Genomic DNA, 72,089 nt, shown 5'->3' on the forward strand with positions numbered 1-72,089 from the left:
CATAGAAGCATCAATCAAACTCATAAACACAGTATGTATCCCGGGGAAAGCATCTCGCTAAAAACCCCACACTATCTGTATATTATATTGATTGAATCATGTAACAATACAAAGCATAATACTTCTCACAAGTATCTCCACCTGTTACACACAATACAGCTCAGATTTGATCTCCAAATCTCCCCCGCTGCTTGCCTGCCTCCACTGCTCAAACCTGCTCGAGAACTGATGAGAATAGCTTCCCAATCTCGATTTTACACTGCAAAATAGTCACCCACACTATGTTGGACGTGAGCAACAGCTATAATATCATGAAGATACGTGAGCAAACTCATTGGCATACTCAATCCTTTGATTGTGCAAATCATCATGCACAACTATAGTCACAACTGATAGCAATCTGATCCTCTAACACCTGTCCCTGCTGAACTGAACATGCACTGACATGCAACTGAGTTAACTGATGTATTCTATAGTTGCATTATGAGTTAATAACTTGTGAATTAATTAATAACTAATTCACCCAACTCATCTTTAGTCTATTGATCAGTTAGACTAAATACAACCAGTTTAACAAAGCTAAACTGAACACAACTCCATCAACTGTACCTCCAGTCCACTAAACTCAACTCACTTGAGTTCTAACTGAAGTCATGCATGCAACAACTCAACTGACTCATAAGAAAAACGAATTTCCTTCTGACAGCTGCATGTGCCACTTTCGTAGCTCAAACTGAAGTGCTCCAAGAGAATAAGATTAAGTTTATAGTCCAAATATTATTGTGAGATAATAATATTTGACTTTTCTATTTTTGACTTTGATCACTCACACTGTGATCACTCACACTGTAATCACTCACACTGTGATCACTCACACTTTCATCAAAAATAGAAGTCCATCTATTTTTCCCAACTTGATCAATCATCCATAGACATGATCCATATGTCTAAAAATAGACATAGTCTAAAAATAGACTTGCGCCAAAAATAGCCTGCGGGCCCACTTAGTGAAGGCGACTCTTTTCACTAAGCTCCATCATCTTGTTGCACTCTCAACAAGCATTTCTTGTTGCACACTTTTCAACACTCCCTCTCAACAAGAAAGGCTTCCTCTCAAACCCGATTTTGTAACTCTGGAATGTTCTCCATGCAACACATTTGGCCGGTCCACTTGCTCTGTCATCAAAGTCTCTGACTGCTATTGCCTCTGTCAACTGAAACTCTGCATCTCTGTGCTCTTCAGTATCTGACTGCTCTAGCCTCTGTCACTTTGATCTCTGACTGCATCCGTGCTGCTGCTGGTTCTATCTCCCAGCATTGCTTTCGCACTGCACCTCCCAACTGACCTCCCTGTTGGGATAGAAACATCCTCTGATGCTGAAGCTCTACCTGCTGCTGACAAGTGCTCCCTCTCTGACATCTGCGCTACTGCAACATCTCCATGCATCTCGCACCATTGCACACCTCTCTGTGCCACCTAACACTGTGCAAAACACTTGTGCCTCTCGCATTGCTACAGCCTGCTAGCTATGCGCTGTCCTGGGATTCCTTGCACTGTCGCTCTCTCTGCCGCTCCATCCGCATCTGTCTCTACCCAATCAGTCAGTTCCTACTACTACACATCGGGGCTCCCGTAGCAAGGTCTCATCCAAGAGGTTGGGTACCTCAAGGATCTTGCCCCTCCTCCTTGGGACAATCAATCCACATCACCCCACCTCCTACCTGGAGGTATGGATGCATGCGATCCCTCAGCCCACCTGGCTTGAAGTTTCCCCCTACTGGAGGTCTCTGGATGAGTAGATGTCTCTACTCGATCTCCTCTCAGCTTCCCTTGTTGTGGCTGCTCCACAACCTCCTGAAGCTGCTGCACCAATCGTGGCTCCTCCACAATCGTCTGACACTTCTTCTGGCTCTGCATGTTGAGAGGTAATATACGCTCCCTCTCAACCACCAAGTCTCCATCAGTTGCCTTGCTGCTCAAGGCTTTGCATGCATCTTGAACCTCAAGAGCATACAGGTTCTTGACCCGTGAACCAATCTGCTTCACCTGTCTAGTGATGATGTGTCTAAGGAAAACCTTTCCCTTAGTAAAGACCACATCATATCCTCTGTCTTCCAACATCGCGATCGACACCAAGTTTCTCTTCAGTCCTGGTACATACTTGACATCGGTCAAGGTAAGGCGAGCTCCATGCTCCCTCTGAAAAATAACCGTGCCTACACCTGAGACACTATACTTCTCATCATTACCCATCCCTATGAGTATCTGGAGATCTTTCTCCTCCAAAGTACTGAACAAACTTTTGTCACCGGTCATGTGGAAAGAAGCTCCACTGTCAAGAAACCAACCACTTCCCATCATGGATGAAACCATGCATGCGAAGAGTGTGAAGTCCAACTCAAACTGTGAAGCAAGTGAGGCTGCCTCACCTTCAGATCCTTCCCCGGATCCCTTCTTGGACTTCTTCTTTGGGCAATTAGTAGCATAATGACCCAACTCATGACAACGAAAGCATCTCACCTTCGCCTTGTCAACCTTCTTCCCATCATTGGAAGAACTGGATTCAGAAAGAGAAACCTTCCCCTTCCCCTTCCTCGCCTTACTCGCTAAGGCACAGTTCTCCTCATCCTGCATGGATGAAGAACCGTCTCTGGTGCTCCGCCTGATCTCCTCCTGCACAAGATCCGACCAAAGTCTCTCCCATCCTGGCAATTTCTCCCGACCATTGGTCAAAGTCCTGATAGGAATGCCAACTCTTCGGAAGACCAAGGAGAGCCAAGCTCACCAAGTCCTCATCATCGACAGTAACCCCCACACTTCCCAGCTCATCTCGACACTGAGTGAACTTCGTGAGATACTTGGGAATACTGTCTCCCTTCTCGCATTTGATGTTTCTGAGTTTATCTTTGAGCGCCAGCTTCCTCTGATCGCTCTTGCTTTGGAATAATTTTGTTAGTGATTTCCACATCAAATATGGAGTAGCCTTTCCATGGAGGCTGGACACAATGTGATTCTTCACGCCCTCCAACAGAATTCTTTGACATTTTGCGATCTTCTTTTGCCAAGCATCAGCTTGAGTAGCATCAGTAGGCTTTGGGATATCCGTATCTATGAACTCCTTCAGCCCGTTATCATCCAATACTGCCTCCATCCTGTCCTTCCATGCAATATAGTTTGAGCTGCCCTCAAGAGCATACTCCAATCGCAATCCGTTGAAAGACATTGCTGCGTTGTCACCAAGAAAACACTGCTGCAAATTCGAATTCCACCAGCAACCAACTCAACTGCTTCCGATCTAGAATTCGTGACTGAATAGTAGATATGATGATCAATCCTCGCTTGATATCCTATAAAAATCTCTTCTACAAATCAAGCTGCTCTGATACCATGTAGAAATTTTGAATAATATGACACATATTCAACAGAGATTATCCTGATCATACAATTTAAGCGGAACATGTATAATACATAATCTCCTCTACGTTGATCATCAAATTACAGAAGCAGAAACATCCACAGGCACACATAGAAGCATCAATCAAACTCATAAACACAGTATGTATCCCGGGGAAAGCATCTCGCTAAAAACCCCACACTATCTGTATATTATATTGATTGAATCATGTAACAATACAAAGCATAATACTTCTCACAAGTATCTCCACCTGTTACACACAATAAAGCTCAGATTTGATCTCCAAATCTCCCCCGCTGCTTGCCTGCCTCCACTGCTCAAACCTGCTCGAGAACTGATGAGAATAGCTTCCCAATCTCGATTTTACACTGCAAAATAGTCACCCACACTATGTTGGACGTGAGCAACAGCTATAATATCATGAAGATACGTGAGCAAACTCATTGGCATACTCAATCCTTTGATTGTGCAAATCATCATGCACAGCTATAGTCACAACTGATAGCAATCTGATCCTCTAACACCTGTCCCTGCTGAACTGAACATGCACTGACATGCAACTGAGTTAATTGATGTATTCTATAGTTGCATTATGAGTTAATAACTTGTGAATTAATTAATAACTAATTCACCCAACTCATCTTTAGTCTATTGATCAGTTAGACTAAATACAACCAGTTTAACAAAGCTAAACTGAACACAACTCCATCAACTGTACCTCCAGTCCACTAAACTCAACTCACTTGAGTTCTAACTGAAGTCATGCATGCAACAACTCAACTGACTCATAAGAAAAACGAATTTCCTTCTGACAGCTGCATGTGCCACTTCCGTAGCTCAAACTGAAGTGCTCCAAGAGAATAAGATTAAGTTTATAGTCCAAATATTATTGTGAGATAATAATATTTGACTTTTCTATTTTTGACTTTGATCACTCACACTGTGATCACTCACACTGTAATCACTCACACTGTGATCACTCACACTTTCATCAAAAATAGAAGTCCATCTATTTTTCCCAACTTGATCAATCATCCATAGACATGATCCATATGTCTAAAAATAGACATAGTCTAAAAATAGACTTGCGCCAAAAATAGCCTGCGGGCCCACTTAGTGAAGGTGACTCTTTTCACTAAGCTCCATCATCTTGTTGCACTCTCAACAAGCATTTCTTGTTGCACACTTTTCAACATCTTCCTACAACTTTTGAATGAGTTCCAACACTTCTTCGTCATTCTTCCATTCATCCCTTGCTTCGTTTATCCAATCTGGTTGGATAATAGAAATGGCACAAAACAATGCTTCCACATCCTCATCCTTTCTTGAGGGTGCATCTGCAACAATGTTTTTCCTCCCTTTTTGTAGATGATTTCAAAGTCATAACCCAACATATTTGTGACCCATTTTTGTTTCTCTTCTAAAGATAATCTTTGTTCTAAAAAGTATTTAAGGCTACCGTGATCTGTTTTTACCTTGAAGTGTCTTCCCATTAGGTAAGGTCACCCTTTCTTAAGTGCATTTAGTATTTCCAACGTTTCCTTCTCATAAATAGCTTTGTGTAAATACTTTCCTTTGATTGGACGATTTTCAAAAGGAATGGGTCTTCCTTCTTGCATTATAACAACACCAATTCCATTTCCTGAGGCATTACATTCCACAATAAAAGTTTTTGTGAAGTCTGGCATAGCTAATACCGGTGCTTGGCACATTGTGTCTTTAAGATGTTCAAAGGCCCTCGTTTCTTCTAGAGTCCAAGAAAATGCATCTTTCTTCAGTAATATTGTTAGAGGTACTGATATTCTCCCATAATTCTTAACAAACTTTTGATAATACCCTGTCAGCCCAAGAAATCCTCGCAGATGCTTTATGGATGTGGGAATTTTCCATTCCTTAGTGGCTTTAATTTTGCTAGGGTCTACCTTAACACCTTAACCATGGTGATGGATGGACATGTATGTTGATCTTGCTATTCACTAAGCCAATCATTGGCTTAGTGACTTGTTTTTAAGAGTTACCTATTTACACTACTATAGAATATTTAATATATCAATAACAGTTTCTGGCATTTGACATTTCCGTGGTGAGTGCACCATCTCGACGTCTTCGCCTGTATCCCGCAAAGTATATATCTTTCGGTCCGTCCAAAACAAATCCATCATGTCGCCATCTTCCCGATGACTATTACATTACATAACCATTCATGGAACGCATTCCCGCAAATTTGACATTTAAAATTTGAATTTTATTTGGCCGAGGAGGAAATGCATGTTACATCGATTCCGGAACGTATCACACCATGCATATGACTGAAGAACGAGAAGGAGGAGGGTAGGCCAAGACAAACTGCCAATTTTTCACGCCTCCATTAGTCGCCAGCACCCAAAAGACAAACAGGGGTTAATAAAATGACCAGCCGCTGCATTGCATGTATTGGTGTTGATTTGGATGATGACGTCCTTTGAATGTATGTGTAGCAAACACACTTGGTGTCTCCATCACACGGGGATTTTCATTTTTAATTTGATTTGAAGAACAATATCATGAGCTTTGTCAAAACCAACTATACAAGGTTACATTGAAAACTATCATCATTACAATGGCGTTGAAGCCAGCACAAATAAAAACCAGAGAACCATTTCTCCACCTCCATAAGTAAGCGAGACAGTAGCTTTCTTTAAACATAATTAATACGAGAATTACTAGAACCATCCATTCATTGGCTTTCCCTTTTTGTGAGAGAGCCATCTTCCTTCTTCCCTGCGCAAAGAAGATACATAAAATCTTAGAGGTAGTTGAGGCTTGCATTAAATCCGCAAACATGTTTGTTGAATACAAAAGCTTACGAAAATTTACCCTTTCTAAATTTGGCATTAAAAGGGAAGAAGATCCATTGATTCTCATATTAAATATCTCGATTAATTGCTAATAAAATATATAAGTTTTTGTTAAGTATTTTAACAATATTCTTATCTATAAGTTTTTAGTAAATATTTTAACAATGTTAAAGTCGAATATATTGATCGGATATATATATATATATGATCAGATTTTTTCATATTATTATGAAGTATTATAAAAAAATTATATTTATTAAAATAAATTAGTGTTAATTATACTTTATATTTTTTTAAATAATTATAATCATTTAATTTTAAGATTATAATTAACTGAAATATTGAATTATTAGGCCGATAGGCCTTCCTTTGAATGAGTTTAGTCGTCTACCTTTTGATTCTCTGATTGACATCTGGCGTCCAACTGGCATCTAGTTTAATTGACATCTGGCATATGTTCTCGGACTATTCCTCCCTCACCAAAACTGCTTTCCAATTTCTGCTCCTCCTGCTTTTCACTTTCTGCTCTTCCACTGCACTTCCACGACCTACTACAATAATGTTTTTGATTTCTGTTGTGCACTCTGCTGTGCACGACCTGCCTTGCTGCCTAACAATGAATTTAGCTCTCGGTTATTTAGTGGTGATTCACTATTCTGCTTTACAGCTCGATCCTGCTATACCCTGTTTACAGCTTGATTCTACTATACCCTGTTTACAGCCCACGCAGAGAGATCAATAGATAGTCATGGTACGTAGGATTGGCCCTGGGAACATCTAGGTTTTTCGAAATATGCTATTGGCCACTTGAGTTTTGGTATGGAGGGAAGCTTATTACTCACAGATATGTCAGTTTCCATGACTTTTTATTAAACCACTTTGTTTTCGCAAGAATGGGTCGAATGATCGCAGATGCAGGGAGTATGACTTCTGACCTGGCGAAGGGATCTGATGCCGTTACATCTGTCTTTGAAATTTTGGACAGAGATACACATATAAACCTAGATGACTCTGAAAAATCTAAGCCTAATAATATTGTTACACTAAAATTTGTCACCATGACTATTTGCAGTTAGTATGGCTCTATCAACAGTCATACTATCCTCCTTGGCAAGTCTCATACCTCTGCTCCTCATGTCAAACTCCAAGAAAGAGAGAAAGTCCTTTAAAAGTCAATTAACTCTGGTTACGCAGTTTCTCTTAGCCTTACCTGCATGTACGCAACCCAAGTTCACAATACCTGCGTACTTGTACGCTCTGTCTGTAAAGCAATGGGTGCGTACTCCTGTAAAGGTCAAAAGGCGCAAGTTTCACTCCAAAAAAGTTACTTTTGGTCATTTCTAGAGCATTCTAGAAGCTTGTTTGACGTGTATTGAGCGCCTCCAGATGGTTCATGTATCCCTATGAAAGAGGAACTTATCCCATCAAGAGGGGAGCTAACCCATCCAAAGAGGGGCTTATCCCATTGATGGTGGACCTGATTAACTTCCTCTAGAGCACTATAAATACAGGTATTGGGCCAGAGGGAGGGGAGGTTAAAAGCTGAACATTCCTAAGGGTAGATGCTGCTGATATTAGGACTTCCTTGTAGAAGCTTGTGAGGAGAGATTCTCATCCTTTCTTGTTTCATTTGGAAGTGGGTGAGTGTTGTTGGGAAAAGTATCCAATTCGGAATGCCCCTATCCCACTCTAAGAGGTGATAGTGCCTTAGCAACAAACAAGGAAAACTATCTCAGTATTCTTCTTTATGAGATGTAAATAGAGAAAGAAGGATGTAACTAACCGGTGTCTTCCGCTAGTTTGTCGATCCAATCACTCTCTCTTTTGTTCGCTTCCCGCTGCCTGCTCTTTCACTGGTCCAGCTTCACCCAGTTCCTGCAAGATCACAAGAGAGGAAAAATACACAAAAGACATAGATTCACATTCATAACTAGTTTAGGATCAGATATAAACTAAATATGCAAATATAACAAAACATCATTGAAATACAAGCATATAGGAGAGACTCAAATAGCTTTATTGATATGATAACAAGGTTCAAGAGGAGATACAACCAAGTGAGTCCCGATCCAGCATCTACCTCCCAGCAAAGGAATCCCTTCCTCTCCTCCAACAAAGCATAAATCACCCAATGTACTAATCTCAATCTCAAACCAAAAGCAATTCTCTGCAAAGTACAAAATTCCAGCCCCCTGAACCTCTGGGTGAGAGATCCATATATAGATGTAAGCAGAGAGGATGAGTCAGCTTATGTTTTGACTTGTGGCTTCCCTCTGTCAGTTCTTGCTTCCACTTGGAGGTTGAGAACCTCTTACTCATCACTAGTCGAATTCATTGAGGCAAGTGTCATTGAGGAAGATTCTGGAAGCTTCCAGGGTCTTTCCACCTCATTGAATGAACTTGCCATTTGTCATTTCCTGCTCAGCGCACCCTGGTAGTGCTTCTACCTGCGTTGCAGTGCACCTAGCCAGTGTAATCTCTGCATTTCAGCGCAGATAGCTAGTGGAGCCTCTGAATTGATCCTGAATTGACTGTTTCTGAGTTGTTTTTGGTGGAGAACTTCTGGGAGAAGCTGTCATTGGTTGACCTTGTTCCTTTAGGGGTAGGAACAACTCATTTAGGGACTTTGGATCCCTTGGATTATGGACATTTCATGCTCAATGCTGTAAGGCACAAAAATGTCTATAACAGTTGCCCCCTAAAGTATGAGGCCGTTTATCGGGTGAAATGCTTTATTAGGAGGATCCGAAGTTCTTCCAATGCTGGGAGGAGACCTGTAATAAGATACAATACAATACATTATTTTTCATACTGCTTCCATGATCTAGCTGAGGCGGGCATTCCCATGCTCAGCTTTATAAATTCATTTTTCTGTACATAGAACAGACAATCGTCTGATGGTAGACTGATGATTTTGATGAAATCATCATCCTTTTTGGTAGGATGATTATCTGCTGCAATGTTGTACATGTCAATGTCTTTATTTTTCCTGAATATATATCGCAGCCCGGATGGATGAAACTAGATCCGGGGTCTTCAATATCGTCCGATCTTCACTCTAAGTACAAGTCGATCCATGTGAGAAATGTTCTGAAGTCGAACATGGAAAGACATCGCTTGATTACCAGTCAATGATGTAAACTGTTAACAAGCGCGAGAGGAATCACCGATAATGATAATGACCCTCAAGGTACTGCAGTACAATTCACGTGGTGTGAATAAAGGACTTGGCGTCGAACACCACGCAAAATCTTTCGGTCGAAGGTCATTGATGTATACCTGTCGCCGGAAGTGAGAAACTTGCCATTGAGGCATGCAAGCTTCAAAGTACTGAAGGGTGTGTTCCTAGATCAACTTCTTAGATAATGAGCTGATGTCGACAAGAAGCGATCTGTCAAAGGAGGGCCTTAATGTATCCCACATCAGTGACACGGAACGGAGCAAATGATTTTGATGGAGGTGAAAACGATCTGATAATATATGGTTCAGGGTGGCGGTCATGAAAGGATGAAGGATAATGTATGGTAGTGGATGGGACACGGTTGACTTATCTGGATGACTTCTCTTGAACATATCGGCGACACTTGTGTGATGGATTGGTAGCATTTACCCCCAAAGATGGATGGTATTGGCGAGACCATGGTGATGTGACCGATGAATGAAACAACCCAACCCGACTCAGGCACGGAGTGGAAGTGTCATGCTCAAGAGCGACTTGCTACCAATAAAAGTTCTTTGAGTTTCTTCCCAATTTTTCCCCAGTCATTTCTGACCAGTACCTCTTTACTTTTGTCAAGCTTGAGGAGGATAACATATGCTTGTTCTATAATTTGTCCTTCGGGCAAACCCATCGCTATGTTTTAACGAGCCTAACGATAGTGAAACTCGTTCTCGTCTAAAGACAAGTTTGTCGCTATTAATGTTTTTTAACGAGTTTAACGACAAAGATAACTCGGTCCCTTTTCATTTTTAGAGAGTCTAAAAAGGTATGTAAAGATAACTCCAAAGTTCCTTTTTCGTCATCTAATCCCTTAAGTCCGAAAAAGTATAAAACAATACAGAAGGGATGAGTTTTCGATAGTTTTAACGAGCCGAACAAAACAAGTGCTCGATCTTTTTGTGCAATAATCCCTCAGGTCCAAAAAGATTAAAATCTAGAGGGATAGCACTTCCGGTCGCTTTAACGAGCTGGAAGGCCAAAACTCGGCAATCTTTTCATTTTTTACAAGTCAGATGATAAGAGCTTAAAGAAGACTCGTCTTTTGAGGAACGAGTGATAAAACAGGTAGCAGTTGATTCCAGGTAACGGTTGGAATTTTCCAATCATGGCAGTGTCACAAGGATGGCTAAGTGAGATCACTCTTCGCAACTGTTCCTCAAAATGGGTAAACAATCAAATGGAGCTGAATGATCGGCCAATGGAAAAGTGGAGGTGACCGTGCAAACACGACCAAGGCTTTAATGGCTGATAAATTTACATTCGCAGTGGTTATTTACCGGAGGATAGTTCATTTTTTAACGAGCTTAAACGCAAATTGAAACACTTGCTCGATCTTATGTTTATTTTTTAATGAGCATGAACTATGTGCTAAAACTGCTCGATTCCAGTCATAAGATAAGAATGTCTCATTTAAGATGCCATTTTTATGGGGCTTGCACCTTATAAAGCTTTTCCCCGGAATCCTTTCTTTATGCAAGTTCGGAAACGACTAATCCTACGAGTTTAAAGGGTTAGACCTACAGGTTTAAAGGGAGGACCTAAAAATTTTAAAAATAAATAGCCGCCCCTTGCTTGCACTCCAAAAGGTTTGCATGCCCCCAGGTATAAAACAGAGTTTCAAAGTTACCCCTACTTTAGTCCGATAAAACATTTGTTTTAGCGAGAGAGGCCTACCTCTTACAGGTCACCCAAAGATTGTTCTATTCACACAGCAAACAAAACACTTCTTTGGCGATGTCTACCGAGATAGACAAAGGTGATTGACTCAGTTATGTCAACTCACATAACTTTGACAAGAGAATCCTATTCTAGAACAACCCCTCTTCCAATCACGGACGGGGTATGGACTAGTCATACTCTCCCGCGGAAACCTACCTTATACTCGAAGTTTTCCTGCCGAAGCAGACCAGGACGCATGCCCCCTAGGTTTCAGTCATATCCTTCCAAATCAATCGCGCTCATCGGGAGGACGGACCGTGGGTTGAGACATTTCTTGCGCGAAGAGACCATTTAGGGATGGTATATGACTATTTGTGATGCGTGATCCAGGAAATGAAAGCTGGTCTACGAGCTTGACCACTCTTCCTTCGTGTGGAAAACACATTACTCTAAAGAGTGAGGAGACGATGGATCCCATGTAATATATATAGTCTCGTCCAAGGAGTAGGTTATAATCCAAGGGTCCTTGAACGACCATCACGTTCATTTGAACGGTCTTCCCTTTCAATGTGATAGGCACATTGGGGAGGATCCCTAAAGGTCGACTGGTTCCTTTATCGAAGTCTGATAGATTTCTCATTTCAGGCAAAAGCATTGGCGAACCAAGCACTTTCCAAGCAATAGAGGAAAGGATACTCACAAATGCCCCCTCATCAATGATGGTGCCAGCCATTACCATTCTGTATATTTGAACGATAATTTTGAATGGTATGCCGGCTGGCAAGCGGGGTCTGCCTAGTTGGTTCCAGTCGAAGGATACAACTAGGTTGCTTGGTGGTGGGACCGAATAGACGGCCGGATATCGCTCTGACGAACTTCCTTCCTGCGATAAAGGAATGGGTGCATTTCCCCCGTGTTCGTCGGAGTCTGTGTTGATGAAAAGAATCTGGATGGTGTCATCCTTATCCTCTTCAGTGACTGTATCATTCGAAGATAAATCCTCTGAAGGCAAGACCGGGTCAACTGCCGCCTCGACCTTTTGACTTTTGTCTGGTATGGATTCAGTCAGTTTATCCTCAATGATAGACGCTTCAGCTGACCACTTGAGCGGGCCAGCTGGATTTTCAACTAACGAAGGACTTGGCAAGAGTTTTTGATATCCAGGAGGAAGTCGTAACAGTGAAACCGGACGATCTTCCAAGACTCTTTTAGCCTCGTCTAAGAAGGGACAACGGTGGAGGGCATGGTTGCCTTCGCACAGTCTACAGGGAGGTCTAGCCCTCCCTTTTTGTCCAGGGACTTCACTTTCGCTAGTTGACGGTGTACTTTCAACATGGCTATCAGAGGTTGACGACACCAGATTGTGCAAACGGGGAGACCAGTCCCTTAGTATCCGAGGGATGCAGGGACAATCTCTATGAAAGTGGTCTCCCTTGCAGATGACACATGGCGATTTAGGCCTGGTCAGTGCTGTGTGTGGATTTTCATTAGACGACACTTGTTTTCCCTTATTTGCCTTTGGCTCCTTCTTCTTTTTCTCTTTCTTCTTCTTTTCCTTCTTCTCCTTAGGAACTTGGTTTTTAGTCTTACCAGTTCCGTCACGCGAAGAGGAAGGAAGAGAAGAAGAATTATAGGAAGTAGAAGGTTGGTGGGAAATTTTGGACTCCTCTAATTGTTGATTCGACTGTTCAGGAATAGTGGTGTTCTGAACGACATTGGTTGAGAAGAGCCAGACTGGCAGGCCAATTGTCAGTCCTGGAAGCGACAATGTGGCCATATGGGGCACACCAACATCTCCCCATGAGGAGAAGGGACTAGGATTTCCACCAAGGGGAATTCCTTGGTTGTTGGGCTCCATTTTCTCAACCTAAAGATCAACGCAGGAAAAAGGGGTGATTGTTCCATTTAAAATAAATTTTAACGACGCTTAGACACAACTTGCTTTTTCAATTTTAAAGAGTCGAGAAAAAGCTAAAGATGACTCTAGTCTCCTTTGATCTTTTAATGAGCCCGAAGTGACAAATGCTCGGATGGACTTTTTCTGTTATAGAGTCTGAAAAAGGCCAAAAGGAACTGCTCTGGAGTTCTAGGTAGAGGGTGTGCCAAACTTTTCACAAAACCGCAGAATACTTTTTAGGGTACGGGCGGTCAATCTTCCTGAATGTTGTGTTCAGTGCATTGCGATCAGTAGGGCGGCCGACACGGCTTCCTATGGATAAAGGTTATATTCCTATAGGGGTCTCCCAATATATACGCGACGGTACGTGGGAGCACAATCCGTACTGGCACTTATCGTCTCTCAGGAGGAATCACCCAACCATCAGTGAGGCGACCAGTGACCAGGTTTTACGACGCCGGAACACGTCTCTAGCCTAGACCTCTATGTTGTGCGTCATGTTACAAAGCGTTTTTAAGTTCATTCAATTTATTTTAGGTTGATCTTTCTTAGAAGTTTGCCTTTTTGGATCACCACGAGATGTATGATACAATTCCTAAATGCAATCTAAAGATGATAAGCAAGCTTTTATATCTTTTCAACAATGAAAATCCTAGCTACAAGGGGAAAAGAAAGACACCATCTTTTCTCAAAGAGCATAGAGCACACAATAATGCACTTTTCCCTAAATCAACATACAAACTGTCAAAATGAAAATGCACATATGCATGCATTTGTTTTCACTTTCTTAATATTGATGCCTAAAAAGAAAGCTGTTGTTCAAATTTGAATTCGATTTCAAGTGAAAACACAAACAAGTTCCTTTTTCGAAATCAAAAGACGATTATGACACTTTATGATTCACTTGTTTCGACACTTGAAATGCATAAATTCAAACCAAAAGACAAAAGTAAAAGCTAAATCAACTGTGAACAGCAAACAAACTCACTCCTAAGATCAAAACGACACTTACGACAGGTCTAGATCTAAGGGCAACAATATAACTAGTTTACTTTTGTAATGGGAAAATGGAAATGATGTAACAAATACACAAAGAACAAATACAGTTTATTTATACAACCGAGGCGGAATTGAGGAAAAGAAAAGGGGTTTCAGATAGGTACACTGACTGATAATAGGCTGCAAAAACAGAGATAAAAACTGAGCAAAAGGAAGCAGGGAACCACAGCTGCACAAGGCAAAGACTGATCAGCGCACCCTCAACACAGAGAATCTGAACTTCAGCGCAGGTAGCCTTCACGGGACCTGCGTTGAAATGAAGAACCTCTTCACAGAGTCTGCGCTGAAGCAAAAACGAGAGTTGTTTCTGGGTTCTGGGTTACGGTTTGCAGTTTAATCTACAGTTTTTGGCCGGATAAAAGCTATCAATTAGGTACAATTAGGAGGATGATTTATAGGAGGACTAAGATCTATCACAAAGGGCTGTTAGAGCACTTGTGGATCAGTTCTTCAGATCATAAACAGGCCCAGTGAGTGGACTAGAGTAGATGATCTCTACTTTTCATTTGTAAATGGAAAATGCAGTTCGATTCGGCACTCTTGAGTTTATGAAATGAATAGCAATAGAAACACAAATAAACTAACAAGATACTTTCCCCAGTGGAGTCGCCAATTTGTTGTTGGGAAAAGTATCCAATTCTGAATGCCCCTATCCCACTCTAAGAGGTGATAGTGCCTTAGCAACAAACAAGGAAAACTATCTCAGTATTCTTCTTTATGAGATGTAAATAGAGAAAGAAGGATGTAACTAACCGGTGTCTTCCGCTAGTTTGTCGATCCAATCACTCTCTCTTTTGTTCGCTTCCTGCTGTTACACTAAAAAATGTCACCTTGACTACTTACAGTTAGTATGGCTCAAATCAACAGTCATGCTACCCTCTTAGGCAAGTCTTATGCCTCTGTTATCCATCTCAAACTCAAAGAAGAGAGAAAGTCTTGTAAAAACTATGTTTATCTCTGGGGTCGCAGGTTCTCTCTAGCCTTACCTGCGGGGACGCAGGCCATGTTCACAAAAACTGCGTCCATGGACGCTCTGTATGTTAAAGGACAGGTGCGTCCTTCTGTAAAAGGCAAAATGCGCAAGTTTTATCTTGAAAAAGTTACTTGTGGTTACTTCTAGAACATTCTAGAGGTCGGTTTGATGAAATGGATGTGCCTCCAGTTGGCTCATGTATCTCTATTAAGAGGGGACTTATCCCATCAATAAGGGAGCTATCCCACCCATAGAGGGGGATGATCCCATTGATAGTGGACCTGAATAACCTCTTTACAGCACTATAAATAAAGGCATTGAGCCAGAAGGAGGAGAGGTTGGAGCTATACATTTTCTTTGGGTAAATGCTGCAGGATTTAGGTCTTCCATTAGAACCTTTGTGAGGAGAGATTGTCTTTACTTGATTCTACTTGGAAGTGGGTGAGCTTTGTCAAAGTAGAGGAAAACCCTTGATGGACCCTGGGAGGAACTTGCACAACACCAAGGCCAGGTTGTAAGAGTTTCTTTGTTTCGTTATTAATACAAACTGGTTTATTTTTCTCAATAGCTTGTGTTAATGAGTTATTTCATGTGTTCCTTGGTCTGCATGTTGAGTATATGTTTTATTATATGAAATACAAGTGCTTGGTAATTGTTTGATTGTTTGTGGTTGCAGGAATTGACATGAAGGAGGAGCTCATCCGGATTGGCAAGGACAAACTACAACAACAGCGTTTTGGAATAAGGTAAGCCTAAACACTTGTAGTCTTCATGTTGTAAAAGGTGTATTTAGAGAAAGATCACTCCATTTTGTCTTGTTTGTCATTAGAATGTCTTAGACTTCTAGGAAGGTCAGTCGTGTCCGCACCCTTGCCCCATTCCGTGTGACAAATTGGCGACTCCACTGGGGATAGATTCCATTGATGAGAAAAGTCTTTTCCTTTATGTGAACTTTGCTTTGAGAAAATTGGTTTATTTTTCTGGTTTTGGCTCTGTGACCTTGTCTCTGGGTGGGTTAGCTTAGGATTAGTTTTATTTTGGTTTTTCTTGAGTTTTTCAGTAGGACGCACCCTCTGAGTGCTGCACAGTGCGTCCCTGGACGCACTGTCGCTGTGTGCACAGTGCGGGCCCGCACCTGTTCTAATGGGTTGCCTGCGTCCCCTGCTAAAATTTGAAAAAATTCCATTTTTTGCATTTTTTGCTCTTAGATTTTGTTTTTTCTTAGTTTTTTCTGCCCAGATTCATTAGTCCCTTGCCCAGAATCTTCACCTAAGCTTGTTCCTGTTCTTAGCTTTCATCAATTGGGTGTTTTGAGTCTCTTTCTTGAGAAATTCTTGTTTTGATTTCCTTTGATCATTACTTGGAGGTTTGTCTCAGTCTTTTCACAATTTTGCATCTTTTTGCTTGTGTTTTTGCAAAAAAATTTCCCCCTCATTCGCCGGGGGGGGCTAAATTGTGTATGAGTGTTAATCGCCTTTGAGTGTTTTTATGTTTTGATCTTTGGAACTCTCACCCAATTTTCTCGACTTGCATTTGATTGGTTCTTAGATTACATTAGAATCATCTTGTGTTTGAGAATTCTCTTGCATAGATCACATTTGCATAATTAGAATTCTCATTTTCAGAATATTAATGAAAAATGTGCATAAATTACATTTGCATACTTTTCAAGTGAATTGTGCATAGATTACAATTGCATAGTTTTACATTCTGAAAAAATCAATTGTAGATTTAGATCAGCTTTCTTTGATTTGAATTTACACAAAAATAAAATAAAAAAAAATGGTTTGGAATTGATTTGCATTAGTTTTTCTTGATAAAATTAGTGCATTAGAGGATTTGTTATATTTTCTCTTCGTGATCAATTTTTTGCATTGTTGGAAGTGAATGGAAACTCTCTCCTTACTTTAGTTAGGATTCATCGAATTGAAACGATTACATTATCATATTCGATTGCATTCAGTTGAGTCGGGTCATAACACCATTGGTTTCATCTCCATTTATCCATTTGAGTAATAACAACCTTAATAACACAGCGCTTAAATAAAATTCATCTAGTAATTTTTACATTTCTAGGGCTCTGAAGCACCAACATAGCTTAGGCTAGTGTCTTGGAGTAGGTGAGTACTTAACTCTCCAAGACAGTAAAACCAAACAAGTAGTCGATCTTGTGATAGAATCAAATCCAATTGTTACATTTACACTCTGGGAAAGCTCCTCTTAAAGGAGAAGCACGAGCTCGTGTCCGAACCAGTGAGGGGATCATTCCCCCCTCGTTGGGAACGACGCCAGACAGTACGTATTACAAACGGTAAACCTCGGATTAACCATTGTCGAGGAGCCAGGGGTCACTTATCGGTAAACCTTGGATTACTGTCAAGGAGCCGGTAAGGGGATTGAGCTTGCTACTCTGCCCTTGCGTGCTGTCGGAGTTTAGACTGTTCCCCCAGGTGTACTTGTGGCTGTTGGTAACCTTAGTGACCATAATCTTTAGGATTCTACCCAAGGTGACGGTGGAGGGAAGGTCCCACTGTACCTGGAGCAGACGTCGGCTATACTCACTTGGATTTTCTGGGGGGTTCACTTCACTCGAGACGGTTAAAGTGGAGGAACTTGGTCCAGTCTATTCATTAAGCAGGTTGTCGGGGTAACTGTTCCACCCACTATTTCTGTACTGGATTCTGCGAGGTTGGGCTTAATCACCAACTAGTGTTTTCGGTCCGGAAGGCTACTGTTTGTGTGTGGTTTGACTCCTAGATTTGATAGCGCGTGTTAATTTGTTTGTTTTTACTTTTAGAGACCATAGGTGTGAATTGTGAATTTTAATTGTTAGGTGTAAATTGTGAATTGTTAATTTTAGTTTAAAATTGTTAATAAAATTCACTGAAGTTGAATATAATGGCAAATGTTCCGGAATTTATCAACCTAGGAACCCCTCCTAATGAGAATCCTAGTACTTTTCCTTACTTTGGAAATGTTGGTCCTCCTTATATGGCTACTTTGTCATTACCTGGATTTACAATAGGTTTACCGATATGGTTATTTTCAACTTCGTTGGCCCAAAATACTCCAATTGTTCCATCTCAACCAGATGCTTCACCTCAACAGAGTTCACCATCTCAACATCACCAACCTTCTGTTGACCCTTTACCTTCTTCGCCTAATCTTTCTTCCTCCATTTCTTCCTCTTCGCCTGGTAAAAGCCTTGATGTTAGTAACCAGGAGGCTAAGAAGAAGAAGAAATGGAAGAAGAAGAAGAAGAAGAAGAAGCAAGATAAGAAAGAAGTCAACCAACCAACCATGGCTGTAAGTGTTAGTTGTGTTGAGGAAAATTCCGACATGCACCGTAAACCCAAATACCCTTGCAGGCTTTGTAAGGGTGACCACTTCCTTGTCAATTGTCCTGGTATTCCAAAGGTCCTGGAAGTATGGTCAGAAAAATCCCATCAACTTTCCGTTGATCCATCAACCAGTGATAGTCAGGTTCCTGGGAAAAAGGGTAAAGTTAGGTTTCCTTGTAAGTTATGCGAAGGGAGTCATCAAACTCACATTTGCCCTCACATGGATGAAGCCTCAACATTGTTGGAAAAACTTACTGTTCCACAGCAAGAATTTCCAACTGGTTACCGTAAACTTTCTCCCAACCTACCGTCAACTGACGGAGTGATTGATCTAAATTCAAGTACAGTCGATCACACTCTTCCATTGGAGAGTGAAACTCATGTCACTCAGGTTGATGATCCGTTAGTTGATCAAGTGGTCGATTCAATTTCACGTTCGGTCGATCCCACTTTCCATCTAGAGAGTGAATTTCATACCGCTCAGGTTCTCCTTGTTACATCAGATTCTTCTATGCCGGGGGGCATTTCACCAGTTTCTACAAGACCCCCTCCAAGTAGTGAGGTCTTTTCCTTTGATTGGAATAGACTGACAGAACCTCGTCTTCCTTCCTCCATCCCTTTCCAAATCATTGTTAAGGCTGGTAGTAGGGACATACATCGTACTTAGGTAGATGAAGGTGCTTCTGTTAGTATTTTATCCTCAACTGTTTGGAAAGCTTTGGGTTCCCCTCAGCTTGCGCCTATTACGCAGAATCTGAAAGCTTTTAACAGAACCATTAGTGAACCTTTAGGGATCCTTCCTAAGTTTTCTATTACCTTGGAAGGTAAAACTGTTTGTATTGATCTTATGGTAGTTCGAGGTCCCTTAGATTTCAATTTACTCCTTGGACGAGACTATGTTTATGCAATGAAAGCTGTCGTATCGACACTCTTTCGCATGATGTCTTTCCCTCACAATGGCAGTATTGTGACTATAGACCAGCTTTCATTCCCTAGTCTTGTTTCAACTACCAATAATATGACACCCCTAAATGTTCCTGATTCTAAGGTGGTATCCACCTTGCCACGGGTTAATTATGTGGCAACTGGTCCCATGTTTTCAGTTACCGATGTAAGTGAGCCTCTCACTGTTGATTTAGATCCGGTAATTAACATGGAGAACTCTATGGGATTACTTGAACACGATGTTCTTATCCCTTTTGAGTCCCTTGACATGTGTTCCTTCCAGAGAACTATTCTTCCTTCTGATGAAGGCCTCTTGGAAGCCATGATCAAGGTGTGTCCATTGACATGTCTTTCTTCCAGTTGGAAGCCATGATCAATGTGTGTGAGGATAGTTTTTTTTCTTGTATCGACCTCATTAAAAAATGAAACAAGGAGTAGCGAGGATAGTTTTGTTCCTGTATCAACCTCGTTAAAAAATGAAACAGGGTGTCCGAGGAAAGTTCCTTTTACTGTGTCAACCTCGTTAAAAAATGAATCAGTTAACGAGGAAGGTTCCTTTTACTGTGTCAACCTCGTTAAAAAATGAATCAGTGTGGACGAGGATAGTTTTTTCTTGTATCAACCTCGTTAAAAAATGAAACAAGGAGTAACGAGGAAGGTTCCTTTTACTGTGTCAACCTCGTTAAAAAATGAATCAGTGTGGACGAGGATAGTTTTTTTCTTGTATCAACCTCATTAAAAAATGAAACAAGGAGTAACGAGGATAGTTTGTTCCTCTCTCAACCTCGTTAAAAAATGAAATTGGATGTTGTGAGGAAAGTTCCTTTTACTGTGTCGACCTCGTTAAAAAATGAATCAGTGAGCATGAGGATAGTTCTTTTACTGAGTCAACCTCATTAAAAAATGAATCAGCTAGATTTTAGGATATGTAGTTAGATTGTAGAAAGTAGGATTTTGTGAGGATAGTTCCTGTTACTGAGTCAACCTCGTTAAAAAATGAATCAGGTTTGAGGATAGTTCCTGTTACTGAGTCAACCTCGTTAAAAAATGAATCAGGTATGAGGATAGTTCTTTTCTTGTGTCAACCTCCTTAAAAATGAAACAACTCCCTTTTCAAGTTAAATATTGAAAGTAAACCTTCATTTCATCCAGCCGGTTGAGTGCAATGAAGCCTGGGGGGCATGTACCTCACTTTGCATCATTATGCTGGGGGCATGCGAACTTTTCGAGCATAGTTCCTTGTCTTGTGTCAAGCTCGTTAAAAAATGAAACAAGGGTAGGTTAAGTAGGTAGATTAGAGAGTAGTTATGAGCATAGTTCCTTGTCTTGTGTCAAGCTCATTAAAAAATGAATCAAGGATTTTATGAGCATAGTTCCTTGTCTTGTGTCAAGCTCGTTAAAAAATGAATCAAGGATTTTAGAGCATAGTTCCTTGTCTTGTGTCAAGCTCGTTAAAAAATGAATCAAGGATTTTAGAGCATAGTTCCTTGTCTTGTGTCAAGCTCGTTAAAAAATGAATCAAGGTTTTTAGATTGTAGAGAGTAGTTATGAGCATAGTTCCTTATCTTGTGTCAAGCTCGTTTAAAAAATGAAACAAGGGTTATGAGCATAGTTCCTTATCTTGTGTCAAGCTCGTTTAAAAAATGAAACAAGGGTTTTGAGGATAGTTCTTTTCCTGTGTCAACCTCACTAAAAAAATGAAACAGCTCCTACAAGTCTTTCTAAGATCTTGAAAGGAAAGCTTCATTCCATCCACCTCATTGAATGAAATGAAGCTTGGGGGGCATGTACCTCATTTTGCGTCATTATGCTGGGGGCATGTGAACTTATATCAAGCATAGTTTTTCGTTTCAAGCTTGCGTAAACATGAAACCAAATCCGAGCATAGTTCTTTTCCTGTGCCAAGCTCGTTAAAAAATGAAACAAATCCTCCTCTACTTGAGTCGAGAGATTGGCTAGACCTCATAAATGTTAAGTGTTTAGGTTAGTTATTTCAGTTTTTTGCATAATTTTCTTTCAACGATCTCGTACTTGAACCTTCATTTCATCCACCTTAGTTGAATGAAATGAAGCAGGGGGGCATGCGCTCTAGCAGTTACGCTTAGGGGGCATCAAGCACAGTTTTCTCTCTGTTTCAAGCTTGTGCAAAAATGAAACTACTTTGAAGCATAGTTTTTATCTGTTTCAAGCTTTTGTAAAAATGAAACCTATCTCGAGTCAATTTCAGTTATTTTCAAGACTCGTTAAAACTCATGAAAATCCCGAGATTATTTTGCTATCTTTCATTCTCGTAAAACAAATGAAAAATGTCGAGTTCTTTCCGTCTTTTCCTGCTCGTAAATTAAATTGAAAGTCGGCCATATGAGTACATTTTTATCCCTTTTTCGAACTCGTTAAAACTTACGAAAAAGTGAAAACCATGAGTACATTTTTATCCCTTTTTCGAACTCGTTAAAACTTACAAAAAAGTGAAACCTTGGAGTCATCTTTTAAGCCCTTTTCTGACTCCTAAAACATGAAAAGATCGCCGAGCGTTTCTTTTACACTCGTTAAAACGGAATTAAAAGACGGTCCCCTTTTAGCTCTTTTCTGACCGCAAAATCAGGAAAAGGTTGCCGGGTTTTTGTCGTTTCAAACTCGATAAGGAAATAAAACGACGTGTCCTTGATCGCTTTTTACTTTTCAGGTCAGTGGCACTAATTATGAAAGTACTCCTTGGTCGCAAGATCAAGCGGTTCCCCCAGGTATTATTTTATACTTTTTCGGGCTTGAGGGACACAAATTTACGAAAAAGTTCAACTTGGAGTCTCCTTAAGTTTTTCAGACTCTCTAAAATTGAAAAACGCCGAGTTGTTCCTATACTGGGCTCGTTAAACTTTTACAGTAAAGGACCTGTTCAATTACAAACAGGAACGAACCACTCCTTCCTAGGGTTCGAATTTAAACTAGGTTGGACTCGTCCGAAGGATGAGCTTATAATCAAGCATATGTTATCCTCCTCAAGCTTGTTAAAAATAAAGAGGTACTTGCCAGAAATGGTGGGGGAAAAGAGAGAAGAATGAGCCTATTTGTTACCTTTATCTCAAAAGAAACTTTATTACCACTCTTGAACACGACACTTTTTCATTCACCTGGGTTGGGAAATCTTTTACCTCACAGTTGACCAAATCACTTTGAAAGTCTTTAACCGGGTTCCAGGGATTAACTTTGAGTTATTCGTCACCAAACCATCTGTCGTGTCGTTATGTGTTCAAGAGGTCTGCAAGAAAAACTTTCATCTGCAAAATACTTATCATCCATTTGACCATCCCTGAGTCAGTCCTTACAGCAACATTTCTTCAACTTGAACAATGATTTCGTGTTGCAGGCTTGCCTGCAACGAGTCGCTTTCTATCGACATCGACACATTATCTAGAAAGATGACTTAGGAATCGACAGTACCTTGAAGTCTGCATGCATCAATGGCAGGTTTCTCGCCTTTGACGACAGTTTACATCATTGACTTTCGATCAAAGGATTCCGTGAAGTGTTCGACATCAGAACATCTATTCACATTTCACGGGTTGTGCTTGGTACTTTGAGAACCATTGACATTACTGGTGGTCTCTCTCACGCTTGTTAACAGTTCACATCATCGACTGGTAATCAAGTGGTTTCTAACATGTTCGACATCAAATCATTTAATCACATGCTTAGAATCGTACCAATTCGGGAAGTAGAAGTGAAGACCCTGGATCTAGTTTCTACCATCCAGGCTGCGAGGAGTTTTGTATTCATTATCTATGTAGACTAATCATAAACAGATGGCTGCGTCCATACTGTGTCTACAAAAGTCTATAAAAATGATGTACTGCAAGATCATTCCTGTATCAGAATAGTTAGTCCATTAGTTAAAGTTTTGAATTTGAGTATGGGAATGCCTACCTCAGTGATGATATAATCTTATACATGTATTTTGTGTTGAAAATTGTAGGTTCTAACCAGGTCATCCACAAGTCAATCCTTGAAATGATATAGCGCTTCACCCTTCCTAGAATTACAAAACACCAATCTATTCCAGGCATCGCACTTTAGGGGGCAATCTGTTACACTAAAAAATGTCACCTTGACTACTTACAGTTAGTATGGCTCAAATCAACAGTCATGCTACCCTCTTAGGCAAGTCTTATGCCTCTGTTATCCATCTCAAACTCAAAGAAGAGAGAAAGTCTTGTAAAAACTATGTTTATCTCTGGGGTCGCAGGTTCTCTCTAGCCTTACCTGCGGGGACGCAGGCCATGTTCACAAAAACTGCGTCCATGGACGCTCTGTATGTTAAAGGACAGGTGCGTCCTTCTGTAAAAGGCAAAATGCGCAAGTTTTATCTTGAAAAAGTTACTTGTGGTTACTTCTAGAACATTCTAGAGGTCGGTTTGATGAAATGGATGCGCCTCCAGTTGGCTCATGTATCTCTATTAAGAGGGGACTTATCCCATCAATAAGGGAGCTATCCCACCCATAGAGGGGGATGATCCCATTGATAGTGGACCTGAATAACCTCTTTATAGCACTATAAATAAAGGCATTGAGCCAGAAGGAGGAGAGGTTGGAGCTATACATTTTCTTTGGGTAAATGCTGCAGGATTTAGGTCTTCCATTAGAACCTTTGTGAGGAGAGATTGTCTTTACTTGATTCTACTTGGAAGTGGGTGAGCTTTGTCAAAGTAGAGGAAAACCCTTGATGGACTCTGGGAGGAACTTGCACAACACCAAGGCCAGGTTGTAAGAGTTTCTTTGTTTCGTTATTAATACAAACTGGTTTATTTTTCTCAATAGCTTGTGTTAATGAGTTATTTCATGTGTTCCTTGGTCTGCATGTTGAGTATATGTTTTATTATATGAAATACAAGTGCTTGGTAATTGTTTGATTGTTTGTGGTTGCAGGAATTGACATGAAGGAGGAGCTCATCCGGATTGGCAAGGACAAACTACAACAACAGCGTTTTGGAATAAGGTAAGCCTAAACACTTGTAGTCTTCATGTTGTAAAAGGTGTATTTAGAGAAAGATCACTCCATTTTGTCTTGTTTGTCATTAGAATGTCTTAGACTTCTAGGAAGGTCAGTCGTGTCCGCACCCTTGCCCCATTCCGTGTGACACCTGCTGCCTGCTCTTTCACTGGTCTAGCTTCACCCAGTTCCTGCAAGATCACAAGAGAGGAAAACTACACAAAAGACATAGATTCACATTCATAACTAGTTTAGGATCAGATATAAACTAAATATGAAAATATCACAAAACATCATTGAAATACAAGCATATAGGAGAGACTCAAATAGCTTTATTGATATGATAACAAGGTTCAGGAGGAGATACAACCAAGTGAGTCCCGATCCAGCATCTACCTCCCAGCAAAGGAATCCCTTCCTCTCCTCCAACAAAGCATAAATCACCCAATGTACTGATCTCAATCTCAAACCAACAACAATTCTCTGCAAAGTACAAAATTCCAGCCCCCTGAACCTCTGGGTGGGAGATCCATATATAGATGTAAGCAGAGAGGATGAGTCAGCTTATGTTTTGACTTGTGGCTTCCCTCTGTCAGTTCTTGCTTCCACTTGGAGGTTGAGAACCTCTTACTCATCACTAGTCGAATTCATTGAGGCAAGTGTCATTGAGGAAGATTCTGGAAGCTTATAGGGTCTTTCCACCTCGTTGAATGAACTTTCCATTTGTCATTTCCTGCTCAGCGCACCCTGGTAGTGCTTCTACCTGCGTTGCAGTGCACCTAGCCAGTGTAATCTCTGCATTTCAGCGCAGACAGCTAGTGGAGCCTCTGAATTGATCCTGAATTGACTGTTTCTGAGTTGTTTTTGGTGGAGAACTTCTGGGAGAAGCTGTCATTGGTTGACCTTGTTCCTTTAGGGGTAGGAACAACTCATTTAGGGACTTTGGATCCATTGGATTATGGAAATTTCATGCTCAATGCTGTAAGGCACAAAAATGTCTATAACAGTGAGCTGATCAAAGTAAACGAAAACTCTTGCTGGACCCTGAGAGGAACTTGCACAACACCAAGGCTTAGGTTGTAATGGTTTCTTTTGTTTCCTATTAATACAAATAAGTCCATTCTTCTCAACAATTTGTTATTTATGAGTTGTTTCATATACTCCTTGGTCTGTATGTTAAATATGTTTTATTCTATGAGATATTCAGGTGCTATTTAATCGTTTGATTGTTAGTGAATGCAGGTTTCGAAGAGAAGGAGGAGCTCATCCGGATCGACGAGGCTGGACTACTACAACAGCATTAGAATACAGGTAGGATCTAAACACTTGATTTCTTATATGGTAAATGCATATTTAGAGAAGGATTGTTCTTAATTGTCTTTTTTGTCACTAGAAAGCCTTAAGCTTCTAGGGAGGTTGGTTTTGTCTGCAAAATTGACTCTTTCCGCCTGACAAAATGGCGACTCCGCTGGGGAACTCCATGATTTGAATGTTTTTTCCTTTGTGTGAAACTTTGATTTGAGATAAGTCATTTTCTTTCTGGTTTTTGGCTGTCTGACTGTGCATTTGGGTGGCTTAGCTTAGGGTTAAGTTAGATTTTAGTTTTTCTTGGTTTTGCTAGAAGTACGCAGCCTCTGCGTTAAGCACAGTGCGTACTTGTACGCACTGCAGCTTTGTACACAGAGCGTACACACACCTGTGCAAACAGGCTACCTGCGTACCCCTGTCAAAAGCCTAGAAAATTTCAATTTCTTCTTTTTTATCTTTTAGATTTTGTTTATAGCTTGTTTTTGCTGCCGAGATCCACTGTTCACCTGTCAGAAGCTTTCATCTTGGCTAATTTCATTGGCATTCCTGCTTTAAGCTTTTATCAATTGGGTGTTTTGAGTCTCTTTTTTGAGAAATTCTAAATTTGATTTCCTTTGGTCATTACTTGGAGGTTTGTCTCAGTCTTTTCACAATTTTGCATCTTTTTGCTCTTGTTTTTGCAAAAAAAATTCCCCCTCATTCACCGGGGGGGGGGCGCTAAATTGTGTATGAGTGTTAATCGCCTTTGAGTGTTTTTATTTTTTGATCTTTGGAACTCTCACCCAATTTTCTCGACTTGCACTTCATTGGTTCTTAGATTACATTAGAATCGTCTTGTGTTTGAGAATTCTCTTGCATAGATCACATTTGCATAATTAGAATTCTCATTTTCAGAATATTAATGAAAAATGTGCATAGATTACATTTGCATACTTTTCAATTGAATTGTGCATAGATTACAATTGCATAGTTTACATTCTGAAAAATCAATCGTAGATTTAGATCAATTTTTTTTGATTTGAATTTACACAAAAATAAAAATAAAAAACTATTTTGGAATTGATTTTCATTAGTTTTTCTTGATGAAATTAGTGCATTAGAGAATTTGTTATATTTTCTCTTAGTGATCAATTTTTTGCATTGTTGGAAGTCAATGGAAACTCTCTCCTTACTTTAATTAGGATTCATCGAATTGAAAAGATCACATTATCATATTCGATTGCATTCAGTTGAGTCGGGTCATAACACCATTGGTTTCATATCCATTTACCCATTTGAGTAATAACAGCCTTAATAACACAACGCTTAATTAAAATTCATCTAGTAATTTTTACATTTCTAGGGCTCTGATACACCAACATAGCTTAGGCTAGTGTCTTGGAGTAGGAGAGTAATTAACTCTCCAAGATAGTAAAACCAAACAAGTAGCTTATCTTGTGGTAGGATATATCCAACTGTTTCATTTGTACTCTGGGAAAGCTCCTCTTAAAGGAGAAGCACGAGACCGTGTCCGAACCAGTGAGGGGATCAATCCTCCTTCATTGGGAAAGACGCCAGATACGCACGTACTACAAACGGTAAACCTCGGATTATTATCGAGGAGCCTGGGGTCACTTGTCGGTAAACCTTGGATTATTGTCAAGGAGCCGACAAGGGGATTGAGCTTGTTACTCTGCCCTTGCGTGCTATCGGGTCGTAGACTGTTCCCCCAGGTATATTTGTTGTTGTTGGTAACCTTAGTGACCATTATCTTTAGGATTCTACCCGAGGTGACGGTGGAGGGAATATCCCACTGTACCTAGAGCAGACGTTGACTAGACTCACTTGGATTTTCTGGGGGGTTCACTTCACTCAAGACGGTTAAAGTGGAGGAACTTGGTCCAGTCTATTCATTAAGCAGGTTGCCGGGGTAACTGTTCCACCCGCCATTTCTGTACTGAATTCTGCGATGTTGGATTTCATCACCAACTAGTGTTTTCGGTCCGGAAAGTTACTGTTTGTGTGTGATTTGACTCCTAGATTTGATAGTGCATGTTAATTTGTTTGTTTTTAATTTTAGAGACCATAGGTGTGAATTGTGAATTTTAATTGTTAGGTGTGAATTGTGAATTGTTAATTTTAGTTTTAAATTGTTAATAAAATTCACTGAAGTTGAATATAATGGCAAATGTTCCGGAATTTACCAACCTAGGAACCCCTCCTAATGAGAATCCTAGTACTTTTCCTTACTTTGGAAATGTTGGTCCTCCTTATATGGCTACTTTGTCATTACCTAGATTTACAATAGGTTTACCGATATGGTTATTTTCAACTTCGTTGGCCCCAAATACTCCAATTGTTACACCTCAACCGAATGCTTCACCTCAATCGAGTTCACCATCTCAACATCACCAACCTTCTGTTGACCCTTTACCTTCTTCGCCTAATTTTTCTTCCTCCATTTCTTCCTCTTCGATTGGTAAAAGCCTTGACGCTAGTAACCAGGTGTCTAAGAAGAAGAAGAAAGGGAAGAAGAAGAAGAAGAAGAAGAAGAAGAAGAAGCAAGATAAGAAAGAAGTCAACCAACCAACCATGGCTGTAAGTGTTAGTTGTGTTGAGGAAAACTCTGACATGCATCGTAAACCCAAATACCCTTGCAGGCTTTGTAAGGGTGACCACTTCCTTGTCAATTGTCCTGGTATTCCAAAGGTCTTGGAAGTTTGGTCAGAAAAATCTCAACAACTTTCCATTGATCCATCAACCAGTGATAGTTAGGTTCCTGGGAAAAAGGGTAGAGTTAGGTTTCCTTGTAAGTTATGCAAAGGGAGTCATCAAACTCACATTTTCCCTCACATGGATGAAGCCTCAACATTGTTGGAAAGCCTTACTGTTCCACAGCAAGAATTTCCAACTGGTTACCGTAAACTTTCTCCCAACCTACCATCAACTGATGGAGTGATTGATCTTAATTCAAGTTCGATCGATCACACTCTTCCATTGGAGAGTGAAACTCATGTCACTCAAGTTGATGATCAATTAGTTGATCAAGTGGTCGATTCAATTTCACAAAGAGTCGATCCCACTTTCCCTTTAGAGAGTGAACTTCATACCGCTGAGGTTCTTTTTGTTACATCAGATTCTTCTATGCCGGGGGGCATTTCACCTGTTTCTACAGAACCCCCTCCAAGCACTGAGGTCTTTTCCTTTGATTGGAATAGACTGACAGAACCTCGTCTTCCTTCCTCTATCCCTTTCCAAATCATTGTCAAGGTTGGTGGTAGGGACATACATCGTACACAGGTAGATGAAGGTGCTTCTGTTAGTATTTTATCCTCAACTGTCTGGAAAGCTTTGGGTTCCCCTCAGCTTGCGCCTATTACGCAGAATCTGAAAGCTTTTAATAGAACCATTAGTGAACCTTTAGGGATCCTTCCTAAGTTTTCTATTACCTTGGAAGGTAAAACTAGCTGTATTGATCTTATGGTAGTTCGAGGTCCCTTGGATTTCAATTTACTCCTTGGGCGAGACTATGTTTATGCAATGAAAGCTGTCGTATCGACACTCTTTCGCGTGATGTCTTTCCCTCACAATGGCAGTATTGTGACTGTAGACCAACTTTCGTTCCCTAGTCTTGTTTCAAATACCAATAATATGACACCCCTAAATGTTCCTGATTCTAAAGTGGTATCTACCCTGCCACGGGTTAATTATGTGGCAACTAGTCCCGTGTTTTCAGTTACCGATGTACGTGAGCCTCCCACTGTTTGCTCATCTTCCTTTGATTTAGATCCGGTAATTGACATGGAAAACTCTATGGGATTACTTGAACACAATGTTCTTATCCCTTTTGAGTCCCTTGACATGTGTTCCTTCCAGAGAAGTATTCTTCCTTCTGATGAAGATCTCTTGGAAGCCATGATCAAGGTGTGTCCATTGACATGTCTTTCTTCCAGTTGGAAGCCATGATCAGTGTGCGAGGATAGTTTTTTCCTATATCAACCTCGTTAAAAAATGAAACAGGCTAGTACGAGGATAGTTTTTTCCTGTATCAACCTCGTTAAAAAATGAAACAGGCTAGCATGAGGATAGTTCTTTTACTGAGTCAACCTCATTAAAAAATGAATCAGGTAGATTTTAGGATATGTAGGTAGATTGTAGAAAGTAGGGTTTTGAGGATAGTTCCTGTTACTGAGTCAACCTCGTTAAAAAATAAATCAGGTACGAGGATATTTTTTTCCTGTATCAACCTCGTTAAAAAATGAAATAGGTGTCGTGAGGATAGTTCTTTTCTTGTGTCAACCTCCTTAAAAAATGAAACAACTCCCTTTTTAAGTTAAATATTGAAAGTAAACCTTCATTCCATCCATCTGGTTGAATGCAATGAAGCCTGGGGGGCATGTACCTCGCTTTGCATCATTATACTGGGGGCATGCGAACTTTATGAGCATAGTTCCTTGTCTTGTGCCAAGCTCATTAAAAAAAAATGAAACAAGGGTAGGTTAAGTAGGTAGATTGTAGAGAGTAGTTATGAGCATAGTTCCTTGTCTTGTGTCAAGCTCGTTAAAAAATGAATCAAGGTTTTTTGAGCATAGTTCCTTGTCTTGTGTCAAGATCGTTAAAAAATGAATCAAGGTTTTTAGATTAGAGTTTTTTGTTAGGTAGATTGTAGAGAGTAGTTACTAGCATAGTTCCTTATCTTGTGTCAAGCTTGTTTAAAAAATGAAACAAGGGTTTTGAGGATAGTTCTTTTCCTATGTCAACCTCACTAAAAAATGAAACAACTCCCACAAGTATTTCCAAGATCTTGAAAGTAAAGCTTCATTCCATCCACCTCATTGAATGCAATGAATCTTGGGGGGCATGTACCTCGTTTTGCGTCATTATGCTGGGGGCATGTGAACTTATAACGAGCATAGTTTTTCGTTTCAAGCTTGCGTAAACATGAAACCGAATCCGAGCATAGTTCTTTTCCTGTGTCAAGCTCGTTAAAAAATGAAACAAATCCTCCTCTAATTGAGTCGAGAGTTTGACTAGATCTCATAAATGTTAAGTTGTATATTCAGGTTAGTTACTTCAGTTTTTAACGTAATTTTAGGTCGGGTCGTTCAAACTCTGGTTACGCAGTTTCTCTTAGCCTTACCTGCGTGTACGCAACACAAGTTCACAATACCTGCGTACTTGTACGCTCTGTCTATAAAGCAATGGGTGCGTACTCCTATAAAGGTCAAACGGCGCAAGTTTCACTCCAAAAAAGTTACTTGTGGTCATTTCTAGAGCATTCTAGAAGCTTGTTTGACGTGTATTGAGCGCCTCCAGATGGTTCATGTATCCCTATGAAAGAGGAACTTATCCCATCAAGAGGGGAGCTAACCCATCCAAAGAGGGGCTTATCCCATTGATGGTGGACCTGATTAACTTCCTCTAGAGCACTATAAATACAGGTATTGGGCCAGAGGGAGGGGAGGTTAAAAGCTGAACATTCCTAAGGGTAGATGCTGCTGAGATTAGGACTTCCTTGTAGAAGCTTGTGAGGAGAGATTCTCATCCTTTCTTGTTTCATTTGGAAGTGGGTGAGCTGATCAAGGTAAAGGAAAACTCTTGCTGGACCCTGAGAGGAACTTGCACAACACCAAGGCTCAGGTTGTAATGGTTTCTTTTGTTTCCTATTAATACAAATAAGTCCATTCTTCTCAACAATTTGTTATTTATGAGTTGTTTCATATACTCCTTGGTCTGTATGTTAAATATGTTTTATTCTATGAGATATTCAGGTGCTATTTAATCGTTTTATTGTTAGTGAATGCAGGTTTCGAAGAGAAGGAGGAGCTCATTCGGATCGACGAGGCTGGACTACTACAACAGCGTTGGACTACAGGTAGGATATAAACACTTGATTTCTTATATGGTAAATGCATATTTAGAGAAGGATTGTTCTTAATTGTCTTGTTTGTCACTAGAAAGCCTTAAGCTTCTAGGGAGGTTGGTTTTGTCCGCAAAATTGACTCTTTCCGCCTGACAAATATCCAAGGCACTGTACAGGTCAAGGATGTCGATTTTGTTTATCCAGCTCGCCCAAACGCCATGATCTTGAGAGATTTCTGTCTCAGGATTGATGCAGAGAGCAACATAGCATTAATGGAAAGAGCGGATGTGGCAAGTCAACCATCATTGGGCTGATAGAAAGATTCTACGATCCCCTGAAAGAAGTTGTACTAATTGATGGGCAAGCCATCAGGAGCTTTAATTTGAGGTCTTTGAGACAACACATAGCCTTGTAGGGCAAGAGCCAACCCTATTTGCAGGAAACATCAGAGAGAACATTGCTTACGGTAAAGAGAACGCAACAGAAACTGAGATAGTAGAGGCTGCAAAGGCTACCAATCCCCTGACCACTGTTCAATTTGTTTTTCAGCCATTGCAAAATTTGTTTTCCAACCACGATTTTTTATTTTTGCATGATGTATAAGTTGTTTCACAAACTTCTCTGAACTTACAAAACATAATTTCCATGGGACACTTCATGAATCCTATCTTAAACTTCATATTTTATTAGCCAAGTTTCTTAAACCTAAAAATTAGTGGTTATTATAAATATTCTTACTGAATTCAATGCAGGTTATCTTTTTCTTTTAACTTATAAATAAATAAGCCCTATATGAACAACTTGCCAGACTTCTTGTTAAATTCCATGCATTGTTAATGTTTCAGTGGCATGAGGGATGGATATGAGACCTACACCGGCAACAGGGGAACTCAGTTGTCTGGGGGGCAGAAACAGAGAATAGCAATAGCAAGGGCAATTATAAAGAATCCAAGCATCTTGCTGTTGGACGAGGCAACGAGTGCTTTGGATAGTCATTTGGAGAAAGTTGTTCAAGAAGCACTGGATGGAGTCATGGTAGGAAGAACCAGCGTGGCTGTAGCTCATCGTTTGAGCACAATTCAGAATGCTGAAAGTATAGCAATCATTGAGAATGGAAAGGTTGTTGAACAAGGAAATCAACCTTCTCTACTGAGAAAAGGTGAAGGAGGTGCATATTTTGGTTTGATTAAACTGCAGCAACCACATTAACCAATTATTCAACCTGTAAGCTAAACTGCAATAACCCTCATACTCCTCATCACAAATGTTGCCAGTTATAAAGAGTGCAGGGCAATCAGAGCAAAATTGATATTTGAGTTGTTTCGCTAAATGGTGATGATTAGAAGCAGAAACGATAATAATTAGGCTGTATGTTGTAAAAAAGTTAATTAAATATCTCGGGTGATTATGAAGAATAATCATAAACCTTATTATTACTGCTTTCAGAAGTAGAAAGGTTAATAATTAGGCTATCTGTTGTAAAAAAGTGAATTAAATATCTCGGCTGATTATAAAGAATAATCATAAACCTTATTATTATTGCTTTTAATGTGAAAATTATCTTATCCGGAGTAAATTTCCTTGTTTCATGGATGTTTTTAGAATTGAATGGCATTGCAAATCTTCTTTTGTTCTACTTGAGGATGGGCTACAGTGGAAATATGTACATGTAACAAACTTACATTTTCATGAACATCCCAGTAAAGTATGTATTTTAAATTTTCATATATTGTATATAAAATTTAATATCCGATGCAGCTTTCGTGATTTACAAATTTCATTAAATTTAACATTCGATGTAGCTTTCGTGATTTACAGAACAACCTAAAAAAAAACTGAGGTTGGGATTACACAGAAAAATATATTACATTTTTTCTTTCGTGATTTAAAATTGCAAGAATGATATGATAGACTGGAGTTTTCCGAGTGGAATGGGGACTTATGAGAACATAAAAGAAGATGGCCTTTGAGTTTCCAAGATTTTGAGGATGCCATTCCTCCCCAATTTTCCATTCAACTACTATGTGAATTAACTGATGGTAATGCTATAATCAGTACTGGAGTGGGCCAACACCAGATGTGAGCAGCCCAATGGTTCCAATATGAGCGACCTCGACTGTGGATGACATGAAGGGGTCTTGAGGCTATGGGATTTGGTTTGCCTGCAGCACTTGGAAGCTGTTGTGGCCAATCTAGGGGCTACTGTTGTTGATATAGATGGAGATGTCAGTTTTTTGATGGATGTGCAAGAATTGGCCACCATCAGGGTAGAAAACCTACCTGTTAAGATGATGGTATTGAACAATCAGCACTTGGGCATGGTGGTTCAATGGGAAGATCACTTTTACAAAGAAAACAAAGCACATACTTACCTCGAGGATCCATCTGTTGAATCTGAGATTTTCCTCAATCTTTTGAAGATGGCAGATGCATGCAATATACTAGTAGCTAGGGTAACCAAGAAAGCAGATGTCAGGGAGGCAATTTCACAAGTGCTCGATACCCCAAGTTATATTTATTGGATGCCATTGTGCCACACCAGGAGCATGTCTTGCCTATGATACCCAGTGGTGGAGATTTTAAAGATATTATAACCGAAGGTGATGGGAGAAGAGCATACTAAAAAGAAGAGGCTAAGCCATTTCTCATTGTATAAGATTATTCTAGGTTCTAAAAGTGCATTTTCATTGTTTTCCTTTTGAAGGTATGGAGAAAGCTTTATTTTCTCTCCTCTGCAATTTTATTGGTAGGACACATTTTATTTCTCTAACTTATATGGTACATAAATCAGGGAAAGTTTGGACACCTTAGATTGTTCACAAAGTCTTGATTTTATGTTTATATGTTGTGATTGCTAAGAATGAATACAACAAACTTTCATCTCTGTTTCTACTGATATTGGGTGGCCCATGAGGCAAGGGCATAAATTGTGGTGCATTGTATCTCTACTTCTACTTCTTATTTTTCTCTATTTGCCTATTTGTTATAGCAAATGTGCATTCATTTCATTGCATAGAGCATTTTGCAAAGTAATATTCACATAAGAAATCCAAGGATGAATTGAAAATAACCTATACGAGGAGCATAAATGTGGTAGTGTCATGGATTGCATAATAACATATGGCATACAGGTTTGATGGTAACTCACTATTTCTACCTTTGACAATGGACTTTGAAAAGATGCCCATCCTATATGTAAGAAATTTGTGTTTTAAAGATTTTTTGAATTGCTAACTCGGGATCTTGAAGTCAAGACTTTTTACTAAATGTCTTTGCCAGATACCTTAGAGATGTAACTGTTGTTGTACTTAGCTATTGTCTAACAATTATAATAGTTAGTGAATTCCATATTGTAGGACATATGTTGGAAAGTCAATTTTTCGTTGTTTCTAGAATTTTAGAGTTGACCTTTCCTGTATTATTATAAAACCCTGACCATTGACAACGATTTCTAAATTATAGTTTTGCAAATGGACATCGCTCCCAGAGTAAAAAAATTCAATGTTCAGGAAGAAAGAGTACTGGGTGTTGTGGGGTGAAGTTTGGGGATGGGTCTTCGGATCAAGACATCTCTTCTTGTACATCGCATGTGTTATAGACATTTTTGGGCACTGCAACCCCAAGCATAAAATGTCCATAAACCAAGGGCTCCTAAGTCCCTAAAAGTGTTGTTCTAACCCCTAAAGGAACAAGGTCAACTTATTACAGCTTCTCCCAGAAGTTCTCCATGAAAAACTGCTCAGAACTGGTCAAAACAGGATCATTTCACCTGCTCCATAGGCAAAGTGCGTTGCATCTCACCTAAGTACACTCTGTGGGTGCATTGCATTTCAAAAAGCCCTTCTATGGGGTGCGATGGGCGAGAAGTAACAAATGGCAGTGCCAATCCGCGAGGTGGAGAGGCATGGAATCTTCCAGAAACTTCTCCTGTGACACTTGCCTCTCTGAATTCGACCAAGGATGAGTAAGAGATCATCAATCTCCAAGTGGAAGCAAGAACTATCAGAGGGAAGACACTAATCAAATAACAAGCTGACTCATCTCCCTTACAGATATCTATATATGGATCCCTCATCCCAGAGATCCAAAGGCTGGAATTTTGCATCTTGTAAGGAATTGTTGTTAGTTTCTTGAGGCAACATCATAGTTTTGGGTGATCTAAGCTTTGTATGAGGTGAAGAAGGGCTTACTTGCTGAGAGGATGATGCTGGGTCAGAACAACTGGTCGTAACTCCCTTCGCTCTTTCTTGATTATCAATAAAAGCTATTCAAGTTTTCCTCCATAGTCTTGTGTCGTTTATGTTTTATGCATTTGTATGGTCAATTTACATCTGATCCTAGATTGTTTATGATAATAGATCCATGTTCTTGTATAGTGTTATGCTACTTTGATTCTACAGGTACTCTGTGAAGCTGGGTGTACAAGGAAGCAAGTGGCAAAGGAGTATCATAAGAGAGAGGAATCGAACTAGGAGCCAAGCGCAAGACAGAGGTTGTTATCCTCTATTCTTCTCTCATCTATCTTTCATAAAGGAAAAATGAAAGTAGCTTTACTTTGTTTGTTTCTAAGGTACCTTAGTGGGATAAGTAGTTGTGTATAGACACTTTTCCCTGTAACAAAATGGCGACTCCGATGGGGAGCGACTAGGTTGTTTGTTTATTTACCTTGTTGTTTACTTTATAAACTTACAGACGGAGCCTGAAGTCGAGCCAGGTAGCTTTTGAACTGCATTTGCTATGCAAATGTAAAGTAGATAAATGTCGCTTCAGTCAATCTCTGGGTTTTGTTTATGAATTAAACAACTGATTTACAAACTCTCTAATTGCCCTTGTGGTGGCTCTAGTAACCTCCTTAGATCTACCCCTGTTGTTGATTTACTGATTACCACTTGCTCGGCCAAAATCCCTGAACTGAACTGCAAACTGTGACCCGGAACCCAAACAAAGTCTCTTCCCTGGCCCAACGCAGTCTCTGTTCTGTGAATCTGAACTTCAGCGCACTTCCCGAGTGTAGTAGGTGCACTGCATTTCAAATTCACTGTGTTATAGGTGCGCTGATTAGACTAGACATTGTTCCTGAATGTTGGTTTCTGTTCATTCTTTTCAGTTCTATTCATGAGTTTTGCTGCCTGTAATCAGTATAACTCTGTTTGAAACCCCTTTGCTTACTGATATTCCGCCTCCATTGTGCAAAGAAATGTAAATGTTTTTGTGTATTTGTTGAGTCATTTTCAGTTCTCATTTGCAAAAAAGTATCGTAATTGTACTGTCGTTTCTTGATTTGAAAGTGTCGTTTTCAGTCATAGAAGAGAGTCTGATTGCTCTTGATAGTCGATTACCCTATTACTATTGTATTTGATCCGAGTTTGTAGTTTTTCTAGTGTCGAAAGCAAGTATTAATTTCCAAATCGCAAAGTGTTGTGATTGTCTTCATTTTTTATTTTGAAAAGAAACTTGTTAGTAATTGTCGCTTGAAAAGTAATTCAGATTTGCACATTAGCTTTCTTTTTATCATTCACATATTAAGAAGGCTGAAAAAAATACATGCATGTGCATTTGACTGTTTGATTGGTTTGATTTAGGACAGTGCATATAGTGCGTGCTCTTTGCTCTTTGCTGAAAGAATTCTGTCTTTCTTTCCTTAGTAGCTAGGATTTCCATTGCACAAAGAAGATAAAAGACTGTTTATCATCTTAGATTGCATTTTAGGAATTGTACATCTACATCACGCGGTGCACCTGAAAGGAAAATTTCTTAAGCAAGATCAACTATAAAATAAATTTAATGAATCTAACAATGCTTTGGAACCTAACGCACAACATCTAAAAGTCTAGGCCAGACGTATTTCGGCGTCGTAAAGCCTAGTAACTGTTGTTCTCACTGTTGGTTGGGTGATTCCTCCACTTTGAGACGATAAGTGCTAGTACAGACTTGTGCTCCCACGTACCGTCGAGTATATTTTGGGAGACCACAATAGGCTTAATCCTTTATCCATAGGAAGCCATGTCTGCCGCCCTATTGATCGCAATGCACTGAACACAACATTCGGGAAGATTGACTGTCGTACCGAAAAAAATATTCTGCAGTTTTGCGATTGGTTTGGTAATCCCTCTGCCTAGATTTCCAGATCAGTCCCTTTTGTTCCTTTTCAGACTCCTTAACGGAAAAGGTCCATCTGAGCACTTGTCACTTCAGGCTCATTAAAAATTGAAGGCGACTAGAGTCATCTTTTATTTTTTCTCGACTCTTTAAAATTGAAAAAACAAGTTGTGTCAAAGCGTCTAAAATTTATTTTAAATGGAATAATCATCAGCCTTTCCTACGTTGATCTTAGGTTGAGAAAATGGAATCCACCAACCAAGGAATTCCCCTTGGAGGAAATCCTAGTCCCTTCTCCTCCTGGGGAGATGTTGGTGCACCCCATATGGCCACATTGTCGCTTTCAGGATTGACAATCGGCTTGCCCGTATGGTTCTTCTCAACCTCTGTCGTTCAGAACACCGCAATTCCTAAACAATCGAGCCAACAACTAGACGAATCCAGAGTTACCCCCCAACCCTCTACTTCCTCCAATTCTTCCTCTCCTCCTTCCTCTTCGCTTCATGGGGCTGGTTAAAGCCAAAAATAAAGTATCTGAGAAGAAGAAGGAAAAGAAGAAGAAAGATAAGAAGAAGAAGGAGCCAAAAGCGAAAGGGGGAAACCAAGCATCGTCTAGCGAAAATCCACACACTGCACTGACCAGGCCTAAATCACCATGTGTCATTCGCAAAGGAGACCACTATCATAGAGATTCTCCTTGCATCCCTCGGATCTTAAGGGACTGGTCTCCTCGTTTGCACAACTCGGTGTCATCAACCTCTGATGATCATGTTGAAAACACACCGTCGACTAGTGAAAGTGAAGCCCCAGGACAAAAAGGAAAATATAGATTTCCTTGTAAACTGTGCGAAGGAAATCATGCCGTCCACCATTGTCCCTTCTTAGACGAGGCTAAAAGAGTTTTGGACGATCGTCCGGTTTCACCGTTACGACTTCCTCCTGGATATAAAAAACTCTTGCCGAGTCCATCACTATTTGAAAATCCGGCTGAGTTGCCCAGGTGGTTGGCTGAAGAATCTATCATTGAAGACTAACCATCTAAACCCATATGAGACGAAAGTCAAAAGGTCGAGGCGGCAGTTGACCCGGTCTTGCCTTCATAGGTTCCATCTTCAAATGATACAGTCACCGAAGAGAACAAGGATGACACCATCCAAATTCTTTTCGTAAGCACAGACTCCGATGAACATGGGGGCAATTTACCCATTCCTTTACCGCAGGAAGGAAGTTCGTCAGAGTCATACCCGACCGTCTATTCGGTCCCACCTTCAAGCAACCTAGTTGTTTCCTTCAACTGGAATCAACTAGGCAGACCCCATTTACCAGCTAGTGTACCATTCCGAATTATTGCTCAAATATATAGAATGGTTATGGCTGGTACCATCATAGATGAAGGGGCTTCTGTGAGTATCCTTTCCTCGACTGCTTGGAAAGCGCTTGGTTTGCCATCGCTTTTCCCTGAGATGAGAAATCTAACAGGCTTTGATAAAGGAACCAGTCAACCGTTAGGGATCCTTCCCAATGTGCCCATAACATTGAGAGGGAAAACCATTCACATGAACGTAATGGTGGTCCAAGGACCCTTGGATTATAATCTACTCCTTGTACGAGACTATATTTATTGCATGGGAGCCATTGTCTCATCACTCTTTAGAGTAATGCGTTTTCCGCACGAAGGAAGAGTGGTCAAGCTCGTAGACCAGCTTTCATTTCTCGGATCACACATAGCAAATAGTCATATACCATCCCTGAATGGTCTTTTCACACAAGGAATGTCTCATCAATCCCCAGTCCGTCTGCCTGATGAGTGCGAGTGATTCGGGGGACATGACTGAAACCCAGGGGGCATGCACCCTGGTCTGCTTCGGCAGGAAAACTTCGGGTATAGGGTAGGTTTCCGCGAGAGATATATGACTAGTCTGTACTCCCGTCTGTGATTGGAAGAGGGGGTTAGACTGGAACAAGATTTCCTCGTCAAAGTTATGTGAGTGGATTGCCTCACCTTTTTCTATTTCGGTAGACATCTCCGAAGAAGTGTTTTGTTTGCACTGTGAATAGAACAATCATTGGTAACCTGAAAGAGGTAGAACTTTCCTGAAAAAACAAATGTTTTGTCGGTAGAATAAAAGGTGACCTTGAAGCTTTATTTTATACCCGGGGGCATGCAAGTGAAGAGCGACTATTTATTTTTTAAATTTGTAGGTCCTCTAACCCTTTAAACTCGTAGGATTGGTCGTTTCCTAACTTGCATAAAGAAAGGATGTGGGGCAAAACTCAAAAAATTGTCGTTTTCATATATGAGACATTCTTATTATACGACTGGATTAATCGAGCAGTTTTAGCACATAGTTCAAGCTCGTTAAAAAATAAACATAAGTCATGAGCAAATGTTTCTCCCCGCGTTTAAGCTCATTAAAAAATGAACTATTTCCCGGTAAATAACCATCGTGAATGTAGTACTTTAGCCTTTAAAGCTTTGGTCGTGTTCTCATCATCACCTCCACTCTGTATTGACCGATCATTCACCTCCATTTGATTGTTTACCCCTTTTGAGGAACAGCTGCGAAGAGTGATCCCGTTAGCTATCCTTGTAACACTACCGTGATTGGAAAATTCCAAACCTTGCCTGGAATCAGCTGCTACCCAATTTTATCACTCGTTCCTCAAAAAACGAGTCTCCTTTAAGCTCTTTTCAACTAACTCGTAAAATATGAAAAGATTGTCGAACCATTGGCCTATCCATCTCATTAAAGGGACCAGAAGTGCTATCCCTCCTTTATATTTTAATCTTTTTGGACCTGAGGCATTATTACACAAAACGATCGAGCGCTTGTTTTGTTCGGCTCGTTAAAAGTATCGAAAATTCATCCCTTCTGTATTGTTTTATACTTTTTCGGACTTAAGGGATTAGATGACGAAAAAGGACTTTTGGAGTTTCCTTTACGTCCCTTTTCAGACTCTAAAATTGAAAAGGACCGAGTTATCTTTGTCGTTAAACTCATTAAAACCTAATATCGACAAACTTGTCCATAGCAGACAAGAACGAGTTTCACTATCGCTAGGCTTGTTAAAACATAGCGATGGGTTTGCCCGAAGGGAAAATTATAGAACAAGCATATGTTATCCTCCTCAAGCTTGAAAAAAATAAAGAGGTACTGGTCAGCAATGACTGGGGAAAAATTGGGAAGAAAACTTGAAGAAACTTTGTTGGTAGCAAGTCGCTCTTGAACATGACACTTTCACTCCGCATCCAAGTCGGGTTGGGTTGTTTCATTCACCGGTCACATCACCATGGTCCCATCACACCGTCCACATTTGGGGTTAATGCTACCAATCCATCATGTCAGTTTCGCCGATATGTTCAAGAGAAGTCATTCAGAGAATTCACCTGTGTCTCACCCACTGCAACACATTTACGCTCCATTCTTTCATGACCGCCACCCTGAACCTTATATCACCAGATTTTTTCATCTCCATTAAAATCATTTGCTCCGTTCCGTGTCATTGATGTGGGATGCATTAAGGCCCTCCTATGATGGATCGCTTCTTGTCGACATCAGCTCATTATCCAAGAAGTCGATCTAGGAACACCTCGTTCAGTACTTTGAAGCTTGCATGCCTCAATGGCAAGTTTCTCACTTCCGGTGACAGGTTTACATCAATGGCCTTCGACCAAAAGATTTTGCGTGGTGTTCGACACCAAGTCCTTTATTCACACCATGTGAATTGTACTGCAGTACCTTCAGGGTCATTATCATTATCGGTGACTCCTCTCGCGGCTGTTAACAGCTTACATCATTGGCTAGTAATCAGGCGATGTCTTTCCATGTTCGACTCCAAAACATCTCTCACATGGATCGACTTGTACTTCGAGTGAAGATCGAACGAGATTGAAGACCCCATATCTAGTTTCATCCATCCGGGCTGCGATATATATTCATGGAAATAAAGACATCAAATGTACATCATTGCTGCACAGATAATCATCCAATCAAAGGGATGATGACTCTACTAGAATCATCAGTCTACACTCAGACGATTGTCTATCCTATGTACATGAGAATGAATTTATAAAGCTGAGCATGGGAATGCCCACCTCAGTTAGATCATGAAAAAAATATGAAGATAATTTATTGTATTGTATCTTATTGCAGGTCTCCTCCCAGCTTGAAATAACTTCGGATCCTCATGATAAAGCATTTTACTCGACATCAAAAAGATTAACGACCTCATGCTTTAGGGGGCAACTGTTATAGACATTTTTGGGCACTCCAACCCAAAGCATAAAATGTCCATAAAACAAGGGCTCCTAAGTCCCTAAAAGTGTTGTTCTAACCCCTAAAGGAACAAGGTCAACTGATTACAGCTTCTCCCAGAAGTTCTCCATGAAAAACTGCTCAGAATTGGTCAAAACAGGATCATTTCACCTGCTCCATAGGCAAAGTGCATTGCATCTCACCTAAGTACACTCTGTGGGTGCGTTTCATTTCAAAAAGCCCTTCTATGGGGTGAAATGGGCGAGAAGTAACAAATGGCAGTGTCAATCAGCGAGGTGGAGAGGCATGGAATCTTCCAGAAACTTCTCCTATGACACTTGCCTCTTTGAATTCGACCAAGGATGAGTAAGAGATCATCAATATCCAAGTGGAAGCAAGAACTATCAGAGGGAAGACACTAATCAAATCACAAGCTGACTCATCTCCCTTACAGATATTTATATATGGATCCCTCATCCCGGAGATCCAGAGGCTGGAATTTTGCATCTTGTAAGGAATTATTGTTAGTTTCTTGAGGCAACATCATAGTGTTGGGTGATCTAAGCTTTGTATGAGGTGAAGAAGGGCTTACTTGCTGAGAGGATGATGCTGGGTCAGAACAATTGGTTGTAACTCCCTTGGCTATTTCTTGATTATCAATAAAAGCTATTCAAGTTTTCCTCCATACTCTTGTGTTGTTTATGTTTTATGCATTTGTATGGTCAATTTACATCTGATCCTAGATTTTTTATGATAATAGATCCATGTTCTTGTATAGTGTTATGCTACTTTGATTCTACAGGTACTTTGTGAAGCTGGGTGTATAAGGAAGCAAGTGGCAAAGGACTATTAGAAGAGAGAGGAATCGAACTAGGAGCCAAGCACAAGACAGAGGTTGGTCTTGTCTATTCTTCTCTCATCTATCTTTCATAAAGGAAAAACAAAAGTAGCTTTACTTTGTTTGTTTCTAAGGTAGCTACCACACCTTAGTGGGATAAGCAGTTCTCTATAAACACTTTTCCCTGTAACAGCATGGTAAATCATGCTCAACTTCTCTATAGTGAACCATTTTGTGGGAACATGCTCCATTCTTATTTAATTGGAGCTCCTCTTCATTCGAAGACTCTTCTGCCCATACAATTGTAGGTTTTGCAACTAGCTATTTGAGATAGTCGACAAAAATTTAGATTGTTGCACCTAGATATGAATCCATTCATCTCATCAATTAAGCGGATTGCTTTTGTGAAAATGTGTTTCCTTATTGGTTTGGGATATTTGATTTTTGCCATTTGCCCTAAGAGAAGTGATGTGCACTCTATAGCCAGGGGTGTAGGGGACATTGAATGTGTATCACGTCACTTGTATAAGGTTGATAAAATAAAATGAGAGAAAAGCCAATGTCATATGTGTAGAAACTGCACGAAAATTCTGATATGATTGAATGAACAAATCTGAACCTAACTTGTAACTCAAGATGCAGAATATAAAAACACTTGTTTTTCTAGGGAACCCAACTGAGAAAACCCTCTACTTGATTGAGAATTTTATTGATAGAAGAATGAGCAATAGATATCTTAGAAAAACAATCATGTTTCAATAGGAACCAATCTGGTTTTCTATTCTTGTACTAAGCTGAAGCACTTCCTTGCAAGACTTTGATCCCTACTTCCCTATTTCCTTGCGTAAGTCCCAAGGAAATTCTCCTATAAATCTGCGCACAAGCCTCTCTTTGTATGTTGATCCTCTCACAAGTTCACACACACAAACACAAATCTGTGTTCTCTACTGCCTTGTGTCACCAACTCGTACTCACAAGACAATTGAATAACAAAGTGCCTTGATCCTTGAGGGACTGCTCAGACATCAAGGGTCGAAGCCATTACAAGAAATACTCATTATGAACTCAATACATCACATGCAGGGATTGAACCTGTTTGGGGGCGATAACAAGTTAACAACATTTATGCCAACCACCTGAGCTAAATCTGGTTGATGTGTGTATGTGTATAAGTTACCAGATTTCATATTTAAATTTGGATATGGATCCACCAGTATTTTAAACATTAATAATTTGTTATTACATTACATTAAGTCATTTTATGAACCATGTCACTCTTAACATGTTACTTTTAAGATTACTTACTAATAACATGTATGTGGTTTATAAAGTTTACATTTAATTCAATTATGTACAATGGCAGTGGTTTATAAAAATTACTTTGATATATTTAAGAGCTAATTCACAATTCCACAAAAACAATTGTTGAACTTCAGACTCTCTCAATCCCCTCTTAAGGTCATATGTGAGGAGATTCCAACCTGAAGGAATTATGCTACATGTCACTACCAGAATTGAAAAATGAAAAATTAGAAATGGAGTTTCTTCAAGAGTTTCATGATTTGATTTTCTCAATCAGTGGTGTAGGCTTCTCTAAATCTATGGATCCCATTTTTGGTGTAGTCAATTTTATGGAAAGACCATGCAAAGTTCACAGCATTTGCTTAAGAAGAACTGCCCAGCTGTATGAATTATACAATTTGTCAGAGCTTCATAATCACAATGGTCTGCATTGTCCATTGTGAACAAATAATGAGTAGAAATATTAAAAAGATTTATGAATAATTAAGTAAATGAAATATAAAAAATGTATCTTACTTGGGACAAGCACAGTAGATTTGATACAAACTACTCATTTTTAAATAAATTCAAAACATAATAAGAATATATATTTATATATAAAGAAATATTCCTTAACCTTTCTTTAAAATATTTCTTATTGCACTGCACTAGTGTGACAGGTTTCACGAAGAATATGAATCAATGTTGGAGAAGAGTTACAACTGTGGAAGCATATGTTTGTGTAAAAGTTAACCTATACCTAAATTGACAATACAATTGAGATTTTAATTCTATATATATATATATATATATATATAATTTAGACTGTAGATGTTATTTGGTTTCCAATATCCATTATTTTCATTTTTTAATATTTTTTTGAAAAATACTTGTACTTTTTAATCTTTTATAGAAATTCAACAATTCCAACTTCATAAGTCTATCGGCCTCTCTTTGTACCTTTTGGGACAATTTCTATTTATATAAGTTTCTTTAGATTTCGAATATGAAGGAAATGCATAATTTTGAGCAGCTTTATAAATGTAATAGAAAAAATATATAGAAAAAACTAAACAAAACAAAGTTAAAACATATAAATATAAAATGTAAATAAATTATCTATGTCAGTAATCTTAATTTATAAAATAAAAATGAATTAAAAAATAATTTGGATAAATATAAAATACAAAACCATGACCAAATCATGGGATAATGACACTTATCTCAAAAATAACATTAAAACAATCAAATTCAACAACTAAAAAATGAATAGATTAATAAGTTATAAATTAAGTCATATTTATATATAATATTTAATTTCATGATATATATATATATATATATATATATATATATATATATATATATATATAATTTAGCTCATTTCATTTCATTAAAAAAGTTTTTTTTTTCCTAATTTTTAGTTTAATTTGAGTAAGTACGTTTTTAAGTCGGTTCACCCAACTCGCCACTCCTCACATCGGCCAACTAACTCGTTGCTTTTTCGACACCTTATAAACTCGTCGCACACGCTTTTCCATACTTAGCTGATTTTCTGAATCTCGGTTTTTTGACCCTCCAAGTAACTCGTCGTCGCACGCTCATCGGGGCGCGTTTAACCGAAGCACCCACCCGTCGTCGCAACTCAGCTCGTCGCCTTTAACCGAAGTTTTCCACCCCTCTATCTCTCGTCGCACATGCTCAGCTCGTGGGCATGATAGGTTGGTTCAAAGCGTGTCGATATATATTCTTTGATGTGATTTCTTCTAAAAAATATTCTTATAAATTAGATATGGATCACAGAAGCCTAAACTCGTTAATATATTTTTTCTTTCCATAGTTTACTTGTTATATGTTTTGGAGCTTTTTTGAACATATTTTCTAATTAAATTTGCTTAAAATCTAGCAAGAATTTGGAATCATAAGTTTGAGCTATGAATTCCCCACAATCCTAATGCCCAATTTTTTTTTAGGAATTTCATGTATATATATATATATATATATAACCAAAAATTGTTTCTCTAGCAGAAAACATGAAAAAATAAAATAGTTAGAGAGCATCATATTTCTCTTTTGAATATTGTTATTGGTTAATTAATTAAAAGTCTTTTTGCCAATACCTTTCTTTTAATTATTTATAAGTCTTTTCCTATGTACTTTTTTCTAATTCTTTGTAAGTCTTTTGTTATGTACTCAACCACCACTCCACAATAAGACAATATATATCTCTGCCAATACGATGACATATAAAATAAATTTTAATATATCATAAAAATAAAAAATAATAATATATCATAAAAAAATTGTTTCTTTCATGTTTTATGATGATGACTCATTTTGGGGTTCTGTCAAATTTGATCCCCAAACAGTTCAATTTCGGAACCCTGTGGGTTATGGGCTCATGATCTTAATATCTCCTTCCTTTCATTGTAGCAATGAGATTCACATTAAATCAACATAGATTCGCATGATTCCAAAACATAAACTCCCAACAGGCCGACGCTGGCCAGGATGATGCACAAGGCCATTTTTCTTCTCTCGACCTCGTCCTCCTCGATCCTTAACTGATTATGGTCATGCTCTCATGGTGATTTCCATTTATTTCTCATTTTGACTTGATTCATGCCCATAAGCTCGACTACATGGGCCCTCGCCCTGAGGTCAAACAGATTGGGGTTGATTTCTCTACTCGAGTGTCAGCCCCTCTTTCTAGGCATTGCCTTGGGGTGTGCCTAACTGACCCAACCACTTAGGTCTTGACCATCCTTGACATCACAACATAACTAGGGTTAGGACTTCTGTCATATATTCACTTGGCTTGGAGCTCGAAGTTCTAAGTACACGACTCCACTTCACTTCAACCACAATCCCTTTTCATGGCCCAACCTTTCTCTATCTTCCTCTTCACAAATTTGTCCACAAACCTTCCCATCATGTTCGAGTATTCACTTGCCTCTAAAACTTGCAACCATTGTATGGAAACAAATTTTATAGGAAACTGGTGTTGATTTCCTCCTCTAACAACATTTCCTACATGCCTTGTGGTTGACCTACGACTACAACCACCTACGAATGCAACGAACCTCATGGCCCTAAAAAAAAATACAACAATCTGGCTAGATAAAGCATGGCATTCAACATGGTTTATCAACCTAAAGAAAACACACATAGAAATTAGACACACCATATGCAGGAATTAAACACACAAGAAACTTGAATTAAAAACAAACAAGATTACAATGCACAACCTCTTAGGCCTGACCACCCACTTTATTTTTACTGGGCCCTTGGTTGGCTTTATCTTATAGTTAATTGACCACCCTAATACACTTACATGATGTTGCTTTTAAAACTAAAGAAAACAAACCCTAAAAGAGAGATGAGGAATTTTGTCTTCCTTTCATGACAATCTTCCAAAGGCTTTTTAATATTCAAAATTATATAAAAATCAAGGAATCGTGTACTCAATCCTTGGTTTGGGGTGGGGTTCATGCCCTTGCATCATACTCCTACATTTGAAATTATTCATGATCTCTTGATCATGTGCTTCATTGTTACATCTCATTATTCTCACTTCGGTATTACTTCTCCACACATATTGCTGAGTGAGTTGCAACGAAGCCTCACTAATGCCTCACCAAGCTATCTCATTTGGTTCAATAATTTAGCATCATCGGTTCACCTCCTGTGAAACCTTCATGAAATTCCTCTGCTCCTATGGCTATTATCCGTTTCTCACTTCTCTCAATAATTCTACCCACAAACATAGCTTTGGAATTGCCACAACAACTTATACATAACCAAAACTAGAATTTATTCTCGTACAAAGAATCTTTCCTTACTCTAATACCACTTGATGACAACTAATTCCTGGGGTCTGTCAATTTTGATTCCCAAATGGTTCAAATTTGAAAGCTTGTGGGTTATGGGCCCATTATCTTCAACTCTCTCTCCTTTCATTGTAGCAATGAGCTTCGCAAGAAATAAACAAAGCTTCACATGATTCCAAAACATAAGCTCCCAACACGTCGATATTTCCTGAGATTATAGACAATGCCATTTTTCTTCTTCGGACCTCATCCTGCTCAATCCTTAACTCATTCTAGCCATGCTCAAATGGTGATTTCCATTGAGTTCTCATCACTATTTGATTAAGGACCACAAGCTCTGCTACATGGACCTTTGCCCTAAAGTCAGAGCGGTCAAGGTCGGTTTCTACTCAAGGGTCGACCCATCTTCCTAGGAATTGAATTGGGGTGTGCCTGACTGACCAAAACACTCGGGTCCCTACCATCCTTGACATCACAACTTCAGTGGGGGGATGACACTTTTTTTATGAGTTCAATTGGCTTAAGCGATGAAGGAAGGGACTTGCAATGGCAATATGAGGGCAGGGCGAAAATTAAACCTTGATCTTCATGAAATTTCATCAATTCCCTCCTCGTGTGCCATGATTCCAATTAATAGTCATACCCATAACAAGCGAAGCAATGGAACCCATGTTAGCCATGAATTGCGAATCACACTCATGGGATGCCCAGAGCGTGGAACCTGTTAGCACTCCAGGAAACTCTCCTAGGTTGCAGCTCGGAGATGCCTGGAAACATATAATCTTCAATATGGTTTTCTGAACTATTGAAATGAAAGATGGTTTGGATCAAGCAAGATAACCATTTCAACTATGCTTTTACTCAAGACATGCATGAACACCCCCAATAACACAAGGCTTTAGACTGCAAATTCTCAATAGTTTGTAGATTTAATGGATAGATGGAGAATACTGACAATACCAGCAGATTACATACATGAACACATATGAATGGCTAGCTACAAGTAGCAAAAAAGCTTGCAAATCTAATATATCAAAGCAAAGATAAGATGACAGTTATCTGGCCTTAAACACAGAGAAACATGAACAACCTGTTCAAGTGCAAGCTTAGAACAGAAGAGAAAATGGACATTGAACATATAACAGCAAAAGGAGCTTGTATTACTAATGAATGAAGATGAGAAGCTTGAGTATCAAAGTCTCATTAGTCTCCAGAAGTTGAACCCCTATTACATCTTGTTTTCAGCTATTTATAGCTTGTTTACAATGCTCCTGAGCTCTCTAGAAGGCTCGGAGTCTTAATCTGCCTGATCTGTCCCTTAACTGTTTGATTCCCTCTATGGGCAAGCATGGCTCGGTGGTTTCTTCTTCTAACAGAAGACTAACCATATTTAGATATTTTAGGCTGCGCTGGCAGGGAGCTTTCTCATGCCAAATATGCTCCACAATCGATTCTGTTGGTTTGCTGAACTGTGCTATCGATCCCCATGATTTCTTCTCGACCTCTGTCTCCCGGCAGTTATTTCCTGGCCTTTGTTTATGTGATAGAATGGGTCTCCGGACCTCTGCTATCTTTTAAATGCAAACGGGGACTGCTTTCTGTTATAAACAGAGAAATGATGCAACTGTGAGAAATCCCGCCAAGCTTTCAACGTTTCGGACTTCAAAAGTCCTTAAACATGGCATATTTATCTACCGGGTCTTCCCTTCGGGTCGTTGTCGCCTATCGCAGGTGGCCGGGTTCCTTTGTTCTTTTGTTATTTGAAATATGCCTGAAAAACACTAAAAACACAGGAAAATTGGCTTTGGCGAACTTCAAATATCATAAATATCACTTCCCGGACCCTTTCGGGTCTGGGCTTTATCGCATCGGCCCTATCCCTGTTTCCCTTTGTATTTCGTTTAAAACAACGGAAATACACAAAAATGTATTGAAAATGGGGCTTCCGCGGATTTCAAATATTATGCAATCTTGTTTTAGAACCCTGTCGGGTCTGGTTATCGCATCGCGACTACGTATGTGCAAAAGGCCTCGCCCTTTGGTTTTTGCCGATAGAGATATTGCGATGCGATCTAATCACAATCGCATATATGAATATGTAAAGGCCCTGCCCCTTTGTAAGTCCTCCTCTGCGACCCGCCAATCCGATCATCGACGATCGCTGATCGGCGGTGTCTTGCGCCGCTTGCCACTGCCTGCTTGTGCCGATCAGATCTGCCGATGCGATCCGCCGATTAGATCTGGACCATTGATCGACCAGATCGAACGACTGTCATGCATTTGGACTATTAAGCCTGCGATTTTGGTTTTTTCATGGTTTTGAAGTGTTTTTGCCTCCTGATAGTGTATTTCCGCCCTTCCAAGGGCTCTCCTCTTGCAATGGTTTTGACTTTGAATGATCCTTAAGAGGATTTTGGAGACTTTGGGGCATATTTGGATCCATTTTTTGGGCCATTTGCCAACAAGGCTAACACTGGCTCCTTCTGGGGATGAAAGCCTCCCTGTGAGGTTTCAAGAACTGCAGACCAATGCCTTCATACAAAACAAGCTTAAAAACATTGCCTAGTATTCCATTGGGCATGGAGTCTAATTAAGTCTACGCTAAAACCTGTAAAAGAACATGCTTACAATCATTAAGGCTCGAAAACCTTAAACAACATAAATCTTCAAAAATTGGCCATCTACTGGACCATCAAAACTATTTCTCCTCCTCTCGGCCAGCCTATCAGCCGGTTCATCAAAGATCTGCAAAATTGGGTTGATTTGATCCTCTACCTCAAAGAGTTTAGGGCATTTGACCTTATTAGGTAGAGAAGGTTTGTATTTCGCCCCCTCTTTGTATGCTCTCATCCTTGGATGTTCTACGTGGAAGCCTTTGTACACCTGCTGAATAACAATGGTTGCTGCGTACTTGACTGTGTCATTTGTGGCCTGCACAATTAATATAAATGGTGAATCGATGCATTCTTGTGTGTGGGACACAAAGACTTCACCTGCTTCCGTAGCTCTCTTAGAACAGTCCACATCCAAGGAGGTGTCCCAAAACTGTGCACCCTCTTCCTCTGTGATTTGGCAAACTACCCTTTCAAGCTGTGTGGAGGCCAACTACATAGGCTTCAGAATATCAAGACTGAGATTATCCATATCAGCCTTGGGCATTGAATTATGGCTTGCTCCAGTGCCTAATGGGCAATTATGAGGGATTGTCACTTGGACAGACAGAGAAGCATAAGATGATGGGCAACTGACTTCACCCTTTTTTATCACTGGGCTGGGGATAACAACAGGTTTGCCAGTTTGCAGGTCTGCATAGTCATTAGAATATGGGCTGGCTTTAGGCTCAGATTCTTCGTAGATGGTAGGATCTGCTGCTAGCTGCTTCTATTGATAAGCTTGTTGTTCTGCAGGGACAACAAACTCACGAGCAGTGCCTTTGGATAATGACTCTTCATAGGCAGCTCTGGTTGAGAAAGGGGCACTGCCCTTATCTTCCAAACCATGGACCTCCTCCTCTTCTTCGAACTGCTCTTCTTCCATGACTATATTCTGAAAAATGGTTTTCACCCTTTGGTCTTCGTTTGCATTTTTGTTTTCTTGCAAAAACTGCAACTGCTCCTTTGCTCCTCTATATAGATTTGGATTTGGAAGAGCAAAGGTACTAGGAGCTCCTGCTTCCTCAGAATGTTGCTCAACCTTTAATTTGGAAACTTCAGAGGTTAATGAATCTATCATCCTGGCCAAATTATCGATCTTAAGCTCTGAGGATGATGAGGACTCACCCCTCTGTCTTCTCCTTTCAGCATCTCCTTCGAGTCTTTGTGCAGCCATGATGTTTGATTCTACTTCAAAGGTTGCATCTTGCATATCAGCCAAAGAAGCACATCTTCTTTCCCTGAGTAACAAACAGAAATGAGAATCGAAGGCATTGGCATAAGTGATCATAGCAGAAGTAGGGGTAGGTTTCACTTCATATGGTATTCTGCTGTACATATGATTGAACCTCTTGTTGAAATCAGACAACAACTCACCATTTTCTCTCTTTAAGTTCCCAAACTCAATGTGGTAATAGCTCGGAGATCCTTCTTATCCCCCCAATGTTTTAGGAATGTATCATCTAAAGCTTCGATATCTGTTATAGATCTTGGGGCCTGTTCCCTGAACCATTTTCTAGCCTCCCCATCTAGGCTTTGGACAAAGACTCTCATCCACACATCATCTTCACTAATATCTAGATTATCAACATAGCTATAAAATGACTCAAGGTGTTCTTCAGCAGTGACACCTTCAGTCCTAGTGAACTTAGGCATATACTTGCATATCTTTCGTATATGTGCATCTATGAAATTTGCACATATACGGTAGATGTGCATATACAAAAGATACACATATACAAAAGATATGCACATATGCGAAAGTTATGCATATACTAAAGTTGTGCATATACAAAATATATATGCGCAAATACAGAAGTTGTGCATATCTGGAGACTGTTGTATATGCATATTATAGAGGTTACACATAAATTTTGTATATACACAGCTTCTGTATATGTTCATATATGGAAGTTGTGTATATACAAAGGATATTTGTATATATAAAAGTTGCACATATACAGATGATATGCGTATATACGAAAGATATGCACATATACAGAAGTTGCGCATATATTGGAGATATGCATAACTTCTGTACATGTGCATATCTTCCTTATATGTGCAACTTTTGTATATGTGCATATCATATGCATATGCACATATCTTCTGTATATGCGCATATATGGAAGTTGTGCATATATTGAAGATATCCACATATGTGGAAGTTGCACATATACAAAAAATATGCACATATACATAAGTTGCACATATATGTATGATACACACATATACAAAAGATATACGTATATATGGAAGTTGTGTAAAACTTCAGCCTCTGTATGGGCAGAAATTTTGTATGTGCGCATCTTCTGTAAATATTAGAGTATGCATAAAAAATTGAATTTCAACGCCTTTAAATTATTATTAGATTTTATCATGGGCAGTTATCTATGTGCGGGAGAATGAGCACACTGATTAGTTAATTGATGAATGTAATGTGGGATGCACGTTTAAATACGCAGGCTTCATTTATTTTTATTAATAGCTTATGCAGAGTGCGTAATTCTAAACAATGAAAATTATAGAGTTTCCTCTGCAGAATAATCTTTCTTCTATACAATGAAAGTTTCAGTTGTAAGCTTTGCACAATGAAAGATTTGCAAAAGTAAGGTTTGCAAAGGTTAACTATTTTATATGCATTAGACATTGGCAATTGTGAAATTGAATATTGCACGTATAATTAACATTGTGACTGACTCCTCAATAATTCCTCAATGTACTCCTAGAAATTCAACTCTTTTTGGGTTATGTTTTGTACTTGCTTACAAAATTTCCATTAACAATAAGTAGGTATGAGTTTCTCCTTGATTTCATTCACCATCTTCCTCTAGGTTCTAATCTTCTCTTGTCAATTGTCTACCCTATCCTTCTGCAATATATCCCACCAAAGTGCAGCATGATCCTTTAACCTTGACATGGAAAATTGAACACAATTAGGGGCATGAACATTCTCATACTCAGAGTACCTTTCAAGCTCCCCTATCAAATCAATGAGAGTCTCAGCCTTAATACTACATCATAACATGAAACTTCCACCTTTGTTCTACCTCTATCTTTCATAAAGGATATTAAATGTATTGTTGGGTCCACTTCTTCAACATTTACTTCTTCTTCAATTTCATCTTTCGACTCTGAGTCTACTTTAGCATCCTCAAGTCTTCTATTTTTACAATATGCTATTATTCTCTTGAATTCTCCCAATTCTCAATTTGTAGCACTTTCTTTTGTTGCTCCTTCTCTACGTGGTGGCATTCCTACAAGTTTCTAGTGGCCCTCAACTTGAAAAACATCACAAGACTTATTTGAGCTTGGTTTCTCATGACTTTCCCTTGAAAATTACACTGAATAACCCCTCACTAGTTCAGTAATAACCACACAGTATAGAAGCACTAAAAAAGAACTAATATTAGGAGCTTAAATAGGCTCTGATACCACCTAACATAAAGACCACCTACAACCTATACATTTCCACTACAAGATTCTGATATCTACCCATAGAGAACACAATCACTGGTATGTTGGCACAACAATACTTAAAATCTAACACATACAATGAGAAAATTGAGAAAATTTCACATGAGACAAGATAAGAGACAACAACGAATTTCCAATTTTTTTATTCACAGACACAAAATAATTATCTCACAATTAGAATATGATTCTATTTTTTACTATGCCTCAACATACACACCATTTGTTTCATTCCTGACTCATATGGTTGTTTTATTCTCTTTGTTCTAGCTTCCTTTGCCTAGCTTCACGAGCTCCTTCCTGTTTCGGTCTTTCTAGCTTTTCTTCTTTCTCTACCTCCTCTCTTTTTCTCCTATCTGCTCCATGACCCTAAATGGTGGTTGGAAGGTTGAACTGTTTCAATGGTTTTTGTGTTTCCCAATGTAACCATCATTCCTTCAGATGTTGATATGGTTGACATTCTCTAACAAACCTATGAAAATCAATTAAAATGGATGGCCAATAGTAGCCACCCCTATGGATCTTCTGCAAGGTAGTATTAGTTCTGTGATGTCCCCTACATAAACCTTGATGAAACTCTTTGATGAGAGTTTAGGATTTGTCTAAAGTAACACATCATAATATCAATCCATCCATATTTATCCATCCTAAATCTCGGTCAATGAAATAATACTTGGAGGCATTCTACCTCAAATATATTCTCTTACGGTTAAGAAAGTTCCTAGGACTACTCTAGTGTTTGAGGATAATAAATCATATCTTGATACCAAATCACGTTCTCCAACTCTTAAGCAATGGAATTTACCATAATACACATTTCATCATCTAAGCTTAAGGATTTCTGATTACCCTTGTCCATGAGCTTTGCTAGTCCCTAGCCCTTAATGACTTTGGTAGGTTTAATATCTAGATCATGTTCCTGAATTTTTATCATTCACTCTCTTGCAGTTCCTATATAATCTTGTTGAGATAAGATTTATTTCATTCAAGAATGGGGACAAATGCTACAATCCTGTAGTAGCCACATAAGTATGGAAATTCTTAAGTGATTTGACTAAGGAATAGGCATACTTTTCCATAATTGTGTAATTTAAATTTGTATCCCTAAACATCTTTCTTATGAGTGTGATGGGTTGGTCATAGCCTTATTTATTCTTCTTTTGTGACAACAACATTCCCCAAGACGAATGCACATCCAACACCACAATGTCCATATAATGTATTTCTAACCATGTTTAGTTCTTGATGGGGAGTGTAGGGGGATTGTCCCCCTATTATTTTCATCAAGGGATCTTGAGGGGGTGGTGACAATTCTTTGGAGCCGCCCCAGAAGGGGTTTAGGGGTCAACGCCATTGAATAATTTTTTTTTGTCGAAAAATAACCTTGAAAATTTTGTAATTTGATAGTCAATCTAAATCGTTCATCTCTAGGTCATAATATTTGATGGTAGAAGTAATGAGTTTTTTTTTCCCTAGAAACACTCCTTTTATGAGGGAATTGTATTGCAATTGCACATTTTTATTGAGAGAACATTACAATTGGGAGTGAAGAGACTAAGAGAGAGTGAATAGGCTAAAAAGAGCGAAGAGGAGATTGCAACGAATGTGTTGTATGTTGTATCCCTTCATTTACAAGATGGAATTAAAGGAAGGATTGACTATTTCTCCATGGACATAACCTAGATTGGGTGAACCACGTATATTGGTGTCTCATTTGCATTATTTCAATATATGTTTTATTTTTTCATTCATTTTGATTTTATTGCTCCAATATTTTATTCCTAATAGGTGTCACATGGAAAGCAGAAGTTAGTCCATGTGGTGACAGGGCATAATAAGGTCGACAAGTTAAAAAATATTTCCATTATCTTTGTGTATAAGTTCACTTTTACAAATAAGTTACTTATTATGTGACATTTTTTTGTAACTAGAGCAATCGACAATAGGGTCAGTTTGATACTTGTATGATACAATATTAGTTATAACCGCTACCACTATAATCTCTACGTGCCTATATACACCCCTTCCATAGACACGGGTTAATCAAGGGGATTTGATTCTTGAATCTCATAGTTTACATAATACTTCATAACATGGCAATCGTCAATTGAGCTACCCCTCAATGGTTAAGTGACCAACGTTTATAAAATAAGTGTGAATCATTTTTACAATAAAGTTACTATATAAATTAAAATTGTATCTAACAAACAAGAAAAATAAAGTTACTTTATAAGATTCACTTTTATAATTTAAGTGAAATTTAGTTATGTAATATTTTGAATTTGCAATAAACAGAAACACTTTCAAAAAGTAACTTAATAAAGAGAAACACTTGAACTCATGATCACTTATTTAATAAAGTAACTTACAATTAAATTAGTTAATGCAAAATATATAGTGAATATTATAATAGAGAAAATGTTTGTTTTTTATAACCTCTAAGTGTATGCATATTTATGAAAAACCCTTTTTTGTTTGGAAAAAAATTCCAATGTGGCCACAAACAAAAACAAGTGAATTTTCAAAGGAAAAGAATTAAAAAGTCTACAACATCCATGTTAAATATCAATTAGTTTTCCCCCAAAAAAAATGTAAGATTTCTCTTTGTTTTTTATTTGTTTAGCTCACATAAAGTGTAGAGCAAAGAGCATATACAGAAAAGAAAAGAAATTTAAGTTTTTTGTTTGTTTGCTTAAATCACATAGAGTGCATGATAAAGAGCATATTTATCCCTAAAAGAGTTGCAAACTAAAAAGATAAACAAAAAACCTATAGTATTAACTTAGTGAAAAAAAAAATTAAAAGGTGTGATGAAACATTATACCTCTAAATTTAACCAAAAATGCTGTAAAATTTTGTGTCTTATACAAATAAAAACATTTTAAGGTGAAATGGAAAGTGTTTGCAATTGAAAGAAAGATTTCAGATGCAATGGAACAACCCGCTCAACCCAGAAGTGCACAAAAATAATACATCCCATAAATATTTTAATATATGCAATGACATAGATTCAAGATCTCAATCAATAATGGTCCACATGGGGTAGCTCAAGCGGCAAGGGCCGTGGAAATGAAGTCTCACCGAACCGGAAGTCTTGGGTTCAAATCTTGGGCTACCCCTCCCCCGTAGAGGGGTACATAATGGACATGTAAATCAGAGAGTCCCACCCCAGCTTACAAAAAAAAAAGATCTCAATCAATAATGAGAGTGGATCTTCATATGAGCTCTAATATCATGTGCAAAAAATTATAATATTGCCATAGAAAATGAACACTCACACTATGAGATTAAATATTGATACATTATTGCTTTTACGCAGTTAAAACCTTCAAAGAGAGAAACAATCTACAACCCTAGCCAACATCACCACTTGGGTCAATATATCAATGGAATAGAAAAATAATACATTTAAGAGTTTCCCACAATCATTATTTAGCAAATGAGACTCTATTCTCTTTCAATAGAGATCATAAACCAATTAGTGGAGTTAAGCCATGGATTGAGTATTGAAGAGAATATGAGAAATAAAATTATTTTATGTCTAAATCATATTGTAACAACTAAATTACAAAATTAGAAATGCATACTAAATATAAATAATAAATAAATATATTTTTACCTAAAGAATAACTCATAATTATATAAATATTTAATTTATTATTTAAGTTGTATTTTGGAAATAAAATAAAAACAACCCTAAAATGAAATTTTTTTGTCAAGTTGTCTGTGATCTTTCAGGCTTGAATTGTGGCTTGAGAGCCGCGACCTAGGGGCATCTAATCCATCAAATTCACCTAAGTTGGGAATCGCAGTCGACCTGGGCCACACCAACCTTTTAGCATGTCTCCTCCCCCTAGCATAGGGCACAACCACCCCCCTGTGAAGCTTGATCCTGGGTCGCCTTGCTAAGGAGACCTATCCTCAACCGGTTGTTCTAGTGGGACTTACACCCTGAAATGGAACTTTCATTACAATGATTTAAAATCCATAATGATAATCCATTTGTGATTAATATTTTTAATAATCATTATTGAAGTTTTAGATTTAATATATTTTCATTTTCCATGCTTCTCAAAAATTTATGATAACAAATTAATTTTAATATTTTCACTAACATAAAATTAAATTATTATATTAAAAAATTATATTATTTTGCATCCACATATCAATTTGATGTTTAAATTAATTATAATTTTGAAATTAAATTAAATTATTATTATTTTATGTTTTATTGAAAATCAAATTATTATTAATAAAATAAATCATTATTTTTTTTTTCAAAAAAATGAATGTTATAATTATAGTTTCAACACCAATATTACCTAATGATTCTTGGAAGAAAATAAGGCATTTTACATCTATTCAAAACCATATTATTATTAGTGAGATTTAATCATTTGACCTTTTTAAAATAAGACATTTTACATCTCATTTAAAATCAACCAACTTATTATGAGTGAGTTTAATCACTTTACCTCTTTTGAAAAAATATATGTTCTTCATCATTAAACTTATTCCAATTGTCCACATTTGACGCCCAATTTATCATCCATCCATATACATTTGACGCCCAATTTATCATCCATCCATATAAATATAACAAGGACTCTACGTCAAAGAAACAACTTGGAAGAATAAAATCAAATTTTGCCATAAACCTCAATGAAAGAAGAAAATCATTTTTGATGTAAACATTAATGCATTTGATATAGTATACAAACATTCATTTATTATATATATTTGAAATTATAACCAGTGATAATAAATGATGGCTTCTTTATTTACCAAACAAACAATCATCTAGACTATAATTAAATGGATCTCAGAAACAAAAATCCAGTGACCCACATTGTGGAAAAAATAGATGCCTATAGGCATAGGATCCTATGAATTTTGATTCCAACCATCTGCATTATCTGCAATTTTATTTTGTGACAATATGGTGTATGAAATTGGTAAAGAGAAATTTGACTCGGTGTAAACATTCCTTCACGATGGGACCCACCTTCTTACATATCATCGTTTTGAAAACCCTACTTGACGCAAATTCAAGAACGTTATTCATCACTTGATGCTTTTTTTTTCATCACTTGACATAATGGAGCCACTCAGCCCGTTCTGCAACGTCGTTCCGTCGAGGCCGAACATCAATCCTCCCGCAACAACCACCGCTCCAAGCCCCAAACCCTGATGTTGTCGAGCACTGACGTAGTTGTTTCCAGCAGGACGTGATCCCAACGGCAACCCTAATGTCGATTGCAGGTTCTCTGATCCTGCATACGTGGCTACTCGGGTTCTCAATTATATATATAAAATTAATTAATTGATTTGTTTTTTAATATTAATATAAATTAAGCTAATTAATTGTTATTAAATATAGAAAAATCAAAAATTTATTTTAATATTTGGACTTTAAATTTTTTAATTATAATTTTTAATAATATATAATTATTTTTATTAAAAATATTACTATTTAAAAAAAATTTATAATTTAATAATTTTACTTTGTAAAAAATATTTTGGATTTTAAATATTTTCATTATAACAATTGGTTTATTTAAAAAAAATTGAAAAATTATTTCAAAAAAATTGCCGATGATGATGGTTAACGAGACCTAAAGAAACAAATTATTTATTTTGATTTAAGATTTTATGCCTATGCTCAAAAGGCTTGGAGAGAAGCCTCCCAAGCTCACTATAATTTTGACATTGTAAAAGGCTAGGGAGGTCAGAGTTGTAACAAAGATTGTGAAACTGAGATCTAATGTGGTTGTACGCGGGGCACTTTAAGAGGAAGTAGTTTTCATCCTCGATGTTCCTATTCTCACATATATGGCAGATCCTTTCCATCCATGGCGTTTTAGGAACTGCCCAACGACGTGTTTCACTATGGAGCTCATGAGAATTCGTTCTAATCTTTGCTATATTGATTTTCTTCTTTGAGCTAGTTAAAATAGAGAGATACTTTTGATCTTCTAGGGTGGGGTTGATGATCTTCTTATAATAACTTAATTTTCTTTTAGCTGCTAAATCTTTCTCACACCACATTTTTTCTTTGAACTTAGAAGTAACAATATCTTTAATGTTATTTATGTTTTGCAATGCATCATTATAAATACTACTTAATTATTTCTAGTTTTAATTTTTTGAAAGTTTTGGATTTAAAAATTCCTTAAATTTGTTGTAAATTAATAATAACTATTTTTAAATTAATAATCTAGAGATAAATTAAAAATAATATGAAATTTTAAAAAATAATAGATTAATTATACCGGTTTTGAATTATTATATAAAAAAATATAAAAAAATGTATGGTATTATTATAATAATATTAAGAGGAGTGAAATGATCATTTAGATGTATAATGATGAAGACTAGGAGACATTTCATAGAGCATACATAATATTAGTTACTGAATTTGTGATAGCGGGGCTTAAACTTTGAATACTATTGTTAGCTGAGGCCTGGACATGGAGATTTGGAACTTGATGAGGAGGTCTGGACACTGGAAGTCTGCAACTTTAGGTCGCTCGTTCCTTCCCCTCAGAGGGAAAGTAACTAAAGTTATTTGCCCCCACAGCTCACGGCCCAATACGTAGACACATCCACAAAAACTACCAAACTCCAAACTCCAAACTATGGTTTATACAGCCTTGAACCTTTTATATCTTCAGCTTTCATCACAAGCCCAAAAGCCTAAAGAAAAAGGGCCAACATAATGATAGTCGAGCATAGTTGATGTCGATTTTGTGGTGCATTCACTCACCCAATTCGATCAAGTTCATTCTTCTATGGTCTATCAGACCTTAAGAAGGTAATAGATTAAATAGGATTCTTTAACATTTTATTTATATGCTCAAAAAGAAGTGAGAGAAAGGTTCCCAAATCACCATAGTTTTGATGAGTTAAAATGTTAAGAAGGTTGTCAAAGGACAATAGCTCTAGTGGTAGCTAACAGGTTTAATTCACCCTCCACCTGGGTTCTATTCTTTGAAGACATGTTAGACTGTGTTTAATGTTTGACTAGTAATTCCTATAAGCTTGAATGTTTGACTAGTAATTCCTATAAGTTTGAAGGGGATTGAATGTGAGTATAAGGTGGAAAAACTAATAGAAAGTGTTTTAATATGATTATAAGATGGACAATCTAAGAGAAAGTGAAATTGAGTATAAGATGGACAAATTAAGAGAAAGTGGTTTAATGTGAGTACAGGTTTGGTGGCAAACTCTTTCATGTGAGTATAAGATGGACAATCTAAGAGAAAGTGGTTTTTATTTTCAACCCTTCTAGGATTGGTGACAAACTCCTTTCATGTGAGTATAAGATGGATAATCTAAGAGAAAGTGGCTTTTATTTTCAACCCTTTTAGGATTGGTGACAAACTCTTTCATCCCAAGGTGTTTTTTCAACCCTCCCACTGTGTTTTGAGAATTCACCAATGCCTAGTTTCACTATGAAGCTCATGAGAATTAGTTCTAATCTTGGAAATGTTCATTTTCATCTTAACACTAGTAAAGACAGAGAGATAATTTGGTTTTCCAGATTGGGGTTGATCACCTCCTTATAATATTGCACTTTCCTTTTTCCCTCCAACTCTTTATTTTCCCACAATTTCTATTTAAATTTGGAAGCAATACTATTTTTAATATTATGAATTCTGCAAGATGATCTGCTCTTTATTCCCCATGGCTCTAGCCAAGACCGGGCATCTTTATGGCGCCCTCACTTCAATCGAAGGTGGAGGTTTTGGATAAAGTTAGAAGCAATTTCAGGAAACCTCTTTACATCCATATTGTATAACGTCTTTTTATACATATCAAGAGGGATCAAATCTCTTTTGAGGTTTTGGATAAAGTTAGAAGCAATTTCAGGAAACCTCTTTACATCCATATTGTATAACGTCTTTTTATACATATCAAGAGCGATCAAATCTCTTTTCACTCTAAAAGAGGTTTACATATTAAGAGATTTGATCATTCTGAGTGCTTGGTAGATACAAAGTTAAAATGTTATTCCTTTACATCCATATTGTATAACGTCTTTTTATACATATCAAGAGCGATCAAATCTCTTTTCACTCTAAAAGAGGTTTACATATTAAGAGATTTGATCATTTTGAGTGCTTGGTAGATACAAAGTTAAAATGTTAAATAGGACATTACGTTAAAACATCTCTATGGGTGTTTACATTACATTAATCTTTTTATTTAATTTTTTTTTTAATGTGATTTGACTTAGTCAAAATGTTAAATAGTACATTACGTTAAAACATCTCTACCATAGTGGGTTGAGAGCGCCTCTCGGTGCAATAAAATTAAAATAAAATATTTTAATTTTGAAATGAGTTATTGATAAGCCATGGTATTGTAACAAAGCCTATTTACAAGTTAATAATATCCATGGTTAAAAATCTTGTTATATTGTATGTTTATTGTAAGTATTAAGTTATAATTTAAAATTTAGAATTTGGTATAAAATTAAATTAAAATAAAACATTTATATTTTTTTGGTTTTTTTTTAATTGAGTTATGGTTTTTGGGTATGTGGTATTGATAAGCCATGGTATCGGCCAATGGTATTGTAAAAAAACTATTTTGAAGTTAATATCCATGGTAAAATGGGTGTGAATAATTTGGTTAAGAACCTTGTTATATTGTAAATATTAATTTTTTTAGTTTAATAATTAAATTTAAATTTATATGATAAAATGGATGTTAATTTATAAGTACTACTTATATGTGTTATATATTTTAATGTGATTTTATTTATAAGTATATGATAGATGTAAAACATTGAACATTTAAACGTTAATAAAAATAATAAAATTCAATTTGTTATATTTTTATTTTGTTATTAACCCGTGAATAGGCTTTGTTACAATACCATGGATTATTATAACCACATGCTCAAAAACTATAAATTATTTCACAATCAGATATTTTATAACAATATGACAAGATTTTTTAACCATGGATATTCACCCCACTTTGCCATTAATATTATGAACATGTGAATATGATTTGTTACAATACCATTGGCCAATACCACGGCTTATCAATACTACATTTCGAAAAATTATAACTTATTTCGAAATCAAAATATTTTATAACAATATGACAAGATTTTTACCATGGATATTCACCCCACTTTACCATAGATATTCTTAACTTGTAAATAGGCTTTGTTACAATACCATGGCTTATTGATACCACATGCCCAAAAAGCATAACTTATTTCACAATCAAAATATTTTATCAATATTTTATTTTTATTTTATTTTATAAATTTTAATTAAATCTAAAAGGAAAAATGTTATAATTACTTTTGAGATATATCTAAACCCTCTATCCTCACTAATACTAAAAATATTTCCATAGAAATTAAATCAAGGTTTCAATAAAATAAAAAATGAGAATACTTTTATATATAAATATGTGAAATTTATATAATATAAATAATATTATTAAGAACAAGCATAGATCCATCTTAACTAAGGATCCAAGAAATTAGAGCAAGCAAAGTGACTAATAATAATAGAGGAAAGATAATGCATGATTCTTAAGTTTTTCATTATTGTATTTTCTTTGACATGATTGATCCAAAATATATGTTTAATATTTAACAACCAATTGAGTTTTTTTAATTTAGATACTTTCTTAAACACAATACAATGGGATCAAATTTAAGAGAGAGCGAGGGGAGTAGAGAGTGACAAAGTTAGAGGGTGGAGAGAGAGAGAGAGAGAGAGAGAGAGAGAGTGATTAGGGGAGGGGGAAAGAGAAGGAGACATGGAGTTGGAGGGGGAGAGAGAAGGAGACAGGGAGAGAGAGACATGGAGTTGGAGGGGGAGAGAGTGGGAGGAAAGAACAAAGACATAGAGAGATAGAGGTGGAGAGAGAGTGAGGGAGAGAGGAGAGGAGGGAAGAGAGAGAAGAGGAGAGGAGAGAGATAGGGAGAGAAGGAGAAGAGAGAGAGAGAGAGAGAGAGAGAGAGAGAGAGAGAAGAGAGAGAGAGAGAGACGGAGGGGAGAGAGAGAAGGAGAGAGGGAGGGAGATAGTGAAAAATATGGAGGGATGAGAGAGGGAGAGAGTGATGGGGGGAGAGATAGAGGGAGGTGGGAGATAAAGGGAGAGAGATTGGACTCAAGAGAGAGAGGAGAGAGAGAGGGACAGAGAGTGAGTTGGAGGGGGAGAGAAAGGGAGGAAAGAAGAAAGGCATAGAGGAAGAAAGGTGGAGAGAGAGAGGGAGTGACAAAGGAGAGATGGAGAGAGACTGAGGAAGAGAGGAGAGTGGGAGCGAAGAGAGGGAGGAGAGAGAGAGATGGAGTGAAGGGGAAGAGAAAGAGAGGGAGAGGAAAAGGGAGTGAGAGAGATAGATAGATAGATATTGAGAGAAAGTGTGTATATTTGGGGGGTGAGATAGAGAGAGGAATAAGAAAGAGACACATAGATACAAATATAGATATTATATAACGAGCCTAGATCCATCTTAACCTTGGATCTATCAAGCGCCAAGAGGGATCAAATATCCTTGGATCAATCAAGCGCCAAGAGGGATCAAATATCCTTGGATCAATCAAGCGCCAAGAGGGATCAAATATCTCGATCCATCTTAACCTTTCTTCAAGTTTTGCACTCAAAAAAGAGGTTTGCACCTTAGAAGATTTGGTCCCATCTTAACCTTTCCTCAAGTTTTGCACTCAAAAAAGAGGTTTTCACCTCAAGAGATTTGATCCCTATCGGTGCTTGATAGATCCGGGATAGGATGGTTTATCTAAAAAATGTCCGTAATTCTATTAATAAAAACAAACTTACTATATAAAAAATTTGAATTTAGAAAATATTTATGTCTAACATCTAACATCTAATGCCTACATATCTAGTGATTAAATAAAATATTGAAACAAAATTAAAAGAGGAAAAAAAATTACCTATAAGGTGAATTGGTACTTTTTTATTGATCTCGTGTGATACTTTTTCACTTGGTAATGTTCTTTTAAGATTTTCCATTATTGATTTATATGTTTTCATGATACATTTGGTAAGGTATAATTGATAATTTTTTTGTGTTTTATTTTTATTTTCATTTAACTAATAATATTTTTGTATGAGATTTATTTTATTTCTATTTTTGTTTAATTGGTAATATTTTTATATGAGATTTGTTAAGATGTAAGTTAGTGTAATGGTTTAAAAACAACATTTTAAAGTTAGAGAATTGCACATTCCACAATTTGGAAGAATGATTAAAATGAATTCAAATATTCTATAACAAGTTCAAAAAAGTAAGACATGTAACAAGTTAATATGTAATAAGTTAATGTTTTCATATGAAATTTTTGGGAAACACTTTTACATTTATCTTTATTGTGATTTATATTTTTGTATAAATAGTAATTTTACTATTGTGGACTAATTTATGATGAAGATAATTTGGTTATTGATAAATGTGTATAACCTTTCAAAAAACAAAAGTAAATTGAAATTATATGACTTCATGAATATGAGTAACTTTATGTGAATATAAAGGTTTATTATTACACTTTAGATATAATGAGGTTTATATAGTTAATTAAGGGAGGATAAAGAAATTTGGAACCTTATTTACTGCTACAAGGGTAAGGGAATATAGATATAACCAATAAATAGTTGTAATATGTGGGAAAATAAATTTTAGTAATTATTTTATGTACTGTTTGTCTTTTATACTTGTCCTCATAATAAAATATTTTGATACTATTGATGCCATCATGGCATAGTTTGAAAATGCAATTCCAGTTGATATGAATGATGGGTTCAAATATAAAATGGATTCAAGATGATTGTTGAGCCTAACTCCTAATTAATGGTTATTAGATTTACTTGCTTTGAGGATGTTGCATTTTGAAGATGGGAAGAATGGCGATAAAATCCTAACCATGGACATTAAGAAAAGAACATCAAAGATAAAGTAACATACAATCACATAATATGTTAAACTGGATAGCGTAACAAGTGGTAGTAAAGAAGGCACTAGTCGTTCAGGAAAGATGTGGAGATGATCAATAAATTGTCGTGGATATTCCATTGGAACAATTTATCATAATAGATCTGATAAAATATTGAAATTTTTACTGTGAATGTTAATTCTTTTTAGATCTCGGATTATTTATTTATTGTTTGTATGCTTAAATACAAATTAGCTAAAATGCAAGCAATATAGATTGAAAAGACATACACACACTAACCAAAATAGGAACAATTTTTTCCTTGGGAAAGCCTTACTGGAGAAACCTAGCTAGAAGGTGAGGTTGCTTTGATCTCTATTCTCTAGTATGGAAAAATGTGTAGATGCAAAGAAAGAGGTACTCTCTATAGAGTTACCTAAGACCTATGTCTTGTAAAGTTGCTACAAAATCTTAAGCCCCTTTTTTTCTCTCTAACATCCCACTCCCAATTGCTTTGCTCAGATATGGAAGAAAATATAATAGCATGAAATGGAATCCCTACTCCTCCTAGTGGCCTAGTATTTAACATAACCCAATAGCTAACAATATGAAAGGTTTGACTCCCTCAACCCTTAATTAGAGTTACGATTTTGGACCTTCTAGAGTCTTTTTGAAATTCCACACATGGCTAGCCCTATATGCATGAGTAACAGAGATTAATGTGACGTCGACTTGTACCATGGTGGTCAGTATGGTAGATCAAATTGCAAGAGGTATAAATTTTGCATACAAACTTCGAGCTACCAAAAGGTCTCGCACAAGCAGTAATTTTTTTACCCCAAAAAAAATTGTTTAATGCCTCAAAATGGTTGTGGAAGATTTCATACCCAAATTTTCCAAATTGGGACCCATTGATAAAAAGACCCTACAAGTTGATTCACGCATTAGGGGATTTTTGATGTCTAAAATGGGCCTCCTATGGAAATTATAAACTAATAGTGGAAATAATAAAATAAGATTAGATTACATCATCAAATTTTAGAGGGACAAAAGAAAAAACTATTTTTTCAACTCGTATTTTCAACATATCTCCCTATGGGTTTACTCATATTTCTAGTGGAAACACTCGCTAGATGCAAAATTTGATTCCTCATCCAAGGAATACCCATGTTGCATAATTTTGATGGACCCTACTACACGAAAAATGAGAAATACATGAAAAGCGTGATTGCAATCACGTGTTTTCATATATTTCTCATTTTTCGTGTAGCAATGTCCATCGAAAGTATGAAACATGGGTACTTGTTGGATGGATAATCAAATTTTGCATCCAACGAGTATTCCCGCTCGAAATTTAAGTAAAACCTTAGGGAGATAAGTTAAAATACGAGTTGAAAAAGTAGTTTGATTATTTGATTGTTTTTTATTACTTTTACTTTTTTACTCCAAAAATGGTGAATCATCCCCCATGGTTCACATCATCATCTTAAATCCTATTGGTTCCTATAAAGTTTATTTTTGTTGTACATTTTTCTTAGGAGGCCCATTTTAGACCTCAAAAGTCCCGTAATGTAATTCTTCCACTCTGAAATCATTGAGATAGATGATGAACAATATAATAATTTAGTCTGAATCAAGAGAAATTATAGATGAGAAATAGTATTGTAATTCCCTAAATTACATACGAATGAAGTCAAAATTGGAAGAAACTTACCCCTCAAGGAATACAAAACCTATGAGAAGATAGAAAAATAAGTATAAAGAAAAGGGGGTTTTAAGAAATTAATGATGATAACCTATTGCAACGCTCGTAACCATGACCAATCTATAATGATGAGATGAACCTAAAAGAGTAATAAATAGATACATAAAATTAAATATGTGAAATTTTCTCAAACAAGTGTAAGAAATCAACGAGGACATGATGGAGACTTTTGTAATTAGGGAATAGTCATGATGAAATAACTTAGCACTCTACTGGTATATTGTAAATAACCATGTGGAAAGTGGTTTTGGAATCACATATGTGTGGACTTCATATGTGTAAAAATAAATAAACTATGTAGACTAATGAGAAAACACCTACCATGAAGTGTATGAAGGAATGTTGTGATAAATTCTATACTGAGACCTTGAGAAGGATTATGCATAATTGAAAAAACTAGTGAGAATAAACTAAGGTCATTTGCACAAGAATGATGACCCCAAAAGTGGAAAAGGGGCTATCATGAGGAACACATGCCCACAAGAACGTGTGCTTGTTCTTAGGAATACACACATGTTCCTAGTTGTCTAGGCTCTGTAAGGTCCAAGATAGGCTACTTGCTTAGTGGTGAGCTCCAGTATTGTAACAATAATGATACAACTCCTGGGGCTTCCTCTGGGTCACTGTCACCAAAGAAGAGAGAAGGGTGACTCAGTGATGTGGTGGGGGTGTTTGGTAGGAATTTGCCTGATCTATCTCGGTTCCTACGAGGCATGAAATGGAAAAGACTTTCTTTTTCTTTTTGCTTGCTTTTGCTTTTGGTACCTGCAAAACTGAGACAGATTGATCTACAACTAACTATGAAAGATGCAAAATTAACTGAAAGCAGGAAAGAACTAATCTACTTTGCTCAAATGAAATTGCAGAAAGGAAATGCTAGTCTATGAAAGCAGGAAATGCTAATCTATGAAAGCAGGAAATGCTAATCTATGAAAGCAGGAAATGTCTATGCTACTTTTGCAGAATGGAAATGAAGTAAACTACTAGCAGAAGGCAAGAGTAAGAAAGTAGAAGAAAAGCAACAATTACTAATACTCTGACGCTTCCCCGGCAACGGCGCCAAAAAGATAGTGAGCTCCAGTATTGTAACAATAATGCTACAACTCCTGGGGCTTCCTGTCTCTTAATTTTATCAACCCGGTAGTTCGTACAAACTTGGAAGCGACGGTGCTGTATGCACAAGTACTAGCTCTTGTCGCAGCTGTCACTTGGTCAGCTGGCACAAGTCCGCTAGGGCTCAAGCCAACTTCTATAGGCTCACAGAAGAAGTTTTATCAATGATGGACGAAAGCTAGCTCAAAGAAGACTAATCTACCTGGCAAAAATGAACTGAAAGCAAATCAAAACATGGCAACCCTAGGAAACCTTAATTTGACTAGTCTAACCTCTATGATGCAAAGAATGTGAAGGAAACTTCTACCAATGATGCCATTACTTCTAACAAGTGAAAATGCATGAATCTAATCTACTTGTAGCTTAAAAGACATGTTTTTGTATTTTTTTTCTTTAAGTGGATGGAGTGATTGTGATTTTGTGCTTATTAGGGTTTGGTTGTGCAGATGTGATGCGGAAGGAAGGAAAGCTTGGGAAAGGTTGGGGAGGCTAGGAGAGGTCCCCAGAGATCCTTAGCATCAGTCCACAGAGGTTCCTCACGTTTAGAGGCTCAGCAACCGAGTGAGTGGCCTCCTACAGGATGTCTGCAGGGGATTCTACAGGAAACGCAGGGGTTTCTACAGGAAGTCTACAAATTGCTACAGGATGACCTACCGTGGGTGTTTGAAGTGATGGTGGAGTGATGGAATGGTAGGGGGAGATGTGTAAGGTAGGAATAAGGCTGGTGATGGCTCAGGAGTGGAGAAGTAGGATGGAGAACGAGTGTGTGAAGTGGGTTGATGGATGAAAGGTTATAACAACGAAATGTCTAAAGGATGGAGTTACGTGAGGAGTGGAGGAGTTTGGGAGATAACAGAGCGGAGCAGAGGTCGAGGATGTGGTTGTATGCGTGATCAAGATGAAGAAGGAGGTAATAGAATGATGAAAAGCAGTGTAAATGAAACAAATGGCTTATGACTGTCACCAAGATGAAAATTCATTAACCTAAGCTACTTGAACTCAATGAACAGCAGTATAAAGCATGTAGAGGAATGTGGATGAAGCGTCGATAAAGGTGTATGGTGCAAGAGTGAAGTGCATGGAAAAATCTATCATAAACGAGACTATGTTGCAGCATGTATGAAGTGAAGAACTGCGTATTTTTGTGGATGGTATAGGCTACACTCCAATCTCCAAATAGAGTTGGCGGTGGAGACTTTCTCAACCTTTTTTGCTGGAGCTCCAAGAGATTATATCTATCCTCCTATCAAACTGAAGCAACTGAAAGCAAATCACCATAAACTAGTCCTATCTATGCTCATGAAAACGACTAAATTACCACACTGTGAATTCGAATTGCATGTGAAAATAAACAAACTCAAAGTGCTGGAACGAAATGCAAACACATTACAACACTGAGGAGATCTATTGCTCTCAGGTTGGGCCCTAACCTGAGAGCTATAGCTCCTTGAGAAAACTCAGAACTAGATCAAAATCTGCCTTCTTTATTCATAATCTGATGTCATGCCAAACTTGGCTTACAAAAAGAACTACACCGAGCTGTGCTCAAAAATTACAATAGTAATGCGAAAGTTTCAACAACCTATCAAAGGCCACGGCCTCCATACTTATGCAAAAACGATCATCCAATAGGTGTCCTTGATTTTAGGATCTCGGCTGTCCAACTGAAGTTTAACTTGCTGATCCTGTAGGACAGTCATAATTGCTGTTCCTGTAGAACAGTTATAACTGCTGTTCCTGTAGAACAGCTGGCTGCTTCTAAGCTCGGTGGGGAGATGGATTGGAGCTCAGAGCTATGGTGGGAATCACGAGGAGGGTCCCAAGACTGTGGACATCCTCTCCTAAAAACCAACAGTGCCACCTCATTGTCTCCTTGTCTCCTTTTCACGTGGTCTTTTCTCCCTTTTAATGCAAAAACCTGAAATCATAATGCATTAGTCACGTAGATAAAATGTCTACCCTTCTTCCTACAAACAACACGAATAAACTAAGAAATTCATGCATAAGCAGTAAAAAGTGAATGGTTTGAGCAAAACAAGTAGGCCAAATGAGCCCAAATTATACCAAAAATCGGGGCTCATCACTTAGCATGGCTCAAAAGTGTATGTGCATTATTAGGAAATATCATTATGAAATTTGAAAACCTTAGTTTAATGCACTATGAAAACCCTAGCTTTGTGGAATTTGAAAACCCTATCAATGTGGAATGTGGAAACTCCAATATAGTGAGTTCAAATTTTAGTGGATAATTAGACAATGTAAGTAAGCACACCATATTGACCTTGCATCACAAGTTGGCGATGTCTGTCAATGTATATTGAAGTGAACTTTGAAGACCTTAGTTTTGTGCAATTTGAAAACCCTACGTTTATGGAATTTGAAAACCCTAGTATTGTGGAATTTGATGGAATGGAATTGTATGGATGTAATTGTTGTTTATACCATTATGAATAATTTATTCCTAACACTCTCTATCTCTCTATTTCCATTTACAAATTCTCTCTCTCTCTCTAACACTCTCAATCTCTCTATTTCCATTTACAAATTCTCTCTCTCTCTCTCTCTCTCTCTCTCTCTCTCTCTCTCTCTCTCTCTCTCTCTATTTATATTTCCCTCCCTCTCTCATTTTCCAACAAGCACTTCATTGACTCTCATTGAAGAAATTTTATGAGCTTTCTTATCGTTGGAATCTCTAACCAATAGAAAATACAACCCACAAGAAATATGACCATAGTAACTATGTCATACAAGAACTATGAACTTGAGAACTTTAACCCTTAGGAACTATGACACATAGTAACTATGACCTCGAGAAATTTGACCCTCATGAACTATGACCTTAGGAATCATTCCTTTGTTGTTCATAGTTCCCTTGTCAATTAGGAATTTTTACTTTATTTTACAAGAATCATGACCACAAGAATTATGATGTGAGAGCTTTGACTATGAAATTAAACTATGACCTTTGTTTTTCAGTCATAGTTCTAGGGAATAATTCCTTTGTTAGTTAGGAACCTTGAATCACAAGAACTATAATCAATGTTTATTAGTCATAGTTATAGGGAATTTCTTGATCAGAGAACTATTATGACAAACAACCTATAATCATCTTATTCATTCATTGATCAAATTTCTTGTCAGCTAGAGTAATTGTGGTAATAGTTCTCATTGGTTATAGTTACTATGGGTTACAATTCCTATTGGCTAGAGTTATTAAGGTCATAGTTTTTCTTGAATTGATTCCAAAATCTATCTTTTCAATGTATCGATTATTTAACGATGAGTAGTGGGAAAATGATGAGAATTATCCACCAGGATGAAGAGTCCTGTAAGACTATGTTATCCATATGTATGCATGTATGGTATTGATA

The 72,089-nt window shown here is 37.9% G+C and overlaps 1 pseudogene; it reads left to right on the top strand.

The window, feature by feature from the left end:
* The first annotated feature begins 7,146 nt into the window (after nt 1-7,146).
* LOC149216602 (putative multidrug resistance protein pseudogene) lies at nt 7,147-32,693 on the top strand (annotated as a pseudogene).
* Nucleotides 32,694-72,089: the final 39,396 nt, after the last annotated feature.

Source organism: Pinus tabuliformis, chromosome 1_1, assembly GCF_031772625.1.
Source record: "Pinus tabuliformis cultivar Carrire ecotype Pingquan chromosome 1_1, CPIR1, whole genome shotgun sequence".
NCBI lineage: Eukaryota > Viridiplantae > Streptophyta > Pinopsida > Pinales > Pinaceae > Pinus > Pinus tabuliformis.